The sequence below is a fragment of the Dasypus novemcinctus genome, unplaced genomic scaffold (assembly GCF_030445035.2).
Source record: "Dasypus novemcinctus isolate mDasNov1 unplaced genomic scaffold, mDasNov1.1.hap2 scaffold_161, whole genome shotgun sequence".
In the NCBI taxonomy this organism is placed as follows: Eukaryota; Metazoa; Chordata; class Mammalia; order Cingulata; family Dasypodidae; genus Dasypus; species Dasypus novemcinctus.
In genome coordinates, this window is record NW_026688159.1 from 729,040 (window position 1) to 801,128 (window position 72,089).

Genomic DNA, 72,089 nt, shown 5'->3' on the forward strand with positions numbered 1-72,089 from the left:
ATGTGGAATCTGAGCCTCCTCTTGACATAGAGGTGCAATGGACACAACCAATCCAATGTCCACATAGAAGAGGTGGCATTGGATTGGGAAAAGTGGACATGGTGGACGATGGGTATGGGGAAAGGCAGGAAGAGATGAGAGGTGGAGGCGTCTTTGGGATATGGAGCTGCCCTGGATGGTGCTGTAAATTTCCTATTTTTTTTCCTTTTTTTATTGACTTTGTAATAATATTACATTAAAAATATATATGTGAGGTCCCATTCAACCCCACCCCACCCCCCAACAACACTCGTTCCCATCATCATGACACATCCATTGGATTTGGTAAGTACATTTTTGGGCACCTCTGCACCTCATAGACAATGGTTCACATCATGACCCATACTCTCCTCCATTCCATCCAGTGGGCCCTGTGAGGATTTACAATGTCCGGCGATTACCTCTGAAGCACCATCCAGGGCAGCTCCATGTCCCAAAGATGCCTCCACCTCTCATCTCTTCCTGCCTTTCCCCATACCCATCGTCCACCATGTCCACTTTTTTGAAGTCACAATAATGTTGTTTCATCATAAGGAAAAAAGGAAATAAAATGAACCAAATATCTAGAAACAAATTGGTCACATGCAGATTCATCAATATCAGGAAAATTGTAATTCTAAATGTAAAAATAAAAACCTTAAAGAAACAAAAAAGAGAAGAATGTTTTCATTTTCAAAGGAGAAAATTTGTTTAATAAGACATGTATCATCATATATCATCAACCTTAAAGGAAAAGTTTAATGAATGTTAATTACATTAATACTGATATTTTCTGTTTGGCAATGAATGGTCAAGCCACAAGTGGAATAAATTATTTAACATAGATCTAGTCAATAGTGAATTATATCAAAATTATACAGGGACCATCTACAGAAACAAGCAGAAAATCCACTAGAAAAAGTACGATGTGTGGACAAGGAAAGAATGGAAGCTCAACAGTAAATAAAGTACGCTGTTATCAAATTGATGGACTGAATGTTTAAAAGAAAGCCAGAGGTCTAAGAGAAAGATTAGGGAAGGAAAAACAAGCACGTTAAAGCACAGGGTTATTTAAAATCATCACAAGCTGGACAAATTTGGCTGAAATTGTCCAATGTTATTCTTTTGGGTCCAGTGTTCATTTCATGTGTGTGTGTATGTTCATTCATTCAACATGTCTGCATTAATACAGCTTAAGTATTTATTCCATGAAGATACAAAATTGAATACCATAGAGCCAGAAACTGTCCTCATTATTCTAACTGAAAAGTTCAATTGTTGGCATTGGCCTTTGAAGGTCGAGTCAGGATGCAAGGAGAAAATAGAATGGGATGTCCTAATCTGGATATGGCAATAAGAAAAAGCCTTCCATGGTAAGGAAATTAGAGAAGATACCTCGAGGAGGAGCAGGAATTGAGACTAGGAAGGGAAAGGGGACATAGATGTAGAAAATGATATTACAAGCATGGGGACAAGCTGATCATAGACCCCAAGTTTGACAGGTGCATTGAAGAAGACAGAGGCTCTGGAATCCAATGAGGAGGGAGAAGTGAGAATAGATAGGCATGAGTCAGACTGTATAGATTTTGTAGTTCATTTTAGTGGGAGTATGAACAATTTTATGCTAGTTTTATGCTAAAAAAACTAGACAATGTAGATAAAATAGAAAACTTCCTAAGAATGTACAAACAACCTACACTGATGCTTAAAGAAATAGAAGACTCACCAAACCAATCACAAGTAAAGACATTGAAACAATCATTTAACAGTTCCCCACAATGAAAAGCCCTTGAACAGACAGTTTCACAGGTGAGTACTACCAAGCATTCAAAGAAGATTTAATACCAATGTGACTCAAGCTCTTCCAAAAAATTGAACATGAAGGAATGCTACAAAACTCATTCTATGAAACCAATATCACCCTAACACTAAAGCCAAATAAAGCTATTACAAAAAACTAAAGCTATAGGCCCATTTCTCTAATGAATATAGATGCAAAAATCCTCAATAAAATATTTGTTAATCAAATCCAACAACACATTAAAAGAATTATCCTTCTTTATCAAGTGGATTATATACAAGGCATGTAAGTCTGGTTCAACACAAGAAAATCAATCAGCATAATACACCACATTAATAAGTCAAAGAAGAAAAATCACATGATCTTATCAATTGACACAGAAAAGGCATCTGACAAAATACAGTATCCTTTCTTGAGAAAAATATGCAAAGAAATAGGAATTGAAGGAAACTTCTCAACTTGATAAAAGCCATATAAGAAAAACCCACAGCTAACATTGTATTCAATGGTGAAAGACTGAAAACTTTCTGACTGACATCAGGGAAAGGACAAGGATGCTCACTAACCCCATTGTTCTTCAATGTAGTGGTAGAGTTTCTAGCTAAAGCAATTAGACAAGAAAAAGAAATAAAAGGCATACAAATAGGAAAAGAAGAATTATAACTTTTACTATTCGCAGATGATGATTATATATCTAGAAAGTCCTGAAAAATCTACAACAAAGCTGCTAGAGCTAATAAATTATTTCAGTAGAGTGTCAGGATTCAAGATCAATAAGCAAAAATCAGTAGTGTTTCTTTACATGAAAAATGCACAATCTGAGGAGGAAGTCAAGAAAAACACTCCATGTACAATAGCAACAAAAAGAATTAAATATTTAGGAATAAACTTAACCTAGGATGCAAAACACTTGTATTCAGAAAACTATAATGCGTTGCAAAAAGGAATTTAAAACACCTAAATAATTGGAATAACATTTCTTGCTCATGGATTGGAAGACTAAATATCATTAAGATGTCAATTCTACCCAAATTGATATACAGATTCAATGCAATACAAATAAAAATTCCACCAGTATTTTTTTTTTAGCAAATGGAAAACACAATTATCAAGTCTATGTGGAAGTGTAAGAGTCCCAAAATGGCCAGAAACATTTTCAAAAGGAAAAATGAAGTTGGAGGACTCTCACTTACATACTTTAAATCATATAATTAGCTACAGTGGTAAAAACAACATGGTATTGTCATAAACATAGACACATAGACCAATGGAACCGAATTGATGGTTCAGAAACAGACACTCACATCTATGGCCAAGTGATTTTTGACAATCCTGTCAAGCCCTCCCAGTTGGGGAAGAAAAGCTTATTCAAAAAATTTTGTTGGGAGAACTGGATATCCATAGCCAAAAGAAAGAAAGAAGACCCCTATCTCACATATTATACAAAAATAAACTCAAAGTTGACAAAAGACCTGAATATAAAAGGAAGTACAATAAAGCTTCTAGAAGAATATGTAGGAAAATATCTTCAAGACCTGGTGGTAGGTGAAGGATTCATAAACCTTACACCAAAAGCACGAGCAAGAAAAGAAAGCATGGATAAATGGGACCTCCTCAAACTTAAACATTTCTATGATTCAAAGGGCTTCATCAAGAAGGTGAAAAGTCATCAAGACAACGGCAGAAAATATTTGGAAACCAATTATCTGATAAGGGTTTGATTTCCATGCTATGTAAAGAGATCATACAACACAACAATAAAAAAGCAAGCAATAAATTTAAAAATGGACAAAAGATTTAAATAGACATTTCTCCAAAGAGGAAATACAAATGGCCAAAAAGCACATGAATAAATGTTTCATATCACTAGCTATTAGGGAAATGCAAATTGAAACAACAATAAGATATCATTTAACACCACATAGAACGGCCATAATTAAAAAAAATAAACAGACAACAATATGTGCTGGAGAGGATGTGGAGAAACAGGAACACTCCTTCACTGTTGGTGGGAGTGTAAAATGGTGCAGCCTTCATGGAATACAGTTTGGAGGTTCCATAGGAAGATAAATATAGAACTGTCACATGATCCAGCAATTCCTCTACAAGGAATATATCCAGAAGAACTAAAAACTAGGCCATAAACAAACATCTGCACACCAATGTTCATAGCGAAATTGTTCACAATTGCTAAAAGATGGAAACAACTCAAGTGTCCCTTCATGATTGAATGGATAAACAAATGTGGTCTATACAAAGGAATATTATGCTGCAGTAAGAAGAAATGAAATTGGGACATATGTGATAACATGGATGAGTCTTGAAGACATTATACTAAGTGAAGTAAGCCAGACACAAAAGGACAAATATTGCATGGTCTCATTAATATAAACTAAATACAAATAATAAACACATGGAATTGTATATGTTATTAGGAGATAAGAGGAGTTTTGAGAATAAAGATGCTTAATGTATGTAGAAGTTTTTTTCTTTATTTTCTTTTACATGTTACATTAAAAAAATAACAGGCCCCTTTATACCTCCCACCACCCTCACCCCACTCCTCCCACAACAACAACCTCTTGCATCATCATGGCACATTCACTGCACCTGGTGAATACATTTTGGAACACTGCAGCATGACATGTACAGTGGTCTACATAATAGTCTACACTCTTCTCCAGTCCACCCAGTGGGCCATGGCATGACACACAATGTCCAGCATCTGTCCCTGCATCATTACCCAGGACAACTCCAAATCCTGAAAATGCACCCACATCATATATTTTCTTCCTTCTCCCTAACATCAGCGGCTACCGTGACCATTTTCTTCACATCACTACTACAATTTCTTCCCTTACTAATCACAATAGTTCCCCAGCAGGACACCAGTAAGTCAACTCTAATCTATATCCTACTCCTCCATCCTGTAGACCCTGGGATGGTTCTGTCCAGTCCACCTCTACATCAAGAAGGGACTAACATTCCACATGGATGATGGATGCAATTCTCCTGCTTGCAGTTGTAGGCACTCTTGGCTCCCTGGTGTGGTGGTTGACCTTCTTCACCTCCCTGTTAGCAGGCCAGGATAAAAGCAATAAACCAGAGTGTAAGAGTTGCAAGCCTGCTGAGGCTCAGGGCCTGACTGTCACATGGACAGTCCAGAGATTCAGGCCTCCTGAGTATACACCAATCCCAAAGCCAACTACAGGTCTGGTAAAAGAAACAGAAGAGGCATGTGTAGAAAGATCACATCTGAGTCTAACTCCATCTCACTCAGGAACGCAAACTCAAAGCAGGGCCAACTGACATGGCACTGAACTGCAGAGCCATCTGCCATGAACATAGGGTCTCTGTAGCCCTCAGGAGAACCAGTACCTGGGTTTCTATCTACTTTGGCTGTCTCTGGGACCCTTCTGAGATGTGCATAAACATTACTCCACTGATGACCTCCCAACTGTTTTTGGAGAATCATAGCCATACAAACTCATTTGTCCTTTCCATTTCCCCCTTTTGTCCAAAGACAAAAAGCAGTTTTAAACACTTGATATTACATGTAGGCTGTGATATTCTGCTGGTCTGAGTTGACCCTTTTATTTAAGGTCTTTTTCTAATTACATCATCAAATGGTGCTTGGTAGTAATGCCTTGGCACCAGGGAGGTTCATCCCCAGAAGTCATGTTCCATGCTGGGGGGAAGATAATGCATTTACATGCTAAGTTTGGCTTAGTGACCACATTTGAGCAACATGGAGGTCCTCAGGAGGTAACTCTACGGCACCTTGCAGCTCGACTCCTACTTCATATTTCAGGCACACAAGCTCATAATCATAGCCATCAGTATCAAGGGCTCATTGCTGGGCCACCCATCTTTATTGGTTTTTGACATTGCACTTGGGGTATTGTTGCTGTTCAATTGGGAATGTGATAGAGCTCCCCTGGATTGGAACTCAGCACTCCCTCAGTTGTCATTTTTAACTGAAACCACTACGAAAATATCCAAACATTTTCATGTACCCTGTGTAAACCCCATGGAGAACTCCCTCCCAATCACGTGCCCCCTTTCAATAACACACCACAACAGTATTCCTCCCCTGCCATAGCTGAACACTTCTGTACTCCAAAACTTCTTTAAACACAACAGAAGCGGACAAAGAAACAAGAAACAAGACGCAGCAAAAAGACACAGAAAACGGACAACCGGGGGAGGGGAGGGGAAATAAATAAATAAAAATAAATCTTTAAAAAAAAAAAAAAAAAAAGGAAGCCTAATATATTGCCAGATTCCATAAATAGCAAAATGGGATATAATGATGGGTTTAAAGGTTAGATATAGAATATATACTAATTTAGAAAAATTTTAAAAAGGAAAAATAAATTGGAGTATCAAAAAATGAAAAACTGAAAGTTTTGTTTTAACATTTTGCCTTTCATCACTGCTGTAGGTGTTGCCCTGCATGTACCGTGGCAAGGCAATTTCTTCCATTTCTTCCTCAGTGTCTACATACTTTCTTTTTTTTTCTTCTTCCAGCTATTAAGTTTATCTTTACATAAGTTTTAGATCACAATAATTCACATATACAATATATGGTACTCCCACATATCCAACATCAAACCCTTTGTCCCTTCACAAATATTGATCTTTCTACATGTTCATATTCTATTTGCTGCAGTTCATGTACAGATATTGAAACAATAGCTTTCAAACATGATTCTATTTGAGTTTCCATTATGGTTTATATTTTAGACTATACAATTTTCTAAATTTTTAGTTATCTTATGTTTTACATTATCATTTATATTTTAGCCTATAGATTTTAATACATTTTTGGTGTAATTTAACATGTCCTATATCCATCACTGCATGATCTTATGGAATACTTCCATTGACCCACAGTTACACTGATTCCATCTATTCAACACCTTTTTCCCAATCCTCTCAGGGCCCACTGTGACATTCAATCTTCATTACATGAAGGACCATATTCAGAGATACTTGCAACAATGTTGAGAGCTTGACATACTTGACTGCCCTAACCCACTGGGAGCCACCAATTCTCTCAAGAGGTAAAATTCCCTCTATTTGAGAACATCAGTTCTCCCCAGGATGTGGGTATACTTTCACCCTCATTGTATGGGTCTCCTCCCAATAGTATAACCCATTATGACACTCTCCCTAGAAGCTTTCCATGTGTCAGAAGCCCCCCCGCCTTAAGCAACTTAAAACAGGTAACCTTCCATACTATATTTTCTAGAGTTTTCTCTAATTTATAATTTCAACCACATATCTGACAGTTTCCTATGTTCAAATGTTCTGCCCACCATCCCCCCCAAAAATTGGGTCATCTGATCCATCCTTTCATCTCCAGCCCCCCTCATGCTCACAAAGCCCTGCCCCGAGGTATCCTTATGCCCCCATTTTATCCCTCCTCTGTACAAATACTTATCTTCAGCTTATCATAGATTTCACCCATGCAGGTGTCAGCTTGCACACTTTCTCTACTCCCCAACTTCCTTTAAGCATATCATCCAGTCACTCTGAAGCTGTTTCTATCTCTCTGAAACAGCTTGGTTTACTTATTTCTTATCAGAGAGGTCATGTAGTATTTGTCCTTCAATGCCTGGATTACTTCACTCAACATAAAGTTCTCAAGATTCATCCATGTTATCAAATGTGTTTGTAGTGTATTTGTTCTTATAGCTGAGTAGTATTCCATTGTATGTATACACATTTTATTTATTCATTCATCTCTTGATGGCATTTGGAGTGATTCCAACTTTTGCCAACAGTGGATAGTGCTGCTATGAACATTGGTGTGTGTATATCAGCTTGTGTCCTTGTTTTCAGATCTTCTGGGTATATACCGAGCAGTGGAATTGCTGGTTCATATGGTAAATCTGTATCTAGTTTTTTGAGAAACTACCAAACTGTCCTCCAGAATGGCTGGGTCTTTCTGCATTCCAACCAGCAGTGGATGAGAGTTCTCATTCCTCCACATTCTCTCCAGCACCTGTAGATCTCTGATTTTTTGATAGCTGCCAGAATTATGGGAGTAATATTGTATCTCATTGTGTTTTGACTTGCATTTCCCTAGTAGCTACTGATTTGGAGCATTTTTTCATGTGCCTTTTAGCTATTTGTAAAACTTCTTTTGTGAAGCATCTGTTAAAATCTTTTTCCCATTTTTTAAATGGGTTGCTTGTCTTTTTATTTTCAAGATATAGGAATTCTTTATAAATGCAGGATATTTCTCCCATAAGATATATGGTTACCAAATAATTTCTCCCAATGTGTAGACATCCTTTTCACTTTCTTGACAAAATCCTTTGAGGTGCAGAAGGCCTTAATTTTGAGGAAGTCCCATTTATCTATTTGTTCTTTGGCTGCTCATGCTTTTGGTGTGAAGTTCATGAAGCCATTTCCTATTACAAGGTCCTGTAGATGCTTCCCTACATTCCTTTCCAAAGTCTTTATGGTCTTGGCTCTTATACTTAGGTCTTTCCTCCATCCTGAATTGATTTTTGTAAAAGGTGTGAATTGGTAATCCTCTTTCATTCTTTTAAATATGGGTATCCAGTTCTCCAGACACCATTTGTTGAAGAGGCCATTCTCTCACAGTTGAGAGGTTTTGGTGTCCTTGTTGAATACCATATGGCTGTTTATTTGAGGATCTATATCAGAACTCTCATTTCAAGTCCATTGGTCAGTATGTCTATCCTTCTGTCAATACCATGCCATTTTCACAACTATAGCTTTGTAGTATGTTTTGGAGTCAGGTAGTGTGATTCCTCCAATTTCATTTTTCTTTTTCAATATGTCTTTGGCTATTTGGGACCTCTTTCTTTTCCAAATAAATATCATAGTTAGTTTATCTAGTTCATTAAAGAATGCTGCGTGGATTTTTATTGGGATTGCATTGAATCCATAGATCAGTTTTGGTAGGATAGACATTTTAATGATATTTAGTCTTCCTATCCATGGGCAGGGAATATTCTTCCGTTTATTTAGGTCTTCTTTGATTTCCTTGAGCAGTGTTTGTAGTTTTCTGTGTATAAGTCCTTTACATCTTTAGTTAAATTTATTCCTAGGTATTTTTTTTAGTTTAATATTGGAAATGGTATTTGATTCCTGATTTCATCCTCAGATTGATCATTATTGGTATACAGAAATGGTATTGATTATTGCATATTGATTTTGTTACCTGTGACTTTACTGAACTCATTTACGAGTTCTAGAAGATTTCTTGTAGACTTCCCAGGGTTTTCTATGTATAGGATCATATCATCTGCAAATAGTGAAATTTTCACTTCTTCCTTTCCAATTTGGATGGCTCTTACGTCTGATTCTTCCCTCAGTGCTTGAGCAAGTAGTTCTAAGACAATGTTAAATAGAAGGGCTGATAGTGGGCATCCTTCTTTTTTTCTTGATCTTAGAGAGAAAGATTTTAGATCTTCAACATTGTAAATGATGTTAGCTGTGGGTTTTTCATATATGCTCTTTATCATGCTGAGAAAGTTTCCTTCTATTTTGATCTTTTGCATTGTTTTTATTAGGAAAGTGTGCTGTATTTTGTCAAATGCTTTTTCTGCATCTATAGATATGATCATGTGATTCTTTTCCTTCAGTCTGTTTATATGGTGTATTACATTAATTGATTTTCCTATGTTGACCCATCCTTGCATACCTGGAATGAATCTCACTTGGGCATGGTGTATAATTTATTTAGTGTATTGTTGAATATGATTAGCAAGTATTTCTTTGAGGATTTTCATGTCTAAGTTCATTAGAGTGATTGGTCTGTAATTTTCCCTTCTTGTGGTGTCTTTGGCTTTGGTATTAGAGTAATGTTGGCATCATAGAATGAGTTAGGCAATGTTCCTTGTATTTTTATTTTTTGGAAGAGTTTAAGCATGATTGGTGTTAGTTTTTTCTGGAATGCTTGGTAGAATTCACCTGTGAAGCTGTCTGGCCCAGGGCTCTTCTTAGTTGAGAGGTTTTTAATGAATGATTCTATCTCTTTACTTGTGATTGATTTGTTGAGATCATCAGTTTCTTCTTTCATCAATGTAAGCTGCTTATGTGTTTCTAGGAATTTGTCCATTTCCTCTAAATTGTCCTTTTTCTTGGAGTATAGTTTTTCAAAGTATCCTTTTATAATAGTCTTTATTTCTGTGGGGTCAATGTTGATATCTCCTTTCTCATTTCTTATTTTGCATATTTGCATCTTCTTTCTTTTTTTCTTTGTTAGTCTAGGTAACGGTTTGTCAATTTTATTGATCTCAAAAAAATCAGCTCTTGGTTTTGTTCATTTTTTCAAGTGCTTTCTTTTTTTCTATTTCATTTAGTTCTTTACTGATCTTTGTTATTTCTTTCTTTCTTCTTCCTTTGTATTTAGTTTGTTGTTTTTTTTCACTAATTCCTCCAATTGTACAATTAGTTATTCAATTTTAGCTCTTTCTTCTTTTTTGATATATGAATTTATGGTTATAAATTTCCCTATCGGTATTGTTTTTGCTGCATTCCATAAGTTTGGATATGTAGTGTTATAATTTTCATTAGTTTTAAGGTAGTTATTAATTTCTTTTGTGATTTCCTCCTTGACCCACTGTTTTTCTAAAAGTGCTGTTTAACTTCCAACTCTTGGTGCCAAATCTCGTTCTCTGTCCCTTGAAGATTTCGAGCTTCATTCCACTGTGGTCAGAGAAATTATTTTGTAGGATTTCAGTCTTTCTGAATTCATTGAGACTTTTTCTGTGGCCTAGCATGTAATTGGATAAGTATATGTCTTGGGTAGGCCTGTTGGAATTTATGCTGTTTGGAGTGCATTGTGCTTCCTGGACATGTACATCCATCTCCCTCAGTAGATTTGGGAAGTTTTCAGCCATTATTTCCTCCAACACCCCTTCTATCCCCTTTCCCTTCTCTTCTCCTTCTGGGATGCCTGTAATGCATATGTTTGTGTGTTTTCCATTGTCATTCGGGTCTCTTAATCCCTGCTGGAATTTTTCTTTCTTTTTATTGATCACTTCTACTATCTGTTTGATTTCAGATATACTCTCTTCCACACCACTAATTATTTTCTGTGCCTCTTCGAGTCTGCTGTTATTTGTCGAGAGTGTATTTTTGATTTCTAGAATTGTGCTGTTCATCACCATCACATCTGTTACCTTTTTGTGTATGATTGCAATTTCTTCTGTATTCTCTCTAATTGTTTTCTTCATATTCTTAAACTCTTCCTCCACCTCATGAAATTTGTCCCTAATATATGTTTTGAGAGCTTTAATTACTTGTTTGATGTTCTGTTACTCTTCCTGGTTTTAGTTTGTTCATTGGATTGGAGCATGTTTTCCTGATTATTATTTTGGTTTGTAATTTTTTGTTGCTGCCTTGTCATCATTTTATCTTGAAGGTTTTAATCAGTTGCTTAGCTTCTTTGTTTAGTTTGGTGTTTAATTGGGTGTTTTTGCATGTGTGTTAAGTCTTCTCTTTGTCACTTTGTTCTTCTTATTCTATTTCCGTGTTGGCTAAGTTCACTTGAAGGAAAATATTAAGGTCAGGGAAAGCAAAAGAAGTAAGAGAAGAAAAATGAACAATAGTAGCATTGATAATAAATATTAAGAGGAACCATGTGTGATCTAGGAGAATGGATATTTGACTTATGTAAGGTATGTATACTTATAACAGTATGAAAAGTAGTGTATGTATAATGAGACAGCAAACTAAATATGGGGAGGAATATAGTGTGAATTAAAAGGCCAGTGTGTTCAGGAGAGAGGGAAAAAGAAAAGAAAGGACCGTAATATAAAGAGTGAATATAAGACAGAAAACAGTGCAAAGGTATTAGAAATAAATTCAGAAAAATAAGGGGGCAAACAAAGAGATGTGTAATGTAAGAGAAACAATAAATGATGGAGGATAGAAAGATGTAGAGGAAAGGGGATAGTGTTGGTGGCCCAAATCAATATACACACAAAAGTGGAATGGAGAATGAGGAAATACAGCAAATGTGAAGCACTCCCTGCAGCACCTAATATTTTAAAGAATTTAAAAAGGAAGAGATGAAAGAAAGAAATGGGAAAAAAGGGACAAAAAGGAGGGGGTAAGTAAGCAAGAAAAAGAAAAAGAGAAAAAAGAAAAAAGAAAGAGAAAAAGGACCTTGGGGGATAAAGAGGAAGAAAACAAGAAGACAACCCAATAAAATGCCAGACAAAGTTTCAAGCAAGGTATCTCTTTGCAGTTAAATAAAATGCTTAGGGATTTGACATTCCCCCCTTTTCCCTTCCTTACTTCCCTGTCACCCAGGGCAGCAGGAAAGCTGCCTGAGAGGTGCAGTAGGAGATTCAAGTGGGTTGAACCAGCTCTGCACAGAAAACAGTGACTTTTGTTTTCCAGAGAGAGAGCACTCACAGCTCACCTGGAACCCCAAGTATGCTATTGGAACCTTGGAAAGCACCTCCTACATTCCCTCTCTTTTAGGTGTGCTATGAGAGGGCTAGTTGATTTTCTGACTCCACCTTCTCCTAGACCAAGTTTCATATCACTGGGTATTTAGGTGAATTGGGTTTTGTCAGCAGATTCACTACTCCTTTCTTCCCAGGCTCTCCCCAAGCCAGCCGGTATGCTCCTCGAAGCACAGATACACAGAAAAAGGAGGGAGGAAGAACCAGAAAATTGAACCTGGACTCACTTGGCCCCTTTGCTGCACCTCCTACCGAATCCCTCCCACTCATGGAGTCAGTCCAAAACTGGAGGGCTCGGGCAATCCCGGAACTCCAGAAGTGCTGGACTTGGGAAAGGGAAGCCCAGGACACTGCAGACTCAGAGTATGTAGGTCTGTGGAATGTGGGCTATGGAGCTTAGGGGACACAGACCTGGGGACCACGTATCTGGGGATCATGGTGCCCAGGGACACCACCACACAACTGACAGTTCTCAGGGAACATTGTGGCCACCAGCCGTAAGTGGAAGGGTCCTGCCTCCCCACAGCTTTCAACCTCTGTGCTTGTAATCTGCAATTCTACATTTAGCAAGCACTACTTCTGTCACTGTCTCTAAAAAACAGAAGTCCATACACCAACTGCCTTGCAAGGTTCTGAAACAGCCTGCTCTGGCAAGACTCCAACACCACTTTGCTGCTTCTTTGCAGTTGCACTCACTCAGACACCATCTTGCCCTGCCTCCTCCTGTAGAAGTTTTAATTAACTGGACTTAAAAGTGTGGTGATGGGTAGAGTTGATAATAACACATTATAGTGAGTAGTAACTGGAGTATAAATGGGATTGTGGCTGAAAAATTTAGTCTGGGGAAGTAAATGTCAATAGAAAGAAAGCTAAAGAATAATTGAGGGGGAAGCAGACTTGGCCCAGTGGATAGGGCATCCATCTACCACATAGGAGGTCCGCGGTTCAAACCCCGGGCCTCCTTGACCCGTGTGGAGCTGGCCCATGTGCAGTGCTGATGCACGCAAGGGTATGCCCACATAAGGCAGCTCCATGCGCAAGGAGTGGGCCCCATAAGGAGAGCCGTCCAGTGCAGAAGAAATTTCAGCCTGCCCAGGAATGGCAGGCAACACACAGCAAGATGACGCAACAAAAAGAAACACGGATTCCCATGCCACTAACAATAAGAGAAGCGGACAAAGAAGAAAACATAGGAGATAGACACAGAGAACAGACAACTGGGACAGGGTGGGGGGGGAGAATTAAATAAATAAATCTTTAAAAAAAATAAAAGAATACCTGAAGGACTGAAATACACAGTAAACCCAGAGGCAGTTGAGAATTGTGGTTAAGGGTGCAAATACAAGCAAGTTCTTCTGTGAGCTAGAGCAGATGTATATCACTATTGTATATACATGGAAAACTACAGATGGCGTGACCTATAGACTGTGGTTAACAGCAATACTATAATATTCTTGCATAAATGTCAAGCTGTACTGTGTTGATAAAGGAGGTGTATGGAAAAAGTGTGCTAAATGTATGCTATGGGCAGAGGATGTGGCCCAGTGGTTCGGGCATCCATCTACCACATGGGAGGTCTGCAGTTCAAACCCTGGGCCTCCTTGACCCATGTGCAGCTGGCCCATGCGCAGTCCTGATGCACGCAAGGAGTGCCCTGCCATGCAGGGGTGTCTCCTATGTAGGGGAGCCCCATGCACAAGGAGAGCACCCCAGAAGGAGAGCTGCCCAGTGCGAAAGAAAGTGCAGCCTGCCCAGGAATGGTGCCACACACACAGAGAGCTGACACAGTAAGATGACACAACAAAAAGAAACACAGATTCCTGTGCTGCTGAAAATAACAGAAGCGGACAAAGAAGACACAGCAAATAGACCCAGAGAACAGACAACTGGGTTCGGGCTGGGGAAGGGTAGAGAAATAAATAAATCTTAAAAAAAAAAGAAAGATAAAGGTTTGCATGACTCTAAAAAAAAAAAAGGATGCTAATGGACCATGATTGGTAGTAATAGTCTGGTCATATTGTCTCATAATCTGTAACAAATGTTCCGTCAGGGTGTGGAATTGTATGGGAAATTTACACATCTGTATGATTGCTTTGCAAGTCCACAATATTTGTAATAAAATATATTTTAAAAAATAGTATGGGTTGGGGAAAAAATACACCAAATGTAAGATAGGAACTATAGTTGGTAGTAATATTGTGATGATGTTCATGCACAGTTTGTAACAAATGTTACACAATGCAAAGAGTTGTTGGAAGGGTGATGTATGAGACACCTGTGTGATGTTATGTATGTATATTTTATAAGATCACAATCTTTAGTGTGCATGTTAATGTATGAATGATATACTTCCATAAAATATAAAAAGCTTTTTAAGAATAGAGTATTCAGAGATGAAGAAAGAGTTGGCCTTGCTGATTCTCAAACTTCAAGTTTGAGAGCCACATACTCACACATTGTTGTGACTGGTAATGGAAGAAATTGAGCATTGATGTGGAGTAAGTGGCCACAGTAGTTGCTGAGGGCAGGGAGAGGGAAGAAAAGAGGTGATGTGGGGACAATTTGGGGACTTGGAGTTGTCCTAAATGATATTGCAAGGACAGATGCTGGACATTATATATCCTGCCATAACCTACTGAATGGACTGGGGGAGAGTGTAAACTAAAATGTAAACTATAATCCACGTGGTGCAGCAGCGCTCCAAAATGTATCCACCAAATGCAACAAATGTACCACAATGATGAATGAGGTTGTTGATGTGAGAAGAGTGGGGTAGGGGGTTTATGGGAACCTCTTATTTTTTTGATGTAATTTGTGATCTATGTATCAATACAATTAAAATTGATACAGTTGGGAGTGGGGAGTGGGGTGTAAAGGAATTTCTTATATTTTTCAGTGTAACATTTTGGAAAAAAATCTACTCATTCCCTATAAATGTGTATTATTTTCATAATTAATTATCTTTAAAGACATTTTCAATGATATGTTTTAAACTTTAAAAAAGAAGTAATAGTGGATATGAATGGACTCTGTAAAATAAAGCCAAAAGAAACTATGAAAGTACAGTACTCTAATTAACAATGTACCAACCCACCATGTATGGATTAACAATTCTATTACTTCTATGCGTTTGCACTGGAATCAAGTTTCATAGACAGTTGACAGATGAGGGAATATTTTTCACACTGTGAAATAGGTGATTATAGATAAGCAAGGGAGGAGGCTAGAATGTTCTATATGTTAATAGTTTAGATTTATTAACTCATGTATCGGTAAATATAGATAGAGTGTTGTATGTAGGCATGTTTATAAATGTGTATATACACACATATGTTTCCACACATTCTCTTCAGAGAGGCCTTAGAAGGCACAGTACCATGGAACTCATAACATGGAATTTATCACCATTATCCAATAAGTGTCTTCTTGGAGAAATTGTTGACTCTAGGAGAGAAACGTGCAAGAAATGACTGGCACAATTTATAGTACCATAGAGTAAATATGTGCTAAAATAAAACTCTCAATGATGGGGTTGTACTACAGATAAAGAGTACAGCTGACAATTCACCCCCATGGCCAAAAGTGGAACAAATTAAACAACAAGAAAAGTAATATTGTATCACTACTAAAAGTATCATATAAATTTCATGAGTTCATCCTGATATTAATAAATAATTGATTAAATAAATAAGAAGAGACAAATCTCTCTTGCAGGAAAAAAATCAATAATTTATGTAGATATTTCTTTTTCAAGGCCATGGAGAAAAATCCCACTCTTGAAGTATGGGTTTCACTTAGTGACTTCTTCCCAAAGGTGATATAAGGAAGGTTAGAGAAATGAGGAACTTTATGCTGGGGAACCACAAAACATTGCTGAAAGAAGTCAATATCAACAATGATAAGTCATGTTGATAGGATGCACCCTGGTTGTGATGGGATGAAAATGATACTTTATTTCTGGTGCATTCTTCCCAAAACCCATAAACTCAATCTAATCATGAAAGAACATCAGAAAATTCAAACTGAGGGAAACTTTACAATATACCTTACCTACACTCCTCGAAAATATCCAGGTTATCAAAACCAAGAAGAGTCTGAGAAGCTGCCACAATCACAAAGTGACTAAGAAGTTATGACAAATAATTATAAGGTGTTATTTTGGATGGCAGATGGTACGAACAGGGGAAAGGAGGTAAGAGATTCTTGGAAACTATCTATAACATCCTTACAGGATTTCTGCAACTCTAAAACTGTTCTAAATATTACAATTATTAAGAAGTAAAATTTTTAGTGAAATGCAAATTCCTGGGATCATAAAACTCCAAGATTCAATACCGACACAATTATATGCAATGGAAAATTACTCTGATTTCACAGAGTAATTGGAATAACTAAATAAAATGATAAACATGAAATGACTGACATTATGCCAAGCATTAATAGTGAATACTTTATGATTCAACCCCACATGTACTAACTCATCACACCTCCTTCCATGCATCCACTCTTCTATTTTCATCCCTTATCATCTTTCCAAAGTTTTTACAACAGGTAGAGTCATATTAATCCAGAGAAATATTTCTAATTGGCAAGGGCTTTCATGAACATCACTGTCTCTAAACCATACACAGATTCCAATAACCTAAAACATAAAGATCCAATTTGTGGACAGAATACAAGACTCTCTTTTACAAGGCTCATTTTCCACTTTTCATGAATGCCCATCATTGTTCATCAGATATTCAGAACTATTTCTAAAACTGCACCACATCCTATGGTTATACTGAACTCACATTTGTGTCCCTCTTATCTCTTTTTGTTGTGCTTCTACCTCCACTTCCTCATGGAATTATTCCAATTCCTCCTTCAAGGCTCAGTTCAATCATGAGGTCCCATATGATTCCTTCATTAACTCGCACAGCACAGGATGAGTCCAAAGTTCTAGACCCTCTTCACCAGGAATTAAGAGCCAGCTAAGGATATTGCATGTACTCATTTCTATGTCTCTTAAACTGTTTAGATATAATCTTTTTGTAAAAGAAACAATGTGTCACTCACTTCTTCATTCCCAAATTCATATTTAGTTCTTCATATTGTTTGATGACTAAATGTCAGTTGAATTACTAAAAGAAAAAATGGGTGAATGTGTTGAACCGGATTCTTCCCAAAATTTTAGAAAAAGAAAAAGCAGTGAAACAAAAATCTCTATCTATGAAATTATGTTCCAGTGTGTGTCTTCTCCTGTGTATCTTCATGAGTGAGTGTTCATTTATATAGGACTCCAAGGGGGCAGGGACTCAACCCTGAGTACCACCAGTGATATGATCAAATCAAAGCTCTAATCTTGATTTAATTAAGTAAATGCAAAAAAAAAGAATTTAAATCAATCAAAGGATATGATATACAGAGGAACAGACCAGTTTACAATCATAATTGAAATCTCTTCTTGGAATTCATAAATAGTATCAACCTACCACAGAGACCTTTAGGGATTTCATTCCCATGAAACTCATTAATGAATTATTCTTTTGTCTCTCTTCTTGATAAGATACATACTTCTCTGGAGGTAAGAAAGAAAACCACAAAGCAAACTCGTGCCAGTTTTGACCCTCAGAAGACAGATATGGAGAACCATGTCCATCTCTTATCCCACTGAACACCTTCCTTCCCTGTAGGAAGTCACCTTTCTTTAGATGTGAACTCTAATATTACAAAGTTTCCCAAAATGTTTTCTTTATCACTGATAGTAAAAAAGATTCTGGGTATACTAAAATATCTTGTTTCAAATCTGTCAACTTTGGAATCATGGGACTTCCCTCTCTTAACAAGATTTTCTTTTCTCTCCCTGCTTCTCCATTCTCCCCAAAACTTAGCAATATATGTGCAACTCACTCAATCAATTATTTCTTAGTCATTTGACAAATATTTATTCAACAATACTGTATGGTAAATAGTAAGTTATGTTCTGGGAATGAATAGAAGAGTGAGATATTTTGCTTCTGCTCAAACAGCTCACAGACTTTATAAGGCATGAGATAAGCAAATAAGTAAATGAAACATAATAAGATGGTACTGGAGCCCTCCTGGAGTGTATTTCCATATAAATCAGGATCAGCTTTTCCATTTCTGCTAAAAAGGCTCTTAGGACTTACATGGGAATTACATTGAAGCTGTAGATAACTTTGGGTAGTACTGACATCTTAACAATATTAATTCTCCCTATTCATGAACACAGAATACCTTGCCAATTACTTAGTTCTTTTATTATTTCATTCAACTTTTTTTTGAAGTTTTCATTGTGCATCCTGTTTAGTTAAAGTTATTCCTATGCATTTTCTTCTTTTAGATGCTATGGTGAGTGGATTTTTTTATTGTCCATTTAAGAATGTTCTTTCTGTTGCATAAAATAAAACTTTTTTTTTTCATGTAAACCTGATAGGTTTCATTTGGTTGAATTCATTTATGATCTCTAGGGTCTTCTTGGGGCAGCTTGTCATGATATAGATAAGGATCACCACATTTCTTAAAACAGATGATTTTACTTTTTTCTTTCTAAATTGTGTAGACTTTATTTAGTTTTATGGCCTAATTTCTTAACTTCCAGTATAATACTGAATAGCAATATTGAAAGCAGTCATCCTTGTTTTGTTCCAGATCTCAAAGAGATAACTTCCACTCTTTCAGGATTGAGGATAAGATTACCTGTGTTTTCTTATATATTTTGTTTATTCTGTTTAGGGAGTTATTTATATTCTTATTTTTCTAAGTATTTTTATCATGAAAAGGTGTTGGAATTTATCATTCACATTTTCTGCATCAATTTAGATTTTCATGTGATTTCCTTTTCATTAGGTTAATGGGTATATTACATTGATTTTCTTAAGTTGAACATTCATTTTGAATCCCATTTTGTCTTGGTGGGTAATTCTTGTAATATTCTCTTGGATTTGACATGCTAGTATTTGTTAAGTGTTTTGCATCTATATTTATGAGAGAAATTGCTCCTTGCTTTACTTTCTTTGATATGCTTTATGTAGTTTTGACATCAAAATAACTTTAGTCTCATAGAATGAGTTTGGAGGCTATATGTATCTTGACTTCAAGTTGGAAGGTTATGAAAAATATTGTCATTAATTCTTCTTTGAATATTTCATAGATTTCATTTTGGAAGATGTCTGATCCTAGACTTCTAGTTTTGAGAAGTTTTTGATAACTAATTGAATTTCTTTACTCATTATGTTTTTGTTGAGATCTATTTCTTTTCAGTCAATTTAGATAAATTGCATGTTTTTAGGAATTGGTCCATTTTCTTCTATTTTCTAGATTTTGGTAGACAATTATTCATAGATTTAATTCATAATCCCTTTAATGTCAGCAATATTTAGCAACATCCCCGATTACATTTTTTATTTTGGTAATTTGCATCCTCTTTCTTGTTTCTTTTTCAATCTAAATGAGCCTTTTCTATTTTATTGATCTTTTCCAAGAAACAATTTCATTGGTTCACACAATTGTTTTTTCTATACTCTAGTTCATTTCTCTTCACTGAAATCTATATTGTTTTTCTCCTTCTACTAGATTTAGGTACAGTTTGCGCTTCTTTTTCTATTTCCCACTAATCTGTAGTTAGGCTTTTTAAAAAAAAAATTTCTCTCCCCTTCCTCCCTCCCCCCTCCCCCCAGTTGTCTGTTCTCTGTGTCTATTTGCAGCATGTTCCTTGTTCACTTCTGTTGTTGTCAGCAGCACGGGAATCTGTGTTTCTTTTTTGTTGTGTCATTTTGCTGCGTGAGCTCTCTGTGTGTGCGGTGCCATTCCTGGGCATGCTGAACTTTCTTTCACACTGGGTGGCTCTCTTTATGGGGTGCACTCCTTGTGCATGGGGCTCGCCTATGCAGGGACACCCCTGCGTGGCATGGTATTCCTTGCATGCAATAGCACTGTGTGTGGCCAACTGGACACAGGTCAAGGAGGCCCTGATTTGAACCGCGGACCTCCCATGTGGACCTCCCATGTGGTAGACAGATGCCCTATCCACTGGGCCAAGTCTGCTTCCCTGTAGATAGATTTTTGATGTGTTATTTTTTAAAATATGAGGATTCACACCTTCAAATTTCCCTGAATATTTTAAATTCATCCCAAATCTGGCCTAACAGAATGAATTAGTTTAGCCACAAAATAAATAATAAAATAGACTGTGATGTGTAGTGGATTTCAAATGCCAGCTGCAGTTTTGAAAGACTGTCCACATTAAGGAATTTGAGATTCCATATTACTAAATATGTTCTATATGAAAATGAATTAAAAAATTCTCCTAAGTGGAAACTCTGGTAAGAGATTCCTGTATAAAAGATGGATCCTTAGAATTATAGTTGCATTGTAAAGGTTAACAAAGTATAAATACATTAATCAAGTATGTGTATGAAGAGACACACTTCTCCTGACCATGGTGCTACAAGTGCCAAAGCTCTCTGAATGAGGATCCAGCATGCAGTCTGAAATCACAGATCCAATGTGACCTTAAAGGCTCAAAGTGCACAACTTAACATTAAATTGTTTAGCTTGCTAATTTCCAAATAATGTAAAATGTGAATATTCTCTTTTCCACTGAGACCTCCAAGAATTCACATAAATATGTACTCAAATTAAACAGCACAATTTTAAAACTCAGTATAACAATGGGTAAATTCTTCCATTGCTAGAATCACAATAAGTCCATAGTAAGATACCAGTAAATCTACTTTAGTCCAAATTTCATTCCCAAAACCAGAGGATTCTGGGATGGGGATGTCTACTCCACATCTAATAGAGAGGGGCTGTGATCCTTTAGAGCTGATGGATGGGACTATATTGCTTGCAGTTTTAGGCTTTCTCAGTTACTTGGTATATAGTTGTCCATCATCACTCCTTGCCTGTTGTCTTGGGTGAAAGCAATGAACTGTAGAGTAGGTGTTGCAAATCTATTGAGATTCAGGGCCCAGTTGGCACATGGGCAGCCCCCAAACTTAAGTCACTTGTACATAAACCTACAAACTCTAGTACTAATTACAAGTACAAATGAAAGGACTGAAAAGCCACATGTAGGGAATCTGAAGGTAGTGGTCACTGGAGGTTCTGAGGGTAGGAAACAGTAAAAAGTGTTATAAGACAGGGGCATTTTTTGGAATTGGGAATTGTCCTAAAAGACATTGCAATAACAGATGCAAACCATTATATATCTTGCCATAACCTATGGAATTATGTCGAAGAGAGTGTAAACTACAATGTAAACATTTGTCCATGCTTAGTGGCAATGCTCCACAGTTTGTTCATCAATTGCAATGAATGTACCTCACTAATGAAAGATGTTGTTCATGTGGGAAAATGTGGGAAGTGTGGGGAGTGGGGCATATAAAATCCCCTACCTTTTTCATATGATATTTGTGTAATCTAAGTACCTTTTCAAAAATTAAAAATATCTATACAGACCCTAAGAAAGCAAGTTATCATGACTAAAAGACAGAAAAAAAGACAGACAATAGGAATAAAAGCTTTTAAGTTTTTCAGATTTTGAAAATATTCAGAGAATATGAAACACTTTTTAATGAGTTTTAGAAGATTAAAAAGAATATTGCAATTATATAAAATGGTATATTTCAATAATTAAATAAATAGAACCTCTGAAGCTAAAATGTACAATGATGAAAATGTAAAATTTCCAAGTAGGAATGGGAGAAATTTATCTACAATGGAAATCAAAGACCCAATAATCCTGAAACAGAAATGGAAAATAAACCAAATTTATATCTGTGGACCTTCTACACTTGACATTTTATCCGTGTCCCTCCATTTACTGCCAGTAAAACATTCCCTTTCATATTTTCTTTGCACAGTGAAACAGATCTACAGGTTGATTTCAGTTATTTATTGTTCCACTGATGTTTTCTTCTTGGATAATAAATAAATACAAAATATTTTCATTCAGGAAACTTCAGGAAATGAAAAAAATATATATAACCACAGTTAGGGTGATGTATCTCAGAGCTATTAATATGCAGGTGCTTCCAATGACATTAGAATGTGAAATCCAGGACCTTCTCATTCAATACTGTTACTCTAGAATTTGCTTCTCTTGCAAACTCGGTTCTTGGCAGTGGAGGAAGGAGTAATTGCTCCTATGTTTGAAATATATTCACTTAGACATGGGCTACCTTATTACAATGCATTATAATAGGTAAGCATTCTGTTACAGTTTTCTACTTTTTCTTGGTTTAAATGATGTTCCTTGGACCTGGGTGTGTTTATTCTCACTTCCCCACTCTGGACAGTAAATCTTCAATTGGCAGTATTCATCTTTTCTAAATTTCTCATGTTAGGGTCCCAAAGTATTTATTCTACTCATACAACATTCAATTAAACAGAACAGAGCTCACGCAAAATGTATCTTGCCCTCCTTCTATGTAACATATATTTCATGGTTTTCAGACAGCAAATAAATCCCCCAATTATCCAGGAAAAAAAAACAGTTTTTCCCTCTGTAACTTGGTGTTTATCTCTCACTGAAATTATGGAAGTGTCCTTCAATGAAATCTATATTTTAGGAACTCTCTTCAAGGTTTCCCTTTTTTAAAAAAAACCTAACTGTACTTAAGTTTCAGTGATAAAAGACAATATGATGCTTTTTTCCCTTATAGTCATTTATAGACTCTTAAGGAATAAACTTTGTTTAATATGAGAAAAAATTTTACCCTCAGTTTAGAGTGAAACATTGTTTCCACATATTTTAGGATCCTGGAGAAGAATAAAATTCTACTGACAAAACCAGGAATACTTTTTTATTTTAAAGGAAAAGAGAAGATGCAGGAATGGGGAAATAAGAAAAGATCTTTGTAATAACATAAGTTCTAGGAGAACATAATAGAGTTGAAAAGGTCTCCATCACTCATATATGATATTTGCTTAATAAAAATGTTACCTTATGAATCAGTGTACCAGTTAAATATTTAGAAAGGAAACAGGAAGTTTCTTAGGGGATTTTGAAAGATACCAATCACCCTCTCTTCATAAATACAATCAACGTGTAAGTAAGTTTGGCATCCACAACTGAGTCTTCTTAGGGTGTGACATCAGTAGGGTAGGTGATTCTTAGCAGTCTTTTCTCCCTCTTTCTGGTTTGTATTCCTGTCCTCCAGATGGGGAAACTGCAGGTGGTGGTGCCTATTTAATCAATACTGAAGACATGAGCCTGCTTCTCCCTGACTGCAGAAAGGGGGCATATTTGTGTGGTCAATAATTCCAGTGGAGTCTTCTTGATTATACAGTGTTCCTGATTATAACAGAAGTATCACTTTTCTTAGCTGGACTGTTTTTCACTCTTTTCTATACTTCCAATTATTGAAAGACATAACTCTAGTTTCTTCAGTAAGATGAGTGTTCATGACTACCACGTTTTTTCTCAAGATTCTTTTTCAAAATTTTCTTAACGTTTTTATTTTTAAAGAAGCTTTAGATTACATAAATGTTACATTAAAAATACAGGAGATTCCCATATGCTCCAGCCCCTGAAGATCCCACACTTTACCACATTAACAACTTGTTTCATTAGGGTTGTACATTTGTTAACATTGAAGAACACATATTGAAGCATTGCTACCAACCATGGACTACACTGTAGATTATAGTTTACCCTCAGTCTCAGACAATTTTGTAGGCTGTGACAAAATGTATAATGGCCTTGTTTCCATCATTGAAAGGTCATGTAGGAGAATTTCCATGTCTCCAAAATGTCTCCATATTACTCCTATTCTTCCCTTCCCTCCCCTCAAAAACTCTGGTGGCCAATGCCTTTATTTCAATGATAAAATTCTTCAATTACTATAATAATACATGTATAATAGAATAATAATGTCTAGTTATTATAATGTACAATGGACTAAAGTCAAAATTCTTAAAAGCTTTTATTTGGAAAGAGATTTCTGTTCAAAAATAAGCCTTTCATGTAAACTATTTTGTACAAGAACTGATTTCAAAATAGCAGTCTTGTAGGGTAGCAATTGGGAACTGATACGTCAAGTTGTTGGGAGTGAGAAGACCACTGACACTATTTCCATGTGATAAATGTACATAGTTGCTCTTGTATAGCTTGGAAAAAATGATTCACAATATATTGTTTTCAGTAACATTTAAAGAAACCACCTAGGAAAGGTATTGACAAACTGGTTTATGTGAAAAATGATTTTACTGAGAATCCTAATTCAAGTTAATGTGGAATAAGGTGGGGCTCTTACTTGCACTGGAGAGAATTCCAGAAAAAAGGGACAAGGTGAGGATTTTTAATTTTCAGATTAAGGTGTAAGCAAAACAGAGACATTTTATAAAACTGCATGAATGAAATATCTTTTCCTGAAATTTGCAGTTCTGATAAGTGTATGACTCACATCAGAGACTGAACCTGTGTGTTAATAAATTACAAGTGAAAATGAATTCACAGCTTTGCCAAAGAATTTGAAGTGAATACAAATATGTAAGCAATTATTAACATCTTCAAATATGACCATTAGCTCAGAGAAATCATTAATTCCAAAATGCCGCTCTGGTTTGCCATTTGTAGTGATGGCAAGGAAATCAGTTGGTGAATGAAGTATTCACCTTAGTCTACCCAGAAGAAAACAGCAAGCTTACATAAAAGTCTGAAATTATGTCCTAATATCTGGGTTTAATATAAGAATAAGATACAGTAGGAAAGGCAGAAAAACACATATTTGCTTTTTATGATCCATAAATGAGGACTATTGTTTTAGGGAGTGCTGAAAGAAATTTCCAGAAAATATCCTTCAATATGGAAATATTTTTTAAAGGGCAAATTTATGTCGCTGGAAGAATGATAGAAATTATTGAAACCATCATTGTTTGAAAAATCAGGGAATGTGTTGTTGATTACAACCTCACTTGAATTATGATTTTGAAGGTGCAGGAGAAAGGCACATATTGGAGATGGAATGTGGATTACTATAAAGCAGTCAGATGACATCTCCAGTTCAGGATGTGACCTCTTTCAGGAACTAATGAACAAACCTTGGTAGCTGGTACAGAGCCTTTGCTAGGAGAGCTTATTTTTCACTAACACCATAAAACACAAGCAGTTTCTTTCATCTGGGAGTGACTGCAGTACACTTTCATCCCTCCAGCACCTGCTATAATTTTATACATACAGAATAAACTGAATGAAATATTTTACTGCTGAAAATCCAGGAGGCAGTTTCTATCTTCAATCCTGAATCCAGGAATACAATGAGAGAACACATGATGTAAAAATAATACAAAAGAAATAGGAATCCGTGATAAACCAAAATGAAACAAATGTAAATTTTTATTAGGCAAATGCAAGATTATCTCTCTATACACTTACAAAGTACCTAGATTAAGATCTCCTCTAATCCAAATTTTATTCCTCCACCTTGTGTACCCTGGGATGGTGATGTCCACTCCACCTCTAAATTGAACGTTGGCTTAGATCCCACATGGCTGATGGGTGGAATTCTCCTGCTTGCACTTGTAGACTCTCTCGGTTCCCTGGTATGGTGGTTGACCATCCTCACCTCCCTGTTAGCTGACACTGGCAAATCCAATGAATTGGAGAGCAGGTGTTGCAACTCTCCTGAGGCTCATTCAAGTCTCCTGACCATACTACAACCCCAGCACCAACAAAAGGTTGAGTAAAAGTGACTGAGAGGCACATGTAGAAAAATCACATCTGAGTCCAACTCCATCACACTTCAGGGTACAAATTCCAAAGTAGTATCTTCTGGCAAGGCACCGAACTCCAGAATCATCTGCCATGACCATAGGAATGAAGTGTCCCTGTAGTCCTCAGGAGAACCACTACCTGGGGTAGTAGTTACTTAGGCTGTCTCTGAGATCCTGCCGAAAGGTGCATAAGCCAAACTCATCTGAAGACCTGACACATTTTGAAGTCTCTTAGCCATATGAACTCATTTGTCATTCCCATTTCCCCTTTTTGTTCAAGGTATTTTTCTAATTGTATCACCAGCTTGTGGTTGGTAGTAATTCCTCAGCACCAGGGATTCTCAACCCAAGGAATATGTCCCATGCTGAAGGGAAGGTAATGTTGAGTTGACTTAGGGAGTGGCCACATTTGAGCAACATGGAGGCTCTCAGGAGGTTACTCTTAGGCAACTTGCATCTCTAGACCTAGTTGAAATTTCAAGCACACAGGCCCATAAGCATAGTCATCAGTATCAAGGGCCCATCATTGGACCATCCTTCTTCATTGGTCTTTGTTCTTGCACTTGGGGAATAGTTGCTCCTCAACTGGGGAGTGCAACATCGTTTCCCAGAATAGGAACTCAGCACTTCCTCAGTTGTCATGTCAAACTCTACCTACTATGACAATTAATATCCAAAATATATTTATATACCCTGCATGAATGCCCTGGAGAACTGCCCCCTGCCCATGCATCCCCCATCAATGACATCCCACACCAGTACTCCTGCCCTGCAATTGTTGAACCAGTCTGTGATTCAAATCTTCTTCAAAACTATATGCTAATATATTTCTAAACTCAATTAACAGGAAAATGAAATATTAGTGATAGGTTTAAAGATAAAAAATAGAATATTTTTATTCTATATTTAAGAAAAACTAAAAGTAAAAAATAAATCAGGGTATTAAAATGAAAAATATCATAAAATATATTTTACATTTTGCCTTCATCACTGTAATAAGTGTTGCTATGTATGTACAGTAGAAAAGCTCTCTCTCCCATTATTTTCTCAGGGTCTTCATCCTTTGTTTAAAAAAAACTATAATGTCTTCAAAGAAGTTTTAGATCACAATAAAGTCACATATACAATATAAGGGAATCTGATATGTCAACATCAAACACTTTTCTCTCTTCCCCCCGCAATTATCTTTTTAATGTGCATATATTTGCTATAGCTGATGAACAGATATTGAAACATAGATACAAACCATGGTTTCACTATGGTTTACATTATGGTTTATATTTTAGATTGTACAATTTTATAAAAAATTGGTTGTACTATGGTTTACATTTAATTTTTTGGTGAAATTTAACAAGGCCTATATCCATCACTGCATAATCTTGTGGAACACTTCCACTGTCCCCAGTTGCCCCTTCTTCCATCTATTCTATTCCTCTCTCCTCCACCCCTTGGGGCCCACAGTGACAACCAAGCTTCACTGCCTGAAAGACACGATTCACAGATACTTGCGACAATGCTGAGGATTTGACACACTAGTCTGTTTGGAGACAGTGGCCGTGGGAGTTGCTGAGTGCTGGGAGAGGGAAGATGTGTGATATGGAGGCATTTTTAGGACTTGAAGTTGGCCTGAATGATATAGTACGGATAGATGAAGGACATTACATATCATGCCTTAAAGCATTGAATGGACTGTGGGGAAGTGCAAACTAAAATGCAAATGATAATCCACACAACCAGAAGTTGTTGGTGTGAGAGGAGTGGGGGTGGGGTGGGGAGTGGTATATATGGGAACCTCATATTTTTAATGTTACATTTTGCATTATCTATGTATCTTCAAAAAAAGACAACAAAATATTTCATTTTCAAAAAAAGAATCTTCTAGTGTTTGATCTCTGTTAATCATGAGCACTTTTGTAAACTTGAGACAAAGTATCCTTTTATAGACAGAATGTTTCCCAGCTTTTTAAAGGCCTGCTTTATGTCCTTGTTTCTAAGAATGTAAATAAAGGGGTTCTACATGGGAGTAATCACTGTGTACATCACTGAGGCTATTGCATTTGCCTTTGAGTTTTTGGTAGCAGCAGAGCTAAGATACACTCCAATACCTACCATAAAACAAGGTCACTAATGAGAGGTGAGATCCACAAGTAGAAAATGCTTTATATTTACCACAAGCTGTTGAGATTCTCAAAATTGAGGATATAATTTTATAGTAAGAGAAAAAGATCCCAGTGAGTGGTATAACCCCCAGAAGTCCAGCTGCAAAATACATCACAAGGTCATTGAGGAAGGTGTCAGAACAAGCATGTCTGACTACCTGATTAAGTTCACAGAAAAAGTAGGTCATTTCCATCTCTGTACAAAAAGACAATTGCAAAACCATTAAGTCATGCAAAAGAGAGTCCAAAACACTCAATAACCAGGATGCTAACAGCAGGAGACCACAGAGCCACGGGTTCATGATGACTGTGTAGTGCAGGGGGTGACAGATGGCCACGAAGCAGTCATAGGCCATTGCAGTCAAGAAGGAGTTATCTAATTGTCCAAAAAGCATGAAAAAATATATCTGGGTGAGACAGTTTTCAAAAGTAATGATTTTGTTGCCTGTCTGAATGTTCAGCAGCATCTTTGGTTTCGTGGTGGAGGTGAAACAGATATCAGTAAAAGACAGTTTGGAGAGGAAGAAGTACATGGGTGTGTGGAGAAGGGAGTCCAAGATGATGGCCAGGATGATGAGCAGGCTGCCAATGAATGTAACCAGGTACATAGACAGGAACATCCCAAAGAGGAGGGACTGCACCTCTGTATTTTCTGAGAGCCCCAGGAGGATGAATTCTAAAGCATATGTTTGGTTTTCTGTTTCCATGTGGATGATGAATTTCCTGGAGATATTCAAAACAATGCAATTTAGCCTCAAGCCATAATCAGAAAAATATCATAAATGGTACTGTTTGTATTGTAATTACAATAAGTTAATATTTTTATGGATTTTATAGAGATCTAGTACCCTTTTCTGAAAATAGGGAAAACATATGTTCCTGCTTCTCCTTGATAGTTGTGATGGCTAGAAACCCTGGGCCATAATAGAATACACTTTGCCAATGCAATAATTTCAATGATAAATTCTCTAAGACTTTATTTTAAGCAACAAACATTATGACCATGTTTTTGTACCCTGTGACAAAATAGAAAAGAAGAACAAAGTAGTAGGAACCATGTTATTTGGTTGTAACAGTTATTATAAAAACACAATAATTTAAAAAATCTTTTTGGTGAAATGGACAAATGACCCACACAAATGTGTTCCACTAATGTTTCACAGAGGACAGGGGTAATTCAGTGTAGAAAGTATGATCTTTTCAAGAAGTGGTGTTGGAACAGAAGTGAAGCAGGCTAGTAAGATAGGGAATAGATGGATCTAGAACCTGACAGAGTCCAAGTGGACATCAAAACCCCCTAAGATGGCTGCTGGAGGAATCTCACCCTGGGATTCTGCTACCCAGAACAAAGCCTCCTTCCTGAGAATATGGAAAAGCCTGGATCTTCAATAGGAACTTTATCACTGGGTCTTCACTAAGGAATTGATGGGCAGGGTAATCAATCCAAAGAGCAAACAGCTGAAACCCCCACCCTGCCATTAGCAAAGGGGTGGAATAACTAACAGTTTAAAAGCAAACCATGAGGATTGAGCTTGCTCTTGCCTAGCTTTTTGCCTATGGACCCCTCTTGCCTTCTGCGTGTCACTTTCATCATTTTTCCTCTGCCATGTGGCCATGCAAGTTACCCTGGGGACTTATAATCTATAAAGGGGAATTGTAGCTTGTAAATTAGTCCACTTCATCACTTTTCAGCCCCTTCCTCAGTACCTGCTGGGGCCCTGCTCTGTTATTTTCTCCCATTTATCTTCCCTTCCTACCTGAATTAATTACTGGCCTAACTCACCTGGCGTGTTCTTGAAATTCACTTCTGCAGCATAGCCAAGAACTTAGTTAGAATCTGGTAACAATGGATGCACTCATGCCAAACAAAAAAAGGAACTTAGGCACTGATTGAATTCATTTCACAAAAATTAAATCAAAATGAATCATACCATTTTAAAGTAAAATGCATTGTAAAAGTGCTAGACTAAAATGTGAAGAAAATCTAAGGGCCCATAGGTTGGAAAAGAGTTTTTAGATATAGTAATGGAAGCATGATTCATGAGAGATTAAAATTTATAAGTCAGTTTTTATTCAAATGTAAAATATCTACTCTGTGAAAGACATTGGTAAGGGGTTGTAAGAAAACATACAGATTTTGAAAAATACTTACAAAACACATCTGATAAATGATTTGTATGCAAATGTAGAAATTTATATTAACACCACAAAATAAGAAAACATGTGCTGAATTAAAAAATCTGCAAAAGATATAAACAGAATCCTAACTTAGGAAGAAATTCAAAATACAAATACAAAATATAAAAAGAAATTCAACTTCACTGGCACCTAGGTATTATGACCAAATGCCAACTAGCAATGTCTCTGAAAATGACCTTGACCAAAAAGGGGAAATATTCAGTGCAGATGAGATTTTATGATTAAGAGATTTCAAAGTGAGTTTGGTGGTCATTCCAGAGGTTATGCTTATGCTCATCTCAGCAGAATCTCACTATCTGTTACAGTAAACAGTGCCTCAAACAGTAGGGATCCTGATGGTTCTAGAGATATCTAGACACTGTAAATAGTGCAGGGAATCTCAGGAATTTGGCACCCTGTCAGTAGACCTTACTTTGGAATTTATGCTCCCCAGTGTAAAAGAGTTAGCCTCATTTGTAGATTCCCAACATGTGGCTCTTCTCTACATGTTATTTACATAAAGCCATGTGTTGGCACTATTCTTGTTAAATACATGAGCCAGAGCCTTATGTTTTTGGTCTGTTCATGTGCCAGTTGAACCCTTAATCTAAGCAGAGTTTCAACACTTACTCGCCAGGTCATTGGACCTATGTAGAACATCTAATAAGGAGATGGTAATGGACAACACCTATCCCAAGGAGCAAAGAATGTCTGCACCTCTAAGCAAGCTAGTTCCACCCATATATCCCAAGGGATCTAAGCCCCCTCTCAATTAGAATTAGTGGGCATCACCATCACAAAATCCTGAAGATTGGGGAATGAACAATGGACTAAAGTAGACATTATTTTTATATTATAGACTTACTATTCTAGCAATGGAAGAATGTTTATCATTGATATAAAGGCCATGGCCACCAGAGATTCTGAGAGGAGGGAGCCGGCAGAATAGGTGTAATATCAGGGCATTTTCAGGACATTTGGATTGTTCTGCATGACATTGCAATGATGGATATAGGCCATTATATGTTTGTCATTACCTAAAAGTGTGCAGGACAGGCTATTAACTATAATATAAACTATAATTCATGGTTAGCAGCATTGTTTCTATATGCATTCATCAATTGTAGCAAATGTACTATACTAATGAAAGATGTTGTTACTATGGGAAAGAGTGGGAGGGTGAAGGGGTGGGGCATATGGGTCCCCTCTATATTTTATGTAACATTTATGTAATCTAAACCTGTTTTAAAATTTAAAAATTTAAATAAATAAATGAATTAATAAACTCATTTAAAAATCTTTTAAAAATTAAACATCATCTGTCATTAGGGAATTGGAAGACTATGAACACAATAATATATGACCACATGCTTCTTAGAAGAGATAAAAACCTAAAAACTGAGAATACCAATTGCTGTTGAGTATATGGAGCAATACATCTCTCATTCACTGCTAGTGAGAACACAAAATGGTTCCTCCAGAAGACAGTTTCTTTTAAAACTAAACATTGTCTTACCATACAATCCAGCAGTTTTGCTTTAAGTATATATATATATATGATATTAAAATTAGAGTCCACACAAAAGTCCACACATGAATGTTTACAGCAGCTATATTTGTAAACTCCAAATCTGAAAGCAAACAAAATGTTTGTCAACCACCACAACAGGGAACAGAGAGAGTCCACAACTGCAAGCAGAATTCCATCCATCAGACATGTGGGATCTAAGGCCCCTCTTGATTTAGAGGTGGAGTGGTCATCACCATCCCAAGATCCTCAAGATAGAGGAATAAAATAAGAATTAGAGTGGACTTAATGGTATTCTACTATCGACTTATTGTGACTCTAGCAATGGAAGTAATTGTGTCACTGTCATGGAGACAGTGACCACTGGAGTTGTTGAGTGCAGGGAGAGGGAAGAAGAGGGTGTGATATGGTGGCTTTTTTGGGGACTTGGGGTTGTCCTGAAATATATCACATGGGCAGATGCAGGATATTATATATCCTACCATATCACGCTGAATGGACTGGAAGAGAGTGTAAACTAACATGTAAACAATAATCCAAGCTTTGTAGCAATGATCCAAAATGTATTCATTAAATAAAAGGAATGTGCCACACTGATGAAAGGTTGTTAATGTGGGAGGATGGGGAGTTTAGGGAGTGGGGTATATGGGAACGTCATATTTTTTAATGTAAAATTTATTGTCATCTATGTATCTTAAAAAAAAGAAGACCATAATAATTTTTGCTAAAGAAATCTCATAGTGAATTTATAAAAACAAACAAGAAAAATCTTTACCTCTCAGCGAACATACTCTAATAATGACTGAAGTAATAAATGCACAATTATGTCATTATGGCAAATACAACAAATTTTACATGTCACAGGAATTGTATGCTTTTTTTTTTAATTAAAATTATTTATTTTTACAAATTACATTAAAAAAATACGAGGTCCCAATCAACCCCACCGCCCCCACCCCCCATGCCCCCCACAGCAACACGCTCTCCCATCATCGTGAGACATCCATTGCACCCAGTAAGTACATCTCTGAACATCACTACACCCCATAGTCAGTGGTCCACATCATAGCCCACACTCTCCCACGTTCCATCCAGTGGGCCCTCGGGGGATCTATGATGTCCTGTAATTGTCCGTGAAGCACCACCCAGGACAACTCCACGTCCCAAAAATGCCTCCACATCTCATCTCTTCCTCCCATTCCCCAAACCCAGCAGCCACCATGGCTACCCTTCCCACACCCATTCCACATTTTCTCTGTGGACATTGGATTGGTTGTGTCCATTGCACATCTATGTCAAGTGGGGGCTTAGATTCCACATGGATACTGGATGCACTCCTCCTGCTTTCAGTAGTAGACACTCTAGGCTCCATGGTGTGGTGGTTGACCTTCCTCAACTCCATGTTAGCTGAGTGTGGTCAGTCCAATAAATCAAAGTGTAGGAGCTGAAGTCTGTTGAGGCTCTGGGCCTGGGTGTCTTATTATCAGTCCAGAGATTCAAATCCCCTAAATATATCTTAAACCCCAGCACCAACAACAATTCCAATAAAGTAGCATGCAAGTCTTGTGGGAAGAGATCCCCTCCGAGTTCAATTCCATCATGTAGAAACACCAGCTCCAAAGAAGGGCCATCTGCCATGGCAGTGAACCCCATCTGCCATGACCATAGGACCCATGGGTCTCTTTATCCCTCAGAAGAACCAATACCTGGGGCTGTATCTACTTTATCTGTCTCTTAGACTCTGCTCAGTTGTGCATAAGGGCATTCCTTCTGACAACCTCCAGACTCATTTTTAGAGACTCATAGCCTTATAATCTCATTTCTCCTTTCCATTTCCCCCTTATATTAGGTCAAACAGCATTTTGAAGTCATGTTATTATATGTAGACAGGGATATTCTGCTGATCCGTATTGAACCTTTAATTCAAGGTCATTTTCTAGTTGCATCTTCAGCTGGTATGTGGTAGTGATCCCTTGGTGCCAGGGAGGCTCATCCCTGGGTGTCATGTCCCATGTTGGGGGGAATGCACTGCATCTACATGCTGAGTTTGGCTGTGAGAGTGGCCACATTTGAGTAACATGAAGGCTGTCAGGAGGAAACTCCCAGGCACAGTGCTACTCTAGGCCTTGTTCTTATTGCAGATGTATAGGCTCAAAAGCATAGCCATTAGTATCAGGAACCCACTGCTGGGCCCTCCTTCCTTCCTGGTTCTTGCCATTGCCCCTGGCAGACTGCTGCTGCTCCCCAGGGTCCATGACCGTGACCCCCCGGCCAGGCGCCCAGTACCTGCCCCAGCTGTTGTTTTTAATTGTTTCCACTATGAGTATATCTAGACATTACTATATACCCTGGGCATATGCCCTGTATAACTCCCTGTCAGCCATATATATCCTGTCAATAACAATAACATCCTGTATCAGTATTCCTCTGCTGCCATTGTTGAACCACTCTGTGATTCAAAACTTCCTGTAAAGTGAATCCCAACATAATGTCAGCTTCACAAGAGTCTTAGATCACCGAAATTCATATATACAATATACAGTACTTCCCCAGATCCACCATAAAACCTTTTCCCTTCCATAGCGATAATCTTTTAGCTTATTCATATCATATTTCCTGATACTGATGTACAGATTCCGGGACAATAGCTTTCAAACAAGGTGACATCTGTGCTTACTATGTGGTCCATGCTTTAGATTGTACAGTTTTCTAAATTTTTTAGTTATCCTATGTTTTGCCTTATGGTTTACATTATTAGTCTGTTGTCCCCTATATGTTTCTGGTGTAATATTACATGTTTTATATTCATCCTCGTGTACTCTCACAGAAATCCTCTCTTGCCCCCATATTCACCTTGGTTCCATCCATTCCACATCCATTTTCCCCCTCCCCTTGAGGGCCACAATGCCAGCCAATCTCTATTTCCCAAGAAGCCATGTCCAGAGATCCTTGCAGCAGTATTCAGGGGCTTACTTTCTCAACTACCCTAATGCCCTGGGAGCCATCCTTTCTCATGAGAGATACAGTTCTCTCTATTTGATGGCATTAGTCCTCCCCAGGGTGTGGGTCCACCCCAACTCTCACTTCTTGGGTCTCTTCCCAATGGTACAACCCACCTTGGCAAAATGAGCCTTCAGCTATTCCCCCAGAGTCCGTCCCGCATCAGACTATACCCCCTGAGCATCCTAACCAGGTGTCCCTCCTACTTATACTTTGATACGATTTTCTCAACTTTTTGTTCTCAATGGACACCTACACTCTCCCATGTTTGTATGTTGCCCCTCCCTCCCCTGAATTTTTGGACAATATTACCCCTCTTCCCATCCCCAGCCCCCCTCAAACCAACAAAGCCCCACCCGAAGGCAACCCCTTGCCCCATTTTGTCCCTTCTTTGTGCTCATACTTACCGCCAGCTCATCACAGATTCCACTCCTGCAGACGTTAACTCACATCCTTCCTCCACCCCCCGCTTTCCTGTAAGCCTCTTTTCCAGACTCTAGCTCTCTGAGGCAGTTTGCTTATTTCACATCATTGAGGTCATGTAGTATTTGTCCTTCAATGCCTGGGTTGCTTCATTCAACATAAGGTTCTCAAGATTCATCCATGTTATCACGCGTGATTGTAGTGTATTTGTTCTAACAGCCGAGTAGTATTCCATTGTGTGTATATACCACATTTTATTGATCCACTCATCTGTTGATGGGCATTTGGATTGATTCCAAATTTTGGAGATAGTGAACAATGCTGCTATGAACATTGGTGTACATATATCAGTTTGTGTCCTTGTTTTCAGTTCTGATGGGTATATACCCAGCAGTGGTATTGCTGGGTCATAGGGCAAATCTATGGTTAGGTTTTTGAGAAACTGCCAAACTGTCCTCCAGAATGGTTGGATCCTTCTGCATTCCCACCAGCAGTGGATGAGTGTTCCCCTCTCTTCACATCCTCTCCAGCATTTGTATTCTTCTGTTTTTTTCATAGCTACCAATCTTATGGGAGTAAGATGGTATCTCATTGTGGTTTTGATTTGCATTTCCCTGATAGCTAGAGATTTGGAGCATTTTTTCATGTGCTTTTTAGCCATTTGTGTTTCTTCTTTGGAGAAGTGTCTGTTTAATTCTTTTTCCCATTTTTTAAATGGGTGGTTTATCTTTTTGTTTTCAAGATATATGAGTTCTTTATATATGCAAGATATAAGTCTCTTATCAGATATATGGTTGCCAAATATTTTCTCCCACTGTGTGGGTTCCCTTTTTACTTTCTTGACAAACTCCTTTGAGGTGAAGAAGGCTTTAATTTTGAGGAAGTCCCATTTATCTATTTCTTCTTTTGCTGCTCATGCTTTTGGTGTGATATTCACAAAGCCATTTCCTATTACAAGGTCCTGTAGATGTTTCCCTACACTGCTTTCCAAGATCTTTATGGTCTTGGCTCTTATATTTAGGTCTTTGATCCATCTTGAGTTGATCTTTGTATAAGGTGTGAGATGGTAATCCTCTTTCATTCTTCTACATATGGCTATCCAGTTCTCCAGGCACCATTTGTTGAATAGGCCATTCTCTCCCAGTTGCGAGGGTTTGATGGCTTTATCGAATATTATATGGCTATATACATGAGGTTCTATATCTGAACTTTCAATTCGATTCCATTGGTCTGTGTGTCTCTCCTTATGCCAATACCATGCTGTTTTCACTACTGTAGCTTTGTAGTATGTTTTGAAGTCAGGAAGTGTGATTCCTCCTATTTCGTTTTTCTTTTTCAATATGTCTTTGGCTATTCGGGGCATCTTTCTATTCCAAATAAATTTCATAGTTAGTTTTTCTAGTTCCTTAAAGAAGGCTGTGTTGATTTTTATTGGGATTGCTTTGAATGTGTAGATCAGTTTTGGTAGGATACACATCTTGATAATATTCAGTCTTCCTCTCCATGAACAGGGAATATTCTTCCATTTATTTAGGTCTTCTTTGATTTCCTTGAACAGTCTTGTATAGTTCTCGGTGTATAGGTTTTTTACTTCTTTAGTTAAATTTATTCCTAAGTATTTGATTTTTTTATTTACTATTGTGAATGGTATTTGTTTCTTGATTTCCTCCTGATGTTGCTCATTATTGGTGTACAGAAATGCTACTGATTTTTGCGCATTCATCTTATAACCTGCGACTTTGCTGAACTCATTTATGAGTTCTAGAAGCTTTGTTGTAGATCTCTCAGGGTTTTCTATGTATAGGATCATGTCATCTGCAAATAATGAAATTTTGACTTCTTCCCTTCCAATTTGAATGCCTTTTATATCTGGATCTTGCCTCAGTGCTCGAGCAAGTATTTCCAAGACAATGTTAAATAGGAGCCGAGACAATGGGCATCCTTGTCTTGTTCCTGAGTTTAGAGGGAAGGATTTCAAGATTTCTCCATTGTAAAGAATGTTTTCTGTAGGTTTTTCATATATACTCTTTATCATGTTCAAAAAATTTCCTTGTATTCCGATCTTTTGGAGTGTTTTTATCAAGAAGGGGTGCTGTATTTTGTCAAATGCCTTTTCTGCATCTATAGATATAATCATGTGATTTTTTTTCCTTGAATCTGTTTATATGGTGTATCACACTGATTGATTTTCTTATGTTGAACCATCCTTGCATACCTGGAATAAATCCCACTTGGTCATGGTGTATAATTCATTTAATGTGTTGTTGAATACGATTAGCAAGTATTTTGTTAAGTATTTTTCATCTAGGTTCATTAGAGAAATTGGTCTGTAATTTTCCTTTCTTGTGGTGTCTTTGTTTGGCTTTGGTACTAGGATAATGTTGGCCTCATAGAAGGAGTTCGGCAATGTTCCTTCTTTTTCGATATTTTGGAATAGTTTCAACAGGATTGGTGTTAGTTCTTTCCAGAATGTTTTGTAGAATTCACCTGTGAAGCCATCTGGCCCTGGGCTCTTCTTAGTTGGGAGATTTTTAATGACTGATTCTATCTCTTTGCTTGTGATTGGTTTGTTAAGATCATCAATTTCTTCTTTCGTCAATATGGGCTGCTTATGTGTTTCTAGGAATTTGTCCATTTCCTCTGAATTCTCATTTTTGTTGGAATATAGTTTTTCAAAGTATCCTCTTATGATAGTCTTTATTGCTGTGGGGTCAGTGGTGATAACCCCTTTCTCATTTCTTATTTTGTGTATTTGCATCTTTTCTCTTTTTTTCTTTGTTACTCTCGCTAAAGGTTTGTCAATTTTGTTGATCTTCTCAAAAAACCAGCTCTTGGTATTGTTTATTTTTTCAAGTGCTTTTTTAGTTTCTATTTCATTTAGTTCTGCTCTTATCTTTGTTATTTCCTTCCTTTTTCTTCCTGTTGGGTTACTTTTTTTTGTTTTTCTAATTCCGTCAAAAGTGCAGTTAGTTCTTCAATTTTTGCTCTTTCTTCTTTTTTGATATGTGAATTTATGGCTATAAATTTCCCTCTCAGTACTGCTTTTGCTGCATCCCATAAATTTTGGTATGTTGTGTTATCATTGTCGTTTGTTTCAAGGTAGTCATTGATTTGTTTTGAGATTTCCTCTTTGACCCACTGTTTTTCTAAGAGTGTGCTGTTTAATTTCCAAATTGTGGTGTGAAGTCTGGACCTCCGTCCCTTGCGAATTTCCAGCTTCACTCCACTGTGGTCAGAGATATTGTTTTGTATGATTTCAATCTTTCTGAATTCATTAAGCCTTTCTTTGTGGCCTAGCATATGGTCTATCTTGGAGAATGTTCCATGTGCCCTTGAGAAAAATGTATATCCTGCTGTGTTTGGGTGTAATGATCTATATATGTCTATTAGGTCCAGCTCTTCTAATATACTGTTCAAATGTTTTGTTTCCTTAGTGATTCTCTTTTGAGATGTTCTGTCCTGTCCAGAGTTGATAGTGGTTATTAAAATCCCCCACTATAATTGTAGATGCATCTATTTTTTCACTTAGTTTTCCAGCGTTTGTCTCATGTATTTAGAATCACCCTTGTTAGGAGCATAAATATTTATGTTCGTTCGATCTTCTTGACAGATTGTCCCTTTCACTAAAATGTAGTATCCTTCTTTGTCTCTCACAATTGTTTCTCATTTAAAGTCTATTTTGTCTAATATTAATATAGCTACTCCTGCCTTTTTTTGGTTGTTGTTTGCTTGTATGATTGTTTTCCAGCCATTCACTTTCAATCTCCATGCGTCTCTGGGTCTAAGATGTGTCTCTTGTAGACAGCATATAGATGGGTCATATTTCCTTATCCAGTGTCCCAGTCTGAATCTTTTGATAGGTGAGTTTAATCCATTGACATTCAGTGTTATTACGCTCATAGAATTATTTGTGGTAGCCATATTTTGGTTGGATTTGTGTTTGTTATATTTTGTTTGTATTATTATATTTTCCCCTTCTATTTTTGTCTTTTTTGTTGCTCTTATGCTCTCCTCCATCTCTGACTGTCCTGTTTTTTCCTCTCTTCCTGCATAACTCCCTTAAGAATTTCTTGAAGGGGAGGTTTCTTGTTGATATACTCTTTCAGTTTCTGTTTATCTGGGAATATTTTGAACTCTCCATCATTTTTGAATGCTAGTTTAGCTGGATAGAGTATTCTTGGTTGGAAAGTTTTTTCCTTTAGTACCTTGCCTATATCATACCACTGCCTTCTTGCCTCCATGGTTTCAGATGAGAAATCAGCACTTAATCTTATGGAGCTTCCCTTGTATGTGATGGTTTTCTTTTCTCTTGCTGCTTTTAGAATTTTCTCTTTCTCTTGAGCATTGGATAATTTGACAAGTATATTTCTTGGGGTGGGCCTGTTGGGGTTTATGACCAGTGGAGTGCGCTGTGCTTCTTGGATATGTACATCTGTCTCTTTCAGTAGATTTGGGAAGTTTTCAGTCATTATTTCCTGCAACATTCCTTCTGACCCCTTTCCCTTCTCTTCTCCTTCTGGAATGCCTATAATACGTATGTTTGAGCATTTTGCATTATTATTCAGGTCCCTAAGTTCTATCTGGTTTTTTTCTACCTTTTTATTGACCACTTCTACTATCTGTTTGATTTCCAATGCACTGTCTTCCACATCACTAATTCTCTGCTCTGCCTCTTCTAGTCTGCTGATATTTGCTGCAAGTATATTTTTGATTTCTTGAATTGTGGCATTCATTTCCATCATATCTGTTATTTTTTTGCGCATGTCTGCAATTTCCCCTCCAAGTGTTGTCTTCATGTTGTTAGCCTCTTTCATTACTTCATCAAATTTGTCGGTGATAAATGTTTTGAGATCTTTCATTGCTTGTGCGAAGTTCTGCTCCCCTTCCTGATTTTTAGTTTTTTGATAGGATTTAGTCGTGTTTTCCTGATTACTGGTTTGGTTTGTAGATTTTTGTTGTTGTCTTGTCATCATTTTTCCTTGATGGGTTTAATCAGATCTGTAGCTTCTTTGTCTAGTCTTGGAGATTAATTAGCTGTTTTTTTTTTGCGTAAGTGTTATATCTTCTTTTGTCACTTTGTTCTTCCTATTCGAATTTCTTATTGCTGGTTAAGTTCACTTTAAAGGAAAGTATTAGTGCTGGGGAAAGGCAAGTGTGTAAGGAAGGAAAAAGTGTAAAGTAGTATTTGTGATATATGTTAACAAAGCATCAATATGAGTTCTGGGAGGATGGAGGTTAGATCATGTAAATTGTGTAGAGTTGTAGTAGTAGGAAAGTACCTGTAATAAGGTAGATGACTGAATATGGTAGGAATATGGTACATACTAAGAAGTTATTGTTTTTGTGAGAGAGGGAAAGACAAAAGAAAGATAATCGTTTCATGGGCAGATACCAGATGGAAAACTGAACAAAGGTATTAGAAATTAAGAGTTAGACGCTTAGTGGATCAAAGAAAGGGAGGTGGAATTTAGGAGAGATAGTAGATGGTGGAGGATATCAAGTTGTAGGGGAAAGGGGTTAGTGTAGATAGCCTAAATCTATTCACAGAGAAATGAGGCAGTGGAGGATGAGGAAACCCAGTAAATGTGAGGTGTTTCCTGCAGAACCTATCATATTGTTAAGATAAAATAGAATAAGAGGAAGATCGGGGACAAGAAAGAGAGGATAAAAAAAAAAAGGAAAAAGAGACTTTGGGGCATATGCTGGGAGAAAATACTAGGGGATAATGCAATGCCAGGAATCAGAACATTAAAAAACTGGAATAAAAAAAAATAGAAATAGAATAAAAATAAAAGCAAAACAAAATAAAATAAAGAAGAAAAAATGCAAACTTTGAGGGATAGGATATTCAAGGGCCTCAGATGAACCTCAGGGCGTGGTGGATTCAGGGATGGACAGTCTGAGGTATTAAGACCTCAAGAGGTGTGAGTATCTGGCGTGTGGGCCGCCAGAGTCCAGGGAACTCAGACCTGGCAACCTCAAGTCCAGTTAATGGGAATCCTGGGAGCACCACAGTGCATCACAGCCTTCAGGTATCCCCGTAGCTGGGTGCCAGCTCTATGGGTGAGGTCTCATCCACAAGCTCTATCCTGTGTTCTGTGTCCTACAATTCACTCACTTACTAGGGTCTATTGTGTGGATATATCACCAATTGACTTCAGTAACCCTCCCACCCTGTGGTCCTCAGGAACGTCCACCTGGGGGCTCCTCTAGGCTGCAGCCAATTTAATGACTCAGATCAAATATCCAGGTCCAGGGGAGGGGCTCCAGCCAGAAACGCTAATAGCAGAGTCCAAACCCGAAATTCCCACGCTTCGCAAAATATTCCCCTAATCAGTTTCCAAATGTCTGCCACCCCATGAAACCCTGGTAGCATCTCTTTGTTGCTACCACTTTGAGACTGCTGTAGTTCCGCAGCAGGGGTGAGGGGGGTGGGGGCGTGGCTCTAGGCGGAAACGCTATTGTTTGTGCCCGCAATCACAACTTCCCCCCGCTTTGCCCTAAAACCCCCGTCAGTCTGCCCAAATGGGTCTGCAAGCACCTCCCTTCCCACAAACCCCCAATAGGCCACCCAGGGCCCAGGAACTCCCCAGTACTGTAGAGGCTCCAAAAAAAAAATAAAAATAAAAAAATAAAATAAATAAAAAAATTAAAAAAAAACAAAGAACAGAAACCCCGCCGCAGGCCAGGCTCTGCCCGCCGCTGCCCGCCGCCGCGGCCCCAGCCCGACTCCGGCGTCCGCCGCCCGCCACCATGGCCCAGACCGGCTCCGCCCGGCTCCGCTCGCTACAGCGGCCCAGCCCGGCTCCTGTGTCCACCGCCCGCCGCCGCGGCCTGGTCCGGCTCCGCCTGGCTCAGTACCCCGCCGCGGACCAACCTGGCTCCGCCCACCGCCGTGGCCCGGCTCACCCCTGCCCGGCCCCCTCGCCGCCGCTGCAGCCTGACCCGGCTCCGTATGCTGCCGCGGCCCGGCCCGGCTCTGGCATCTGCCACTGCGGCCCGGCCTGGCTCAGCCCCACTGTGCGGAGCTAGAATCCTCGGCTCCGCCTACCCAAGGAGGGAATCCTCCACACGTAGCTGGGATCTCCGTGTATATTTAACAGATGGATCCTCTCTGTTACCTTCCTCCAAATCGATGTCCAGACACCTCCGGACCAGCAAAAATCCCAAAACAATCCGGTCCCAAAAGCTGTATGCTTTTTAATATGTATCAATAAACTTCATTTCTTTTTTAAAAATAACTATTTTTAAAACCTCACCACACCATATACTTATTGACTCCATATTTGTGTCCATGTCATCTCTTCTTCATGTACTTCTAGTTTTTTCTCCTTCTGAAATTACTCTAAATCCTCCTTCAAGCCTTATTACAATTAAAATCTCCCTTGTGATGCCTTTACTAACCTCCCCAGGATGAGTCTGTAATTTCTGATCCACTTCACTAGAATTCCAGAGCCACATATATTGAATGACTAAAAAAAAAAAAATGAATAAACACAGGTAAACAGATAATTTCTACAAGTGTAGAGAAAGAAGAATGAGTGAAACAAGGAAACAATGCTTCTGAGAGAGGGAAGACCCAAGAGTAAGAGATCAGAGGAAACAGATTGGGAAAAAAAAATCTATTTTAGTTTATCTGCTATTTTCACTCAGGCTTTTTAATAAGACAGAACTTTGTGTTTTAAGCTTTCTCTGTGGTCATAATCTGCTGATTTCCTTAAAGCTTCTATGAATAAAAGGTGTCCATGGAGTCAAAAATATATTCCCCCAGTACCTGTGAAGATTCTATAAGTCGCTCTAAAATTATCAAGTCAGGCTCTAAGTTCACCAATGCAGGTTCTTCCTTGAATGATGAAAGAAGTTGGAAGCTCTGTTCCCAAGAAGTGAAGTGAGATGGAATGAGTCATAAGGTCTGTAGAACACAAATTGTGTTTTCTTTGATATAGTGAAGGAGAAGCACATAGAGTATCTGAGCAATTAGGGATTCCATTCCCATGAACCACATTAATGAAGTATTCTTTTGTCTCAATCTCCCTGAGATAATTATTTCTCTGGAGATAAGAAAGGAAAACACAATGCAAATTTGTGCCAGTTTAGTCCCTTGTGACCGCATTGGAGCTCCATGTTCATCTCTTATCCCTGTGGACACCTACCTCCCAGGAGGAGGTCACCCTTATTAAAGTGTGGGCTCTAGTCTTGTCAGGTTTCCCATACTGATTTCCCCCTTGTTGCTTCTGGAGAAAGATTCTGAATACATTAAACTATCTTATTTCCCAATTTTTCTCCTCTGGAGTTGGCTGTCATGAATGGAGACACCCACTCACAAGGGAATTTCCTCTTGTCTCACTGCTTCTCCTTTCTCCCCCATAATTAGCAATATCTGTTCAACCCACACAACCATCTGGTTTCTCAGTCATTCAACAATATTTATTCAGCAATACTGTATGGTAAATCCTAAAGTACATTCTGGGAATGAAGAGAAGACAAAGGTACTGTGTTTCCTAACAAACTGTTCACAGTTTTAAAAAGCCAAGAAATGAGCACTTACACAATCCTTAGAAGTCTGCCCCTGGTGCACCTTGTGCCAGATGTCCACCATCCAATACCCTAAAACAGTAACCCTTCCTTATTATATCATCAACAGTATTTTCTCAAGGATGGATATAAGACATTTAAAATTACACAAAAAATATATAGGGGCTGATAGGCTAAATATAAATCATAATGTAAAACATAAGATAACTAAACATATAGAAAATTGTATAGTCTAAAAAATAAACCACAATGTAAACACAAATGTTACCTTATTTGAAAGCTATTGTCTCATATCTGTACATCAGTTTTAGTAAATATGGTATGACTATGTTAAAAGATTACTGCTGTGGAAGGGAAAAGATATTAGGTGGGATATGTGGGATGACTGTATATTGTATATATGAATTACTGTGATCTAAAACTCTTGTGAAGATAAGCTTAATAATTAGAAAAAAGAAAAGAAAAAGATAGGATTTTGAATTTTTCCAAATTAAAATGTACTCTATATCTAACCTTTAAACTCATTGCTATATTCCATTTTATTATTAAGGGAACCTGGCAATATATTGGGCTTCACTTTTTAGGAAGCTTTGGATCACAGAGAGGTTCAACAATGGCAGGGGAGGAATACTGGTGTGGGATGTTATTGACAGGGGACACATGGTTGACAGGGAGTTCTACAGGGCATATATCCAAGGTACATAAAAATGTTTGGATATTTTCATAGTGGAAACAATTAGAAACAACTGAGGGAGTGCTGAGTTCCTAGCCAGGGGAGCTCTATCACAGTCCCTAAAGGAACAGGAACCATCCCCCAAGTGCAACAACAAAGACATATAAGAATGAAGGTCCAACAATGAGCCCCTGATACTAATGACTATGCTTGTGAGCCTGTGCACCTGTAATAAGAACAAGGCCTAGAGCAGCAATGTGCCTAAGAGTTACCTCCTGAGAGCCTCCGTGTTACGCAAATATGGCCGGTCTTGAAGCCAAACTCAGCATGTAAATTTGTTGCCTTCCCCCCAGTGTGGGACATGAATCCCAGGGATAAGCCTCCCTGGTGCCGAGGGATTAATACCAAGTAGCAGCTGATGATGTAACTAGAAAATGACCTTGAATAAAAGGTTCAACTCAGACCAGCAGAATATCTCTGTCTACATATAATAACAGGAGTTAAAAATGCTTTTTGACCTAAATCAAGGGGCAAATGGAAAGGGCAAATGAGATTATATGGCTATGAGTCCAAAAAAGAGCTGGGAGTTTATCAGAGGGGTTGCCCTTATGCACAACTCAGCAGAGTCTTAGAGACAGATAAAGTAGATAGAACCCGAGGTATTTGTTCTTCTGAGGGCTACAGAGACCCACAGGTTTTATGGTCATGGCAGATGGAGTTCAGTGCCATGTCAGTTGGCCCTTCTTTGGAGTTTGTGTTTCTGTGTGATGGAGCTGGACTCAGATGTGATCACTTTTCAGAAGCCTTTCCTGTTACTTTACCAGAATTGTAGTTGGTGCTGGGGGTTAATATAAACCCAGGGGATCTGAATCTCTGGACTGACCATATGATAGCCAGGCCCCGAGCCTTAGTAGACTTCAGCTCCTACACTCTGGTTTATTGGACTTACCCCACTCAGATAACATGGAGTTGAAGAAGGTCAACCACCATACCATGGAGTCAAGAGTGCCTACAACTGAAAGCAGGAGAATTGCATCCAGCATCCGTGTGGAATCTAAGCCCCCTGTTGACATAGATGTGGAATGGACACAACCAATCCAAGGTCCACAGGATGTAGGAATAGAATATGGATTAGAATGCACTTACTGATATTCTACTCATGAACTATTGTGATTAGTAATCGAAGAAAATGTGGCATTGGTGTGGAGAAATTGGCCATGGTAGCTGCTGAGTGTGGGGAATGGGATGAAGAGATGAGATGTGGAGGCGTTTTGGGGTCTTGCAGTTGTCCTGGGTGGTGCTGCAGGGACAATTAGCAGACATTTAGGTCCTCCCATGGCCCACTGGATGGAACATGGGAGAGTGTAGGCTATGATGTGGACCATTCACAATGAGGTGCAGCGATGCTCAGACATGTATTCACCAAATGCAATGAACGTGTCATGATGATGGAGGAGAATGTTGCTATGGGGGGAGTAGTGGGGTGCCGGGGGTAGGGGGTATATGGGGACCTCGTATTTTTTGAATGTAATATTAAAAAAATGAATAAAGACCAAAAAAGTGAAAATAAAATAAAGATGCAGAATCAGGATTATAGTAAAAAAAAAAGTGTTTTCTCAACATTATAATTTCAGCCACGCACACATCAATCCTGCGTGTTCACCTTTCCACCCCGAACATACCCACAATTCCATGGACCATCTGACCCAGTGTGTTATATTCGTGGGAGTAGAGCAATACAATGAGCAAGAATTGTTGTACTCCGATAATGAAGAGGACACATAGATGTTCTCAAATAGAGGGGAAAGTATCTCTCAAGAGGAAGGCTTGCTCCTAATGGGACAGGATAGACCAGTTTGTCAAGCCCTCAGCATTGTTGCAAGTATCTATGAATCTTGTCCTTCAAGCAATGAAGCTTGGTTGCCAATGTGGGCCCCAAGGAGAGGGAGAGAGAGAGAAAATAGATGGAAGAGGGGGTAACTGGGGGTAAATGGAAGTGTTCTGTATGATCTTGCAATGATGGATACAGGCCACGATAAATTTCAACAAAAATTTATAAAAGTGTATGGTCTAAATTGTAAACCATATTGTGTACTACTGAGCATGGTTGGTAGCTATCCAATATTTGTACATCAGTTGTAGCAAATGTAACATCCACATGTAAAAACATCATTGGTGAGGAAGAGGGAGGATGTTGGGTATATGGGAGATACCTATGTTCTGTGCATGACTTTACTGTGACCTTAAACTTTTTTGAAGATATAATGAAAAATAAAAGAGGCAAGACACTGAGGAAGAAATGGAAGAGATTGCCTTGCCACTATATATACAAGACAACACCTATTAGAGTGATGAAAGGCAAAACCTTAAAAAAAAATTATAAAAATTTTCATTTTTGTTTTCTTTATATGAGGTCCTCATATACCCCCTCTATATGAGGTCTGCATATACCCCCCACACCCTCACCACACTCCTCCCCCCATAACAACAATCTCCTCCATCATCATGAGACATTCATTGCATTTGATGAATACATCTCTGAGCACCACTGTACCTCATGGTAAGTGGTCCACACCGTAGTGCACACTCCCACATTCCACCCAGTGGGCCATGGGAGGACATACAATGTCTTCTAACTATCCCTGCAGCACCATCCAGGACAACTCCAAGTCTGAAAACCGCCCCCACATCTCATCTCCTCCCACTCACTACCTCAGAAGCCACCATGGCCACTTTCTCTACACCAATGCCATATTTTCTTCAATTACTAATCACAATAGTTCATGAATAGAATATCAGTAAGTCCACTCTAATCCATACCCTATTCCTCCATTCTGTGGACCTTAGAATGGTTGTGTCCACTCCACATCTATATCAAGAGGGGGCTTAGATTCCACATAGATGCCGGGTGCACTTCTCCTGCTTTCAGTTGTAGGCTCTCTTGGCTTCCTGGTGTGGTGGTTGACCTTCTTGACCTTAAGTTATCTGAATGGGGTAAGTCCAATAAACCAGAGTATAGGGGTTGCAAGTCTGTTGGGGCTCAGGGCGTGGCTATCAGATGGTCAGTCCAGATATTCAGGTCCTTTGGGTATACACTAAACCCTAGCACCAACTACAGATCCAGTAAAAGCAACAGGAGAGGCTTGGGGACAAAGAGCACATCTGAGTTCAGCTCCATCACACAGAAACACAAACTCCAAAGTAGGGCCATCTGACAAGGCACTGAATTCCATCTTCCATTACCATAAAACCTGTGGGTCTCTGTAGCCCTCAGAAGAACCAATACCTGAGGTTGTATCTACTTTATCTGTCTCTGGGACTCTGCTGAGGTGTGCGTAAGGGCAACCCCTCTAATAAGCTCTCAGCTATTTTGGAGACTCATAGCCATATAAACTCATTTGTCCTTTCCATTTTCCCTTTTTATTCAGGTTAAAAAACATTTTAACTCCTGGTATTCTATGTAGACTGATATATTCTGCTGGTCTGAGTTGACCCTTTTATTCAAGGTCATTTTCTAGTTAAATCATCAGCTGGTACTTGGTAGTAATCCCTCAGTGCCAGGAAGGCTCATCCCCAGGAGTCATTTCCCACGCTGGGGGGAAGGCAACACATTTACGTGCTGAGTTTGGCTTTGAGACTGGCCACATTGTAGCAACACGGAGGCTCTCAGGAGGTAACTCTTAGGCACCCTGCAGCTCTAGGCCTTGTTTTTATTTCAGGTGCACAGGCTTAAGAGCATAGTCATTAGTATCAAGGGCTCATTGTTGGACCTTCCTTCTTTTTTGGTCTTTGCCATTGCACTTGGAGGATTGTTGCTGTTCATTTCAGGACTGTGATAGAGCTCCCCTGACTAGGAACTCAGCACTCCCTTAGTTGTTTTTAATTGTAAGCATTATGAAAATATCCAAACATTTTTATGTACCCTGGATATATGCCCTAGAAAACTCCCTCCCAAACGTGCATCACCTGTCCATAACATCCCACACCAGTATTCCTACCCTGCCATTGTTGAGCTTCTCTGTGATCCAAAACTTCTTCAAAAATGAAGCCCAATATATTGCCAGGTCCATTAATAGTAAAAAGGAACATAGTGATGAGTGTAAAGGTTAGATATAGAATACATATTAATTTAGAAAAAATAACGTACAAATAAATTGGGGAATCAAAAAATTAAAAAATTCAAAGCTTTGTTTTTGATGCTCTGTCTTCCATCACTGCAATAAGTGTTGCACTGTATGCACATTGGCAAGGCAACTTCTTCCGTCTTTTCCTCACTGTCTATGTCCTTTCTTTTTCATTTATTTCCTAATTATTAAGCTTACCTTCACAAAAGTTTTAGGGCACTGTAATTCACATATACAATATACAGTACTCTCACATAACCAACATTAAACCCTTTTCCGTTCCACAGCAATAATTTTTTTTTACATATTCATACTATATTTACTGAAACTGATGTACAGATATTGACACAATAGCTTTCAAACAAGGTAACAGTTGTGTTTACATTGTGGTTTATATTTTAGACTATACAATTTTCTAAATTTTTAGTTATCTTATGTTTTACATTATGATTTACATTTTAGCCTATCAGCCCCTATACATTTTTGGTGTAATTTAACATGTCTTATATCCATCCTTGCATAATCTTGTGGAACACTTCTATTGCCCACACAGTTATATTGGTTCCATCTATTCAATACTTCTTTTCCCCTCCCATCAGGGCCCACAGTGACAGACAATCTTCACTGCTTGAAGGGCCATGTACAGAGATACTTGCAACAGTGTTGAGGGCTTGACATGGTCAACTGCCCTAATGCATTGGGTGCCACCATTTCTCTCAAGAGATACAATTTTCTCTACTTGAGAACATCAGTCCTCCCCAGGAAATGGGTATAACTTTGCTCTCATTATATGGGTCTCTATCCAATGATATAACCCGCTATGGCAAAATGAGCACTCACACACTGCCTAGAAGCCTGTTCTGCATTTGATTATCACCTTTGAGCATCTTAAATAGGTAACTTTCCTTATAATTTTGAAAAAGTTTTCTCAGCATTGTAGTCTCAACCAAATACCTGACAATCTTCTATGTTCCTATGTTCCCCCACCATCCTCCTAATTTCTTGGGCAATATTACCCATCCTCCCATTGCTAGGCCCCCTCAAGTCCACAAAGCCCTACCCAAATTTAGCCCTATGTCCCATTTTACCCCTTCCTTGTGCAAATACCTTCAGCTTATATAGATTTCTCCCATGTAGGTGTCAGCTTACATCTTTCCTCTACCCCCCAATATTCTTTAAACCTATCATCCAGTCTCTAGCTCTCTGAGGCAGCTTGGTTTACTTATTTCATATCATTGAGATCATGTAGTATTTGTCCTTCAATGCTTGGGTTGTTTCACTCAGTATAAGGGTCTCAAGATTCATCCATGTATTCACTTGTGTTTGTAGTGTATTCATTCTTAAAGCTGAGTAGTATTCCATTGGATGTATATACCACATTTTATTTATTTATTTATCCATTCATCTGTTGGTGGGCATTTGGGTTGATTCCAACTTTTGGCAATAGTGAACAATGCTGCTATGAACATTGGTGTGCAAATATCGGTTTGTGTCCTTGTTTTCAGTTCTACTGGATATATACCCAGCAGTGGAATTGCTGGGTCATATGGCAAATCTATAGCTAGTTTTTTGAGAAACTGCCAAACGGTCCTCCAGAATGGTTGGATCCTTCTGCATTTCCACCAGCAATGGCTGAGTGTTCCCATTCCTCCACATCCTCTCCAGCACTTGTAGTCCTCTGTGTTTTTGATAGCTGCCAGTCTCATGGGAGTAAGATGATATCTCATTGTAATTTTGATTTGCGTTTCCATAATATCTAGTGATTTTGAGTATTTTCATATGCTTTTTTGCCATTTGAATTTTTTATTTGGAGAAGTGTCTGTTTAAGTCTTGCCACTTTTTAAGATGTGTAGGTTGTCTTTTTATTTTTTGAGATATAGAAGTTCTTTATATTTGAAGGATATTAATCTCCTATCATATACATGGTTACCAAATATTTTTTCCCATTGGGTAGGCTCTCTTTTCATTTTCTTGACAAAGTCCTTTGAGGTGCAAAAGGCTCTAATTTTGAAGAAGTCTCATTTATCTATTTGTTCTTTTGCTGCTCGTGTTTTGGGTGTGAAATTCATGAAGTCATTTCCTATTACAAGGTCCTGTAGATGTTTCCCTACATTGCTTTCTAAGGTCCTTATAGTCTTGGCTCTTATATTTAGGTCTTTGATTCACCTTGAGTTGGTTTTTGTATAAGGTGTGAGTTGGTAATTCCCTTTCAGTGTGTTTGGTGGACTTCGGAATATCACGTGTCTGTATCTATCAGGATCTATATCAGAATTTTCAAATTGGTTCCATTGATCAGTATGCCTCTCATTGTGCCAATACCATGCTGTTTTCACTAGTGTACTATGTTTTGAAATCAGGTAGTGTGATTCCTCCAATTTCATTTTTCTTTTTCAATAATCTTTGGATATTCGTGGCCACTTTCCTTTCCAAATAAATTTCATAGCTAGTTTTCTAGTTCCTTAAAGAATGCTGTGTTGATTTTTATTGGGATTGTATTGAATGTGTAGATCAGTTTTGGTAGGATAGACATCATACGAATATTTAGCCTTCCTATCCATGAACAGGGAGTATTCTTCCTTTTGTTCAAGTTTTCTTTGGTTTCATTGAATAGTGTTGTGTAGTTTTCTGTGTATACATTTTTTACACCTTTAGTTAAATTTACGCCTAGGTATTTGATTTTTAATTTACTATTGTAAATGGTATTTTTTTCTTGATTGCATCCTCACATTTTTCATTATTGGTGTACAGACATGCTACTGATTTTTGCGCATTGATTTTATAACCTTCAACATTACTGAACTCATTTATAAGTTCTAGAAGTTTCGTTGTAGACTTCTCAGGGTTTTCTATGTATAGGATCATATCATCTGCAAACAGTAAATTTTGACTTCTTCCTTTCCAATTTGAATGCCTTTTATGTCTGATTCTTGCTTCAATGCTCACCCAAGTACTTCTAACAAATATTAAATAGAAGGGGTGATAATGGGTTCCTTGCCTTGTTCCTGATCTTAGAGGGAAAGATTTTCAGATTTCAAAATTGTAAATGATGTTAACTGGAGGTTTTCATGTATATCTTTTATTATGTTCAGAAAGTTTCCCTTTACTCCAGTCTTTTGCAGTGCTTTTATTAAGAAATAGTGCTGTATTTTGTCAAATGCTGTTTCTGCATCTATAGATATGATCATGTGATTTTTTCCTTTAATCTGTTTATGTGGTTTTTACATTAATGTATTTTCTTATGGTGAACAATCCTTGCACACCAGAAATTAATTCCACCTCGTCATGGAGTGTAATTGATTTATGGTGCTGTTGAATATGATTAGTAAGTATTTTGTTGAGGATTTCCACATCTATGTTGATTAGAGAGATTGGTCTGTACTTTTCCTTTCCTGTGGTCTCTTTGTTTGGTTTTCATATTAGGATAATTTTGGCATCATTGTATGAGTTATGCAATGTTCTTCTGTTTCAAATTTTTGGAAGATTTTTAGCAAGATTTTTGTTAGTTCTTTATGGAAAGTTTGGTAGAATTCACCTGTGAAGCCATTTGGCCAAGGGCTCTTAGTTGGGAGGTTTTTAATGACTGATTCTATCTCTTTACTTGTGATTAGTTTGTTGAGATCATCAATTTCTTCTTTCATCAATATAGGCTGTTTATGTACTTCTAGAAATTTGTCCATTTCCTCTGAATTGTCATTTTCGTTGGAATATAGTTTTTCAAAGTATCCTCTTATGATAGTCTTTATTTCTGTGGGGCCAGTGGTGATATCTCCTTTGTTATTTCTTATTTTGTGTATTTGCATCTTCTCTATTTTTTTCTTTGCTAGTCTAGCTAAGGATTTGTCAATTTTATTGATCTCAAAGATCCATATCTTGGTTTTGTTTATCTTTTCAAGTGCTTTCTTATTTTCTATTTCACTTAGTTCTGCTCTTATCTTTGTTCTTTCTTTCTTTCTTCTTCTGGCGGGGTTAATTTGTGTTTATTTTTTCTAATTCCTCCAAATGTTCAGTTAGTTCCTCAATTTTTCCTCTTTCTTCTTTTTTGATGTATGAATTTATGGTTATAAGTTTCACTCTCAGTACTGCTTTTGCTGCATCCCATAAGTTTTGGTATGTTGTGTTATAATTTTCATTAGTTTCATGGTAGTTATTAATTTCTTTTGAGATTTCCTCTTTGACCCACTGTATTTCTAAGAGTGTGCTGTTTAATTTCCATATCTTGGTGTGAAATCTGGGCCTCTGGCCCTTGCAGATTTTCAGCTTGATAGTGGTGTATTAAAGTCCCCCACTGTAATTGTAGAGACATCTATTCCTTCCCTTAGTTTCTCCAGTGTTTGCCTCAGATATTTGGAGGTACCCTTGTTAGGAGCATAAATGTTTATAACTTCTTTCTGTTTGAATGATTATCCCTTTCACTAATATGTAGTGTCAATATTTGTCTCTCACAATTGTTTTGCATTTAAAGTCTGTTTTGTCTGATATTAACATAGTTACTCCTGCCCTTTTTTGGTTATTATTTGCTTGTAAGATTCTTTTCCAGCCATTCATTTTCAACCTCCTTGAATCCCTGGGTCTAAGATGTTTTCCATGTAGACAACATATAGATGGAACATACTTTCTTATCCAATTTTCCAGTCTGAGACTCTGGACAGGTGAGTTTAATTCATTGACATTCAGTGTTATCACTTTCAAGGAATTATTTATACTAGCAATTTTTTCTTTGGATTTGTGTTTGTTATATTTTGTTTGTTTTTTTTTAGTCTTTTTAGTTGTTCTTACACTCTTCTCCAACTCTGTCTCTCCTGTTTTTTTCTTTCCTTCTATAGAATTTCCTTTAGTATTTCTTGAAGGGCAGGATTCTTGTTGGCATACTCTATTAATTTCTGTTTATCTGTGAGTATTTGAACACTCTATCATATTTGATTGTTTGTTTAGCTGGAAAGAGTATTCTTTTTTGGGAATTTTTTTTTCATTTAGTACCTTGACTATGTCATACCACTACCTTCTTGCCTCCATGGTTTCAGATGAGAAATCAGCACTCAATCTTATGAAGCCTCCTTTGTATGTGTGTTTTTTTTTCTCTTGCTGCTTTTAGAATTTTCTCTTTGTCTTGAGCATTGGATAATTTGACAAGTATACGTCTTTGGGTAGGCCCGTTGGGATTTATGCTATTTAGGGTGCATTGTGTTTCCTGGATGTGGACGTTCATCTCCCTCACTAGGTTTGGGAAGTTTTTATCCATTATTTCCTCCAACACCCCTTCTGTTCCCTTTCCCTTCTCTTCTTTTTCTGGGATGCCTATAATGCATATGTTTTCACATTTTGCATTCTCATTCAGGTCCCAAAGTTCCTGTTGAATTTTTTCTCTCTTTTTATCTGTCAATTCTACTAACTGTTTCATTTCAGATGTACTGTCTTCCACATCACTAGTTCCTCTCCCTCTTCAAATGTACCGTCATTTGCTGAGAGTGTATTTTTGATTTCTTGGATTATGCTGTTCCTTCCCATCACATCCGTTGTCTTTTTTTTTTTTCATGATTGCAATTTCTCCTGCATGCTCTCCAAGTGTTTTCTTCATATTCTTATCTCTTACTTCACCTCATTAAATTGGCCCCTATTTAATGTTTTGAGAGGTTTAAATACTTGCTTGATGTTCTGCTGTTCTTCCTAATTTTAGTTTGTTCACTGGATTGGGTCATGTTTTCCTGATTATTGGTTTGGTTTGTAGTTTCTTGTTGCTGTCTGGTCATCATTTTATCTTGTTGGTTTGATTAACTTCTTTGTCTAGTCTCAGGGATAACTAGTTGTTTTTGCGTGTGTGTTAAGTCTTCTCTTTGCCACTTTGTTCTTCTTATTCTATTTCCTTGCTGTTGGCTAAGTTCACTTGAAGGAAAATATTAGGGCAAGTGAAAACAAAACAAGTAAGAAAAGAAAAAAGTAGAATAGTAGTATTGATAGTAAATGTTAGCAGAAGAACCATGTGAGATCTAGGAGAATGGGTACTAGACTCATGTAAACTGTGTAGAGTTAGAACAGTAAGAAAAATGGAGTATCTATAATGAGACAGTAAACTGAATATGGGGAGGAATATAGTATGAATTAAAAGACCAGTGTGGTCAGGAAAGTGGGAAAGAGAAAGGAAAAGACAATAATATGGAGAGCGAATAAAAGAGAAAACCACACAAAGGTATTAGAAATGAAAATTGAGGGCTAAATTAAGAGCAGTGGAATGTAAGATAATCATTAAATGATGGAGGATAAAAAGATGTAGAGGAAAGGAGTTAGCATTGGTAGCGAAAATCAGTACACACAGAAAAGAGGAAATCGAGGATGAGGAAACACAGCAAATGTGAATCACTTCCTGGAACACCTAATATAAAAAAAGAAGAGAAGGAAAAAAGGGGGGAAGGTGGAAAACGGGGTTGGAAATGCAAGCAAGAAAAACAGGAAGATGAAGAAAAAGAAGAAGAAGAGGAGGAGGAGGAGGAAAGGGCTGTCGGGGTATAAAGAGGAAGGAAAAAATAAGAAAATAAACCAATAAAAAAGACCAAACTTTCAAGCAAGGAATCCTTTCTGCATTTAAGTAAAATGCTTAGGAGTCTGGCCTTCCCTCTTTCTCCCTTTCTCACTTCCCTCTCTCCCAGGGCAGCAGGGAAGCTGTGTGATGTGTCCAGTAGGAGATTCAAGTGGGTCCTTGGTGTACCAAATCACCACAGAAAACAATGTGTCTTAATTTCCAAAGACAGAGTGCCCCCACCTCACCAGAAACCCCAAATATGCTAATGGAAGTTTTCAAAACACATCTTACAGCTATCTCCCTTAGGTGTGCTACAGGAGGGGCAGTTAATTTTCTGACTCCACCTTCTTCCAGACCAAGTTTCCTAACCCAGCATTTTTAGGTAAATAGGGCTTTCTCAGCAGATTTGCCTCTCCTTTCTTCCCCAGCTTTCCCCAAGCCAGCTGGTATGCTCCTCCAAGTTAAAAAAAAAAGGGGAGGGGCAGGACCTGAAAATGAACCCGCACTCATTTTGCCCCTCTACACCTCCCACCCAACCCTCCAACTCACAAAGTCAGTCCAAAACTGAATGGCTAGTGTATTCTTTTACAGCAGGGAGCTCTGGATTTGGGAGTGAGAAGTCTGGGATATTGCAGACTTAGGGTATGTAGGTCTGGGGAACGTCCGCTGTGGTGACTTAGGGGTCATGGTTCTGGAGACCATGCTTCTGGGGACACAGGGCCTATGAATGCCACCACACTACTGACAGTCCAGGGAATGCCTAAGGGGGAAGAGTCCCACCTCTCCACAACTTCCAACCTCGGTGCTAGAAATCTACAATTCTACCTTAGCAAGCATGATTTCTGTCTCTCCAAATCAATGTCCAAACACCTCCTGCCTTGCAAGTTCCCAAAACAGCCCACTGCAGCAAGATTCCAACCCTACTCAGCCGCTCTTCTGAGGGCGCAATTATGAAGTGCATTCACTCAGATGCCATCTTGCCCCACCCATCAGCTATCATCTTTTAATATCTCCATTTGTTCGCCCCAGCTTGTCCTTAAAGTGAAAGTACATCTGCCTCATTATCTAATAAAAGATGAAGAAATGCACATGCTGGCTGTTCTTTAATCCTCCCCTGGTCAGCCATGTATATCACTCTGGCTGCTTAGATACTCCCAACAGTGAACTCAGACACTTGTTCTTGCTGGATTTGGGAAGTATCAGGTCTCGAACCTAATGCCAGGTTGCCTAAGTTTGTTTTTGCATTACTTTTTGCCTCTGGGTAGTAACGCTAAGAAGCATTTCTACCAACTGCAAGGCACAAGGCAGAAAGTACAGTGAAGAGAATGCAGCACATATGCAGAGTATGTTGGAAAACCCAGTAACACCCATGCTCACTGACCCCAGGAACTCAGACTGGGTGAAAGCAGCTTCAAATGAGCCTCTATAAACCGTTCACACACCTTCCATCCTGTGCAAAAACCTGGTCATTCTGGGAGAGGTGTGAAGATAAGTCAGCCTGGTTGTTGTCCACAGCCACCTGCTAAGGCCAACAAGGCAATCCTTAGTATTGTCTTAAAGTTCTTAAGAACTCCAGGGGTGCCATACGAAAGGAACTTGTCCCACGGCTGCTGGAAATCCTGGTGTGCCTGTGCTCCAAGTCACTTTACAGGACAGGGAGGACAGAAAACCTCCCAGCATGGGCTCAGGGCTCCTGCTCCCACACCATGGCTAGCCAGAACCAGCCCGCAATACCCGAGCTTCCTCCCACTGCTGCCTTCAAGCTTGTCCATTTCTGGCATGGTCACAGGATGCCCTGGTCCACTGTGGCCTTCACTTCTGTGGAAAGCATCTCCTCCAGTATGGCTCCTACACTCCTAGGTTAACAAGAAGCCCAAACAATGGCCAGTGATAAAGTTTTCAGTGTTTGGTACTGTGAAAGTTGGATAGCTCTTTAGGTTAAAAATAAATTTGTATCTTCCCACTTCATTGTAGACAAAAGAAAATTCTGGATGGATTTTAAAAGGTGAAAAAACAGCTCTAAGGGTCTTCTAATCATCAAAGCAATGGGGAGAAATCACAAAAAAATATCAACCACTTTGACTATATGTATTAGTCAACTAAAGGGGTACTGATGCAAAGTACCAGAAAGCTGTTGATATTTACAAAGAGGGTTTATTTTGGGTAGAAGCTTACAGTCACATGATCATAAAGTGTAAGTTACTTCCCTTACCAAAGTCTGTTGCCACATGTTGGAGCAAGATGGCTGCTGGTCTCTGTGAGGATTCAGGCTTCTTCTTCACACTCCATGGTCCCAGCTTCTTCTGGTCTCAGATGTAGACTGACGTAGGGCTTGTCTCTCTATCTTGCACTTGTTACTTTATGGGCTTGGCTTCTCTGGTCTCTCCACAAGGTCAGCTGTAGACCCTGAGGTTATCTCTCTTCCTAGGCCTCTGCCATGTCTACGGAGACATCTCTATTTCTCTGTGTTCTTCTCCTGTGTGTTTACTTCCCCAGGTTCCAGCATCAAAACTCCAACTACTTCCTTTGCCATGTCTTTCTCTTGCTGAGTCCCTGCCCACCAAGGGTGTGAAGACTCAATGTCCTACTGACATGGGCCATTCAAACCCCTGATCATAATTTAATACATAAAAATGAAACCTATGAAGTTAATACAATCTATCATGCCCAGAGGAACAAACCAGTTTACAAACATAATCCAATATCTATGTTTGGAATTCATAAACAATATCAAATGGCTACACTATATTAATATTAAAGATATTTGAATTAAATCAAATAAAATGCAACAGTTTAAAAAACGTAATGCACCATGGAGAGATCACATTATCTTTAACATACATAACATAGGATGTTGATTGGCCGAGAGTCACCTCTAGCTAGCAGTGTTATGTCCTCTAGAAGGAAACTTTGTAGGTAAGCCCCTAGACCAGAAGGCCCTTCAGGAGCCCAAGGAAGCCCAAGCACCCAACCCACACTCCTGGGATGATGGAAGGTCAATTCTCCAAAGAAGAAACTTGGTCTCCTGTCAGGCAAAGTTCTGGAATCCAGAGGTTCAGAGTTACTGCCCAGCCCACTTGAGGCCAGCTGGCAAGAAAGAAAGATGACATGCTCTCCATCACTCACACCACTTCCATATGCCCAGTAAATTAAGGACTTAGAAGGGAGCTGGGCTCCTGGTCATTCTGTGGCTTAAGTCACTCCTGGCCAGCCCACCGTGGAACACATATGTGGCTGGAGAACACATAGACCAGGCCTGCAGGCACCTGGTGGAGAGGTGGGAGGCACCTTCCTCTCTCAAATCTGAAAGCCTGGTGCCAAAGTGGATAGGGCAGTAGGTCAGCCAGCTGGGGGCAGCACTAACAGTAGGGGAACAGGGAAAGGGAAGATCGTCATGGAAGAGGCTGGGCTTGTGCTTTCCTCTGATCCTTCTGCGCTGAGTAAGCCCCTAGGGTTCTGATTCTGAGGGGAAGATCCTAAAGGGGAAGAAGGGACTCAAGAACAGAACATGCAATCAACCTACACTGAATGTGAGAGCAAATGGCACTTTATTTTGTTCCCTAAGCTGGAGAAAATCAGCATAATAGAGTATGATATGCAACATGACAGAAAAATGCCTATTTCTTCTCCTTCTAATTAGTTCTAAAACTCTCTTTAATGTACGAATGATAAGAAAGCAGCAATGCCTGCCTCCCAAACCCTGGATTAGTTACCAGGAGCCTATCATAGCTCAGAATAACCTTCCTTAACAATGCTGGTGCATGTTATCAGAATCTTAGACAGCTCTTCTTTGTGGGGATTTCGTGTCTTCAGAACTTTTGCAGAACAAAATGAAATTTTTTTATCACAGAAAAAGAAATAAAATAATATTCATCACCAGTCAACCTCAGTTAATAACATGGCTATCCATTTCCAACAACTAATCAAACTGAAAAATCTGCTTTTCCTTGATTTGTGTCATCAATTTTTCTTCTTTCCTCTTTTTTTTTTCTTTCACTACTTTATGGATTGAAGCAGAATGTCATTAATAAAACTGATCCAAATTTAGATGCTCCCACAAAACGGAGCTTCTGGGTTTATTGGTATTTCATTATTACCATTTCTCAAGGGAGTTCTTGTTTCACAAAGGATGTTGCTTTTAAAACACAAAGCAAGGCTATACTCAGGCAAGACGGCATCTGAGTGAGTACACCTTATAACCTCTCCTGCAAAGAAGCAGCTGAATAGGGTTGGAATGTTGCTGGACTGGGCTGTTTCAGGCATTTGCAGGGCAGGAGGTGTCTGGATATCAAATTAGTGGCACAGTGAAAAAGAAGATTCATGTATAATGTAGAATTTTGGGTCTCTTTCATGGAGATTGGGGCTGCTCGTATTAAGCTTCCCCCTGGGGTGGGCAGTCCTGGAGACTTTGCTGCACCAGGGAATTCCCAAGACCTGAGTGGGCTATTTGGGGGCTTGCAGGGTGGGAGGTGTCTGGAAGTCGATTTGGTGAGACAGAGATGGAAGCATTCTTGCAAGACGTGGAATTTTGGGTTTCTGACACAGAGATCAGAGCTTCCAGATAGAGCCCCTCCAACTGGAGCCGACAGCCCATCTGTGGCATCCCCAAACTGCTTGTAGTACAGCGGTGCCCCCAGCAGGCTGTTTCAGGGGCTTGCAGGTTGGGAGGTGTCTGGAAGCCAATTAGACAAAGATGGAGATTTTTGTGAGATGTGGAATTTTGGATTTCTGACATGGAGCTCAGAGCTCCCGGCTAGAGCCCCTTCTCGTAGGACTGGTGGCCCATCTGCACCAGTCCCTGAATTGTCTATAGTACAGTGGCATCCCCAGCAGGCTGTTTCAGGGGCTTGCAGGGCAGGAGGTGTCCTGAAGTTGACTTGGTGAGACAGTGACAGAAGAGACTCCTGTGAGAGGGGGAATTTTGTGTTTCTGACATAGAGGTCAGAGTTTGTGGGCATGACCCCTCCCCATAGGGCTGGTGCCAAGCTGCGGGGATCCCTGAAGGCTGTGTTGCACTGTGGTTCTCCCAGGCTCCCTGTTCACTGGATTCGTGGTTCCCAGGTCTGTGCCCCCTAAACCCTGGTGGCTCACACCCCAGAGACTCACACCTCTTGAGTCTGCAATATCACAGACTTCCTATCCCTGAATCTTCCATGCCCTGAGGGCCATCAGACGTCCTTGACTGTCCTAGCCCTTGGAGTTTGTGGGTTTTTTTTTTCCTTTTTCCTTTTTTAAAATTGTCTTGGTTGCTAATATTGCATTATCTCCTGGTCTTTTCTCCCATTGTATCTCCCAAGGTCCTTTTTTGTTTATTGGGTTTTTTTTCTTTCTTCTTTTCTTTTTCTTGCTTGTTTCCCTCTCTTTTCTTTGCCCACCCCCTTTTTTCCTTCTCTTTTTTTCTTTTCTCTCTTTTTCTTCCTATTTTAAATTATTTTATTTATACAATAGGTGCTGCAGGGAGCGCCTCACTTTTGCTGTGTTTCCTCATCCTCCATTTGCTCAGTTCTGTGTGAATTGATTTTGGTCACCTACACTAACACCTTTCCCCCACATCTTTCTATCCTCTACCATCTACTGTTTTTCTTACATTCCACCTCCATTTCTTTGGTCCCCAAATTGTCTAACTTTTAATTTCTAATACCTTTGTTCTGTTTTCTGTCTTTTATCCACTCTTGATACTATTGTCTTTCTTTTCTCTTTCCTCTCTCATGAAAACACTGGCCTTTTAATTCATACTATATTCCCCCCATAATCAGTTGACTGTCTCATTATAGGTACTTTAATTACTGTTATAACTCTACACAACTTACATGAATCTAATATCCATTCTCCCAGATCTCATATTGTTGCTCTGTTAACATTTATTACCAATACTACTTTAAACATTTTCTTTTCTTACACAATTTCCTTTCCCTGGCCCTAATATTTTCCTTCAAAGTGAACTCATCCAGCAACAAGAAATTAGAATAAGAAGAACAAAGTTACAAAGAGAAGATTTGACACTTATGCAAGAACATCAACTAATTAATCTCCTAGACTAGACAAAGAAACTAAGGATGATTAAACTCATGAAGATAAAACGATGGCCAGACAGCAAAAAAAAAGCTACAAACCAAAAGAATAATCAGGAAAACATGCTGAATCCAATGAACAAACTAAAAACCAGGAAGGGTCAGAACATTGGACAAGTAATTAAAGATCTCAGAACATATATTAGAGACCAACTTAATGAAGTAAAGGAAGAGTTTAAAAATATGAAGAAAGCACTTGCAGAGGAAATTGCAGACATACACAAAAAGATAACAGATATGATGGGAATGAATGCCACAGTTCAACAGTTCAAGAAATCAAAAATACACCCGCAGCAAATAGCAGATTAGAAGAGGCAGAGGAGAGAATTAGCAACGTGGAAGGCAGTACATCGGAAATCAAACAGATATTAGAATTCATCGATAAAAAGATAGAAAAAATCCAGCTAGGACTTAGGGACCTGAATGACAATGCAAAATGCACAAACATACGTATTATAGGCATCCCAGAAGGAGTAGAGAAGGGAGAGGGGTCAGAAGGGGTGTTGCAGGAAATAATGGCTGAAAATTTCCCAAATCTACTGAGAGAGACAGATGTACATATCCAGGAAGCACAATTCACCCCAAACATCATAAATCCCAACAGGCCCACCCCAGGACATATACTTGTCATATTATCCAATGCTCAAGACAAAGAGAAAATTCTAAAAGAAGTAAGAGAAAAGAAAACGATCACATACAAGGAGGGTCCATAAGATTAAGTGCTGATTTCTCTTCTGAAACGATGGAGGCAAGAAGGCAGTGGTATGCTATAGTCAACGTACTAAAAGAAAAAATTCCAACCCAGAATACTCTACCAAGCTAAACTAGCATTCAAAAATGATGGAGAGTTCAAAATATTCACAGATAAACAGAAATTGAAAGAGTATGCCAACAAGAAACCTCCCCTTCAAGAAATACAAAAGGGAGCTCTGCAGGTAGAAAGGAAAATACAGGAGAGACAGAGTTTGAGGAGAGTGTAAGAGCAACAAAAAAGACAAAAAGAGAAGGAAAAAAAACCAGACAAAATATGACAAACCCAAGTCCAATCAAAATATGGCTAACATAAATAATTCCTTGAAAGTAATAACACTGAATGTCAATGGATTAAGCTCACCTATCAAAAGATTCAGACTGAGACATTGGATGAGGAAATACGACTCATCTATATGCTGTCTACAAGAAGCACATCTTAGACCCAGCAATTCATGGAGGCTGTAAGTGAATAGTTGGAAAACAATCTTACAAGCAAACAATAACCAAAAAAAAAAAAAAAAAGGCAGCAGCTATATTTTTATCAGACAAAATGGACTTTAATTGCAAAACAATTGTGAGAGACAAAGAAGGATACTACATATTAGTGAAAGGGGCAATCTCTCAGGAAGAATGAACAATCATAAATATTTATGCTCCTAACTAGGGCGCCTCCAAATACGTGAGGCAAACACTGGAAAAACTAAGAGAAAGAATAGATGCCTCTACGACTATAATGGGAGATTTTTTTTTTTAAATATTACATTCAAAAAATTTGAGGTCCCATTCAACGCCACCACCCCCACCCCCCACTCCTCCCACAGCAACACTCTCTCCCATCATCATGACACATCCATTGCACCTGGTAAGTACATCTCTGAGCATCACTGCGCCCCATAGTCAATGGTCCACATCATAGCCCACACTCTCCCACTTTCCATCCAGTGGGCCCCTAGTGGGATCTACAATGTCCTGTAATTGTCCATGAAGCACCACCCAGGACAACTCCACGTCCCGAAAATGACTCCCCATCTCATCTCTTCCTCCCATTCCCCGCACCCAGCAGCCACCATGGCCACCCTTCCCACACCCATGTCACATTTTCTCTGTGGACATTGGATTGGTTGTGTCCATTGCACATCTATGTCAAGTGGGGGCTTGGATTCCACATGGATACTGGATGCACTCCTCCTGCTTTCAGTTGTAGGCACTCTAGGCTCCATGGTGTTGTGGTTGACCTTCTTCAACTCCATGTTAGCTGAGTGGGGTAAGTCCAATAAATCAGAGTGTAGGAGTTGAAGTCTGTTGAGGCTCAGAGCCTGGCTATCATGTTGTCAGTCCAGAGATTCAAATCCCCCAAATATATCTCAAACCCCAGCACCAACTACAATTCCAGTAAAGTAGCATGTGAGTCTTGTGAAAAGAGATCCCCTCTGAGTCCAGTTCCATCACGCAGAAACACCAACTCCAAAGAAGGGCCATCTGACATGGCAGTGAGCCCCATCTGTATAATGGGAGATTTTAATACACCACTATCAACTTTGGACAGAACATTTCAAAACAGAATCACTAAAGAAAGAAAATATTTGAACAGTATATTAGAGGAGCTGGATCTAATAGACATATACAGATCATTACACCAGAATACAGCAGAATATACATTTTTCTCAAGGATACATGGATCATTCTCCAAGACAGACCATATGCTAGGCCACAAAGAAAGGCTTAATGAATTCAGAAAGATTGAAATCATACAAAATAATATCTCTGACCACAGTGGAGTGAAGCTGGAAATCTGCAAGGGCCAGAGGCCTAGATTTCACACCAAGATATGGAAATTAAACAGCACACTCTTAGAAAAACAGTGGGTAAAAGAGGAAATCTCAAATGAACTTAATATCTACCTTGAAACTAATGATAATGATAATAAAACATACCAAAATTTATGGGATGCAGCAAAAGCAGTACTGACAGGGAAATTTATAACCATAAATTCATACATCAAAAAAGAAGAAAGAGCAATAATTAAAGAACTGCACATTTGGAGGATTTAGGAAAAAAAACAACAAAGTAACCCCATAGGAAGAAGAAAGAAAGAAAGAACAAAGATAAGAGCAGAACTAAATGAAATAGAAAATAAGAAAGCACTTGAATAGATAAACAAGACCAAGAGATGGTTGTTTGAGAAGAGGAATAAAAATGACAAGCCCTTAGCTACACTAACAAAGAAAAAAATAGAAAATATGCAAATACACAAAATATGAAATGAGAAAGGAGATATCACCCCTGACCCCACAGAAATAAAGACTATCATAAGAGGATACTTTGAAAAAGTATGTTCCAACAAAAATGACAATTCATAGGAAATGGAGAAATTCATAGAAACACATAGGCAGCCTATACTGACAAAAGAAGAAATTACTGATCTCAACAAACCAATCACAAGTAAAGAGATAGAGTCAGTCTTTAAAAACCTCCCAACTAAGAAGAGCCCAGGGCCAGATGGCTTCACAGGTGAATTCTACAAAACATTCCAGAAAGAACTAACACCAATCTTGCTAAAACTCTTCCAAAAAAACGAAACAGAAGGAACATTTTCAAACTCATTCTATGATGCCAACAATACTCTAGTACCAAAGCCAAACAAAGACACCACAAGAAAGGAAAATTACAGACCAATTTCTCTAATGAACTTAGATGCAAAAATACTTAACAAATACTTGCTAACCATATTCAACAACACATTAAATGAATTATACACCACGACCAATTGGGATTCATTCCAGGTATGCAAGGATGGTTCAACATAAGAAAATCAATGAAAGTAATACACCATATAAACAGATTGAATGAAAAAAATGAGGTGATTATATTTATAGATGCAGAAAAAGCATTTGACAAAATACAGCACACTTTCATGATAAAAACACTGAAAAGTTTGGAATACAAGGAAATTTTTTGAACATGATAAAGAGTATATATGAAAAACCCACAGCCAACATCGTTTACAATGGTGAAATCCTAAAATTCTTCCTCTAAGATCAGGAACAAGACAAGGATGTCCACTATCACGTCTTCTATTAAACATTGTCTTAGAAGTACTTGCTCAAGGACTGAGGCAAGAACCAGATATAAAAGGCATTCAAATTGGAAACGAAGGAGTCAAAATTTCATTATTTGCAGATGACATGATCCTATACATAGAAAACCCTGAGAGGTCTCCAACAAAGCTTCTAGAACTCATAAATGAGTTTAGTAAAGTCGCAGGTTATAATATCAATGCACAAAAATCAGTAGCATTTCTGTACACCAATAATGAGCAAGCTCAGGAGGAAATCAAGAAACAAATACCATTTACAATAGTCAATAAAAAAATCAAATACCTAGGAATAAACTTAATTAAAGAGGTAAAGAACTTATACACACAGAACTACACAAGATTGTTCTAGGAAATCAAAGAAGACCTAAATAAATGGAAGAATATTCCCTGTTCATGGATAGGAAGACTAAATATTATTAAGATGTCTATCCTACCAAAACTGATCTACACATTCAATGCAATCCCAATAAAAACCAACACAGCATTCTTGAAGGAACTAGAAAAACTAACTGTGAAATTTATTTGGAAAGGAAAGAGGCCTGGAATAGCCAAAGACATTTTGAAAAAGAAAAATGAAATTGGAGGAATCACACTACCTGACTTCAAAACATACTACCAAGCTACAGTAGTGAAAAGAGCATGGTTTTGGCATAAGGAGAGACACACAGACCAATGGAACCGAACTGAAAGTTCTGACATAGATTCTCATATATACAGCCATATAATATTTGATAAAGCCACCATACACTCTCAACTGGGAGAGAATGGCCTATTCAACAAATGGTGCCTGGAGAACTGGATATCCATATGTAAAAGAGTGACAGAGGATTACCATCTCACACCTTATACAAAGATCAACTCAAGATGGATCAAAGACCTAAATATAAGAGTCAAGTAATAGGAAATGGCTTCATGAACTTCACAGCAAAAGCACACGCAGCAAAAGAACAAATAGATAAATGGGACTTCCTGAAAATTAAAGCCTTCTGGACCTCAAAGGAGTTTGTCAAGAAAGTAAAAAGGGAGCCTACACAATGGGAGAAAATATTTGGTAACCATATATCAGATAGGAGACTTATAACTTGCATATATAAAGAAATCCTATATCTTGAAAATAAAAAGATAAACAACCCATTTAAAAAATGGGGGAAAGTTTTAAATAGACACTACTCCAAAGAAGAAATACAAATGGCTTAAAAGGACATGAAAAAATGCTCCAAAGCTCTAGCTATCAGGGAAATGTAAATCAAAACTACAATGAGATACCATCTTACTCCCGTAAGATTGGCAGCTATGAAAAAAACAAAAGAGTACAAATGCTGGAGAGGATGTGGAGGAATGGGAACACTCATCCACAGCTGCTGGGAATGCAGAAGGATCCAACCATTCTGGAGGACATTTTGGCTGTTGCTCAAAACTAACCATAGATTTGACATATGACCCAGCAATTCCGCTGCTGGGTATATACGCAGCAGAACTGAAAACAAGGACACAAACTGATAGATGCACACCAGTGTTCATAGCAGCATTGTTCTCTGTTGCCAAAAGTTGGAATCAACCCAAATGCCCATCAACAGATGAATGGATCAACAAAATGTGGTATATACATACAATGGAATACTACTTGGCTTTAAGAACAAATACACTACAAACACATGTGATAACATGGATGAATCTTGAGAACCTTATATTGAGTGAAGCAACTCAGGCATTGAAGGACAAATACTACATGACATTAATCATATGAAATAAGTAAACACAAGGTGCCTTAGAGAGCTAGAGACTGGATGATAGGCTTACAGGAAATCGTGGTGTAGAGGAAGGATGTAAGCTGACATCTACATGGGTGAATCTGTGATAAGCTGGAGGTAAATATGTGTACCCGGAAGGGATAAAATTGGGGCATAGGGTTACCTTTGGATGGGGCTTTGTGGGTTTTAGGGTGGCTAGGGATAGGCAAATGGGTAATATTGCCAAGAAATTGGGGGGAGTTTGGGGCAACATACGAACATAGAAGATTGTCAGGTATTTGGTTGAGAGTATAATGCTGAGAAAAACTTTTCAAAAATATAATAAGGAAAGTGACCTGTTTAACATCCTTAAAGGGAATAATCTGATGCAGGACAGACTCCTAGGGAATATGTGAATTTCCATTTTGCCAGAGAGGGTTATATCACTGGGTAGAGACCCATATAATGAGAGTGAAGGTATACCCACATCCTGGGGAGGACTGATGCCATCAAATAGAGGGAACTGTATCTCTCAAGAGAAATGGTGGCTCCCAGGGCATTAGGGCAGTTGAGCATGTCAAGCCCTCAACACTGTTGCAAGTATCTCTGAACATGGCTCTTCAAGAAATGAAGATGGACTGTCACTGTAGGCCCTAAGGGGAGGGGGAAATAGGTATTGAATAGATGGAACCAACATAACTGTGAGGGCAATAGAAGTTTTTCATAAGAGTACGCAAGGATGGATATAAGACATGTAAAATTACACCAAAAATACATAGGGGCTGATAGGCTAAAATGTAAATCATAATGTAAAACATAGGATAACTGAAAATTTAGAAAATCGTATAGCCTAAAGTATAAACCACAATGTAAACACAAATGTTACCTTGTTTGAAAGCTATTGTCTCAATGTCTGTACATAAGTTTCAGTAAATATGGTATGACTATGTTAAAAGATTATTGCTGTGGAAGGAAAAAGGTTTTATGTTGGATATGTGAGATTACTATATATTGTATATATGAATTACTGTGATCTAAAACTCTTGTGAAGATAAGCTTAATAATTAGAAAAAAGAAAAGAAAAAGATAGGATGTTGAATTTTTCCAAATTAGTATGTACTCTATATCTAACCTTAAAACTCATTGCTATATTCCATTTTACTATTAAGGGAACCTGGCAATATATTGGGCTTCACTTTTCAGGAAGTTTTAGATCACAGAGTAGTTCAACAATGGCAGCAGAGGAATACTGGTGTGGTATGTTATTGACAGGGGACATATGGTTGACAGGGAGTTCTACAGGGCATATATGTTTGGATATTTTCTTAGTGGAAACAATTAAAAATAACTACTGAGGGAGTGCTGTATTCCTAACCAGGGAGCTCTATCACAGTCCCTAAGGGAACGGTAACAATCCCCCAAGTGCAACGGCAAAGACAAAAAAGGAATGAAGTTCCAACAATGTGCCCCTGATCCTAATGACTAGCTTGTGAGTCTGTGCACCGGAAATAAGAGCAAGGCCTAAAGCAGTAGTGTGCCTAAGAGTTACCTCCTGAGAGCCTCCGTGTTGCTCAAATATGGCAAGTCTCGAAGCCAAACTCAGCATGTAAATGCATTGCCTTCCCCACCCCCCCCAGCATGGGACATGACTCCTGGGGATGAGCCTCCCTGGTGCCGAGGGATCACTACCAAGTACCAGCTGATGACGTAACTAGACAATGACCTTGAATAAATGGTTCAACTCGGACCAGCAGAATATCCCTGTCTACATATAATAACAGGAGTTAAAAACGCTTTTTGGCCTAAATCAAGGGGGAAATGGAAAGGACAAATGAGTTTATATGGCTATGAGTCTCTAAAAAAGAGCCTGGAGGTTATCAGAGGGTTTGCCATTATGCACACCTGAGCAGTCTCAGAGACAGATAAAGTAGATACAACCACAGGTATTGGTTCTTCTGAGGGCTACAGAGACCCACAGGTCTTATGGTCATGGCAGATGGAGTTCAGTGCCATGTCAGTTGGCCCTTCTTTGGAGTTTGTGTTTCTGTGTGATAGAGCTGGACTCAGATGTGATCTCTTTTCACAAGCCTTTCCTGTTACTTTATCAGAATTGTAGTTGGTGCTCGGGTTTAAGATATTTCTAGGGCATCTGAATCTCTGGACTGACCACGTGATAGTCAGGCCCTGAGCCTCAACAGACTTCAGCTCCTACACTCTGGTTTATTGGACTTACCCCACTCAGATAACATGGAGATGAAGAATGTCAATCACCACACCATGAAGCCTAGAGTGCCTACAACTGAAAGCAGGAGGAATGCATCCAGCATCCATGTGGAATCTGAGCCCCCTGTTGACATAGATGTGGAATGGACACAACCAATCTAAGGTCCACAGGATGGAGGGATAGAATATGGATTAGAGTGGACTTACTGATATTCTATTCATGAACTATTGTGGTTAGTATTCAAAGAAAACGTGGCATTGGTATGGAAAAAGTGGCCATGGTGGCTGCTGGGTGTGGGGAATGGGAGGAAGAGATGAGATGTGGAGGGTTTCTCAGGACTTGGAGTTGTCCTGGGTGGTGCTGCAGGGACAATTACTGGACATTGTAGATCTTCCCATGGCCCATTGGATGGAACGTGGGAGAGTGTGGGCTATGATGTGGACCACTGACCTTGAGGTGCAGCACTGCTCAGAGATGTATTCACCAAATTCAATGAATGTGTCATGATGATGGAGGAGAATGTTGCTATGGGGGGAGTAGTGGGGTTAGGGGGATGGGGGGTACATGCAGACCTCATATTTTTTTAATGTAATATTTTAAAAAATGAATTAAAAAAAATAAAAACACAAAGCAAAACAAACTCCATTTACCTTTCTCTCTTGATAGCCATTTGGCCCTTTGTGTTTTGAGTATTGTTGAAATTCAGTGTTTCCTGATCCTGGTTTGGCCCTTGTTGTGTACCATCAGTTTTCCCTCAGGAAATAGCTGAGGTGTGAACAAAGTGCAGGGTGACACAGAAGGAGGGTTGCTGATGTTGGTGGTGCTGGAGGTAGGAAACGGACATGACAGTGGAGGAGACCTTGGTACTGCAGATAGAGCTGCTGGCTGAGAAAGGGCACTTGGTAGGAGAAGGAAGGGCTTTCCAGCAGTGGGAAATGGAGCCAGAGACCCAACCCTGGAGGGCACTTCAGGATTAGCTGAGTGGTAGATGGCACCAATAGCCAATTCTCCTGCACTCCCGGCCCCCCACAGGAATAACCGTCCCTGCTCCTCTGCTAGGTGCTTGCATATGATCAAGGAGCCATGTGTGACTCTTCAGGCAGAAGCATGTAAGCACCCATGGCCAGGAGCTCTAAAGACTTCACACTGAAAGGACAACAGCCTGACTGGTGACCCTCCCTCCACCTGGGTTCCTGAGACTGGACTGAGCAGAGCCTCCCTGCCACACACACACACACACACACACACACGCACACACACACACACACACCCCTTGGCATGGGAAGTCTATCTTTACTTTTAGCCACTGTCTCAGTTTGCCAGGGCTAGTCTGACAATACCCCAGAACTGCTTATTTAAGCCCCCAGGTTGAAGGTTCTATCATGTGCCTCTCTGACAGTGACCAGATCAGGAAGGAAAGGCTTGGCCTTGTCAACCCAGTCCTCAGCAAAAGGGCACTGACAATCACTAGCCAAAGCCAATTAGTCTATGGGGTGTAGCAGTGTTCCAAAATGTATTCACCAAATCGAATGAATCTGCCACACTAATGAAAGAGGTTGATGATGTGGGAGGAGTGGAGTGAGGGGGGTGGGGGTGTATGGGAACCTCTTATATTTTTTGAATGTAACATTTTTTGTGATCTATGTATCTTTAAAAAATACAACTAAAAAATTGATGGGAGTGGGGAGTGGAGTATATGGGAACCCCTTATGTTTTTTAATGTAACTTTTTGTGTGATCTATTAACTTTAAAAAAAGATAATTAAAATATTAAAAATTAAAAACCAAACAGTAATTAGAGCTCCACTGACCAAGGGCTTACTGTGAGCCACTGTATGCATGCTAATTACATTCATTCTTATAAGTGGTCCATGAGGTCAGTTCTGTTTGCTCTGTTCTAGAATGGCAAAGTGAGTCAGAGAGGCTGTGACTTGTGAAGGCTCAACAGCTAGTCACCGTAGCGCTGATACTTCCACCCGGGACTCCTCAGCGTGGGATGCTAACCAACACACTGACTACTGTTAACTGTGCTCCAAGAAAATTGACTTAGGAAGTAATTTGATCAGCTTTGTTAGGGGCTGAATGTACCTGCAATGAATTTTGGGGCAGTTTGGTCCTTCAGCAAACCTGTAGTACATAATTCACCCTCTTTATGATCAATGATCCCAAGGTCGGAGAAACTGCTCCTGGAGCCCTGGAGTTGATCAGATACCAGTGCCCATAATCCCAGTACCATGGTGTGAACATTGGTACAAATGGACTTTGAATTACCTTATGCTGTTCTTGTTGTTTTTAAGGTTCTTTTCTTTAGATTTTAATTAATATTTATTTCAGTTGCATCATTTCCTTTTGGCATACACAAAGCCCCAGGACTTGAATTTGCCTGTAACCCCAGCTAATCAAAACGGCCATGAAATGCTTTAAACACATAAAATCCCATTTGAATGAATGTATTCTAAGGACAATTCCCATTTTCCAGGCGGCAGTAAAGCATTAGAGGAGGAGTCAGCGACTTTCTCTGTGAAGGGCCAGGTGGGAACTTTCCTGTCCCAGGGGCTCTGCCACTATCACTGAACCCCAACATCCTACACAGGGAGGATAGAGAAATGAATGGGTGTGGCTATGTCCTAATAAAACTTTATCAAAACTGGCTGGGGGCCAGATTTGGCCCACGGGTTTAGTGTGCCGACAGTGTCATATAGAAAGGCGTGCTTATGGCTCATTCTTGATTTCCCTCCAAGGGGCAGAGCCCCAGTCACTTCCTACCTCCAGGCCCCTCTCCGGCCCTTGTTCAGTCAGCCCTGGAAGGTGGGACTGCTTATCAGACCGGCAAATTCAAAAAGGAGATACTGAGTCTTCAGGCTCACTCTGCCCTTGTCCTTCTTGGGCCTGGCCCGCAGGGGGCAGGGGTTCTGCTCTGCTCTTCACCACATTTGAGATTCAGAAGCTACAAGCCCCACTGTGCAGTCCTCAGCGGTACTTTCCATCAGTGATACCCTATCAAGGAGTAATCTACAATCCACCTTAGGGTGCTATGGAAAGGGACTCCTCAAAGGTACAAACAAACCGGTGTAGCATGA